The sequence below is a fragment of the Heterodontus francisci genome, chromosome 31 (assembly GCF_036365525.1).
Source record: "Heterodontus francisci isolate sHetFra1 chromosome 31, sHetFra1.hap1, whole genome shotgun sequence".
In the NCBI taxonomy this organism is placed as follows: Eukaryota; Metazoa; Chordata; class Chondrichthyes; order Heterodontiformes; family Heterodontidae; genus Heterodontus; species Heterodontus francisci.
This window is the reverse complement of record NC_090401.1, coordinates 44,333,061-44,405,149: the sequence shown is the minus strand read 5'-3', so window position 1 is coordinate 44,405,149 and position 72,089 is coordinate 44,333,061. Positions and strand designations below refer to the sequence as shown.

The 72,089-nt window shown below is 45.6% G+C and overlaps 2 protein-coding genes across 2 annotated transcripts; one reads left to right on the top strand and one right to left on the bottom strand.

Moving 5' to 3' along the window:
• The first annotated feature begins 46,025 nt into the window (after positions 1-46,025).
• LOC137346987 (protein ripply1-like) lies at positions 46,026-55,623 on the top strand. The gene is made up of 4 exons (XM_068010969.1): positions 46,026-46,261; positions 49,138-49,213; positions 50,042-50,118; positions 55,398-55,623. Exons 1-4 carry the CDS (start codon positions 46,164-46,166, stop codon positions 55,534-55,536), a joined length of 390 nt encoding a protein of 129 aa, XP_067867070.1. The 5' UTR covers positions 46,026-46,163; the 3' UTR covers positions 55,537-55,623.
• A 1,728-nt stretch (positions 55,624-57,351) lies between these two features.
• On the bottom strand, positions 57,352-60,022 carry LOC137347046 (taste receptor type 1 member 1-like). The gene is made up of 3 exons (XM_068011052.1): positions 59,816-60,022; positions 59,152-59,170; positions 57,352-58,326 (listed from the first exon to the last, which is right to left on the bottom strand). The coding sequence occupies exons 1-3, from the start codon at positions 60,020-60,022 to the stop codon at positions 57,401-57,403; spliced, it is 1,152 nt and encodes a 383-aa protein (XP_067867153.1). The 3' UTR covers positions 57,352-57,400.
• Between the last annotated feature and the right edge of the window lie 12,067 nt (positions 60,023-72,089).

Below are 72,089 nucleotides of genomic sequence, written 5' to 3'. Positions count from 1 at the left end.
ATCTGAGGAGTCACGAATGGTGCTGAATATTGTGCAATCATCCGCGAACATCCCACTTCTGACCTTATGATTGAAGGAAGGTCATTGATGAAGCAGCTGAAGATAGTTGGGCCTAGGACACTACCCTGAGGAACTCCTGCAGTGATGTCCTGGAGCTCAGATGATTGATCTCCAACAACCACAACCATCTTCCTTTACACTAGGTATGGCTCCAGCCAGCAGAGGGTTTTCCCCCGATTCCCATTGACCTCAGTTTCTCTAGGGCTCCTTGATGCCATACTCGGTCAAATGCTGCCTTGATGTCAACGGCAGTCACTCTCACCTCACCTCTTGAGTTCAGCCCTTTTGTCCATGTTTGAATCAAGGCTGTAATGAGGTGAGGAGCTGAGTGGCCCTGGCGGAACCCAAACTGAGTGTCACTGAGCAGGTTATTGCTAAGCAAGTGCTGCTTGATGGCACTGTTGATGACACCTTCCATCACTTTACTGATGATTGAGAGTAGGCTGATGGGGCAGTAATTGGCCGGTTTGGAGGGGCGGCACAGTGGCGCAGTGGTTAGCACTGCAGCCTCACAGCTCCAGGGACTCGGGTTCGATTCTGGGGTACTGCCTGTGCGGAGTTTGCAAGTTCTCCCTGTGTCTGTGTGGGTTTCCTCCGAGTGCTCCGGTTTCCTCCCACATGCCAAAGACTTGCAGGTTGATAGGTTAATTGGCCATTGTAAATTGCCCCTAGTATAGGTAGGTGGTAGGGAAATATATAGGGACAGGTGGGGATGTGGTAGGAATATGGGATTAGTGTAGGATTAGTATAAATGGGTGGTTGATGTTCGGCAAAGACTCGGTGGGCCGAAGGGCCTGTTTCAGTGCTGTATCTCTAAACTAAACTAAACTGCTTTTTGTGTACAGGACATACCTGGGCAATTTTCCACATTGCAGTGTAGATGCCAGTGTTGTAGCTGTACTGGAACAGCTTGGCTAGGGGCGCGGCAAGTTCTGGAGCACAGGTCTTCAGTACTATTGCCGGAATATTGTCAGGGCCCATAGCTTTTGCAGTATCCAGTGCCTTCAGTCGTTTCTTGATATCACGCGGAGTGAATCAAATTGGCTGAAGTCTGGTATCTGTGATGCTGGGGACTTCAGGAGGAGGCCGAGATGGATCATCAACTCGGCACTTCTGGCTGAAGATTGTTGCAAATGCTTCAGCCTTATCTTTCGCACTGATATGCTGGGCTCCCCCATCATTGAGGATGGGGATATTTGTGGAGCCACCTCCTCCAGTTAGTTGTTTAATTGTCCACCACCATTCATGGCTGGATGTGGCAGGACTGCAGAGCTTAGATCTGATCCGTTGGTTATGGGATCGCTTAGCTCCGTTTTTGCATGCTGCTTACGCAGTTTGGCATGCAGATAGTCCTGTGTTGTAGCTTCACCAGGTTGACACCTCATTTTGAGATATGCCTGGTGCTTCTCCTGGCATGCCCTCCTGCACTCTTCTTTGAACCAGGGTTGGTCTCCTGGCTTGATGGTAATGGTAGTGTGGGGGATATTTCGGGCCATGAGGTTACAGATTGTGGTTGAGTACAATTCTGCTGCTGCTGATGGCCCACAGCGTCTCATGGATGCCCAGTTTTACATTGCTAGATCTGTTCGAAATCTATCCCATTTAGCACGGTGATAGTGCCACACAACACGACGGACGGTATCCTCAATGTGAAGGCGGGACGTCGTCTCCACAAGGACTGTGCAGTGGTCACTCCTACCAATACAGTCATGGACAGAAGCATCTGCGGCAGGCAGATTGGTGAGGACAAGGTCAAGTATATTTTTCCCTCCTGTTGGTTCCCCCACCACCTGCCGCAGTCCCAGTCTAGCAGATATGTCCTTTAGGACTCGGCCAGCTCGGTCAGTAGTGGTGCTACTGAGCCACTCTTGGTGATGGACATTGAAGTCCCCCACCCAGAGTACATTTTGTGCCCTTGCCACCCTCAGTGAATCCTCCAGTGATGTTCAACATGGTGGAGTACTGAGTCATCAGCTGAGGGAGGACAGTCGGTGGTAATCAGTAGGAGGTTACCTTGCCCATGTTTGACCTGATGCCATGGGACTTCATGGGGTCCAGAGTCGATGTTGAGGACTCCCAGGGCATCTCCCCACTACTGTATACCACTGTGCCACCACCTCTGCTGGGTCTGTCCTGCCGGTGGGACAGGACATACCCAGGGATAGTGATTGCAGTGTCTGGGACATTGTCTGTAAGGTATGATTCCGTGAGTATGACTATGTCAGGCTGTTGCTTGACTAGTCTGTGGGACAGCTCTCCCAACTTTGGCACAAGCCCCCAGATGTTAGTAAGGAGGGCTTTGCAGGGTCAATAGGGCTGGGTTTGCTGTTGTCGTTTCCAGTGCCTAGGTCGATGCCGGGTGGTCCGTCCGGTTTCATTCCTTTTTATTAACTTCGTAGCGGTTAGGTACAACTGAGTGGCTTGCTGGGCCATTTCAGAGGGCATGTAAGAGTTAACCACATTGCCGTGGCTCTGGAGTCACATGTAGGCCAGACCAGGTAAGGACAGCAGATTTCCTTCCCTAAAGGACATTAGTGAACCAGATGGGTTTTTACAACAATCGACAATGATTTCATGGCCATCATTAGACTAGTTTTTAATTCCAGATTTATTAATTAAATTCAAATTCCACCTTCTGCTGTGGTGGGATTCGAACCCATGTTCCCAGAGAAATACCCTGGGTCTCTGGGTTACTAGTCCAGTGATAATACCACTACGCCACCGCCTAACCTATTGAGTCCATTGTGCCTGTACTAGCTCTTTGAAAGAGCTGTCCAATTCGTTCCACTCCCCCGCACTTTCTCCATAGCTCTGAAAATGTTTCCTTTCTAAGTATATTTCTCAAATTTCCTTTTAAAAGTTACTATGGAATCTGCTTCCACCACCCTTTCAGGCAGTGCATTCCAGACCATAATAACTTTCTGCATAAAAAAAAAACTTCCTCATCTCCCCTCTGGTTCTTTTGCCAATTTTGTTAATTCTCTGTCCTCTGGTTACTGACTTTCCTGCCAGTAGAAACAGTTTCTCCCTATCTATTTATCAAAACCCCTCATAGTTTTGAGCACCTCTACTAAATTTCACCTTAACCTTCTCTGCTCTATGGAGAACAACCTCAGCTTCTCCAGTCTCTCCACATAACAACCCCAGTACCATTCTGGTAAATCTCCTCTGCACCCTCTGTAAGACTGTACCGCCTTAGTTAAAATTTGATCATTTTTCTCGTCCTGAAGGGTGGGTTACAGTTCAGTGGGTGGCGTTTATCCTACTGTACCTCATCGCATCGTACACTCACCCTGTGTGAGGTCGGACACCAAATGTTGGCCATTGTGGGGAGAGGGGCATTCTGGTCTCACCTGACACCCACACACCCAAACTTGCATTGGGGGGCCTACATACCAATCAGAAAGGGAAAGCCTTGGTGACTGTCCCCTCCTTACTGAGTGATGATGAGGCTAATTGTCAATCTCCTACATTCACCCTGGCTCAGATCAGCTAACTTATGGCTCAGGAATTGAACCTGGGACTTTTTAATGTGTCAGTGGACAAGGGAGGGGTGGGACTGGTGGTGCAGCTATCTCTGTTGAAATGTTTCATGCCAAGCCAACAGAAGCTTCTGGATGGCCTTCGGTGAGCAGCAATGTAATCAACGATCCCTAATCACCTGAGGAGACCATCAGAATGTTGTTTCACTACTCACCCAATGTTCCCATGTTGCTCCTTGCCATCCTTTTCCAGTAAATCGTGGTCCGATACAGGTACCAGTGGCGGAGCCGGTACTTTCTCCAAGTGGCCATACTTTCATGCATGAGCCCAGAGAATGAGTATTGACTGGATATTCAACCATGGGAGCTGAGGGCATCGCAACCAAACCCAATCCTGCTCTCAGTGGTATCTCAAGTTGTTCTATCAGTTGTGGTCACAGTGGATTCCTGAGTCGCTGTACTGCTGGGGTTGCATCAAGTCGTGATCAGTGATCTCCCAAAGGGATATCCCAAGTCATCCTCACAAGACCTCCAGAGGCCTATTCAAACCCATGATGAGTAAGACCTGTGAGCAAGTGCCCTCCCTCTTCTGTGGATAGTGCTACAAGGAGGTGAAAGAAAGGGCGCTCTTTTCTCGAGAAAAGAGAAGACTGAGGGGTGACCTAATAGAGGCCTAAAAGAGAAAGGGTTTGATAGGATAGACAAAGAGAAGATATTTCCACTTGTGGGGGAGACCAGAACCATAAATGTAAGATTGGAATAAATCCAATAGGGAATTCAGGAGAAACTATTTCATCCAGAGGATGGTGAAAATGTGGAACTTGCTACCAAATGTTTGAGGCAACTAGCATACATATATTTAAGGGGAAATTAGATAAACACATGATGGAGAAAGGAATAGAAGGATATATTGATGGGGTGAGATGAAGAATGAGCTGATTATTTATTATCTATTCAGGAGATCTCTGCACAAAAACTGGAATGGATTCCAGTTGACAAAAATGGATAGTTGAAAATGAGAAAGCGCAGAATGAGACAAAGTCATTTTGTACTGGCCCTTCCACATCCCATACACACTCTGATATAAAAACAAGAAATGCTGGAAATACTCAGCAGGTCAGGCAGCATCTGTGGAGAGAGAAGCAGAGTTAACGTTTCAGGTCAGTGACCCTTCATCAGAACATATACAGTCTACCCTATCATTAACTCTACCCTACTCACTTAATCTCCTTCCACAGCCCATGTACACTTTAACCTATCATTGACTCTACCCTACCCAATTAATCCCCTTGCATCTACTACCCTCTGTGAGTAAAACAATTCTTCTAATCATCGGCCTTCATTTGAACCCTGTTAACCTATTAACTTGATGTGTGTTTAGTGCGGATTGTGGGAGACCAATGACTATCTGTTGGTTCACTGTGTTTGTGTTGTTAAATCCAACTCCTTCAGCCAATGGAATGAAAAAGTGTGGACCAATTGTAGCAATGGGGGGGGGAAAGGAATCTACAAAAATTGATTTCTTTTCAATACCATGTGAAATCTACAATGAGATTTCAAGCACCAAGCTGATAAAGAGGGATATCTGACATCAGGGAGTAATCTCACTGCTCGTGTTTATAAACAGTACATCGAACATGATTTTATACATGAGCTATGATGTCAACTACCATCATTTGATCCAAGTATAGACTTCGTGTGCTGGCCATAACTGAATTAGAAGCCATGGTGTTTTTACTGTTTTGTATTACCTAACTCTGCAACAACCTCACCGAGGTTTCCAATCCCTGTCCATCGTCTGTAAAATTCTAGACAATGGTTTTAACATGATTGACTCCCAACTGCAATATTTTCAAATCTTTCCCAAATAACTTGCAGCTTTCTGTGTGCTGCTGATGTGCCATTAGCAACAACAACTTATATTTATATAGCACCTTTAACATAATAAAACATCCCAAGGCACTTCACAGCAACATTATAAAAAAATATATGATACTGAGCTACATAAGGAGATATTAGGGCAGATAAGAGGTAGGCTTTAAAGAGTATCTTAAAGGAGCAAAGTGAGATGGAGAAGAGTAGGGAAGGTATTCCAGAGCTTGGAGCCTAGACAACTGAAAGCACAGCCACCAATGGTGGAGCGATTAAAATTGGAGATGCTCAAGAGGCCAGAATTAGAGGAGTGCAGATATCTCAGAGGGTTGTGGTGCTGGAGGAGATTACAGAGATAGGGAGGGACAAGGCCATGGAGGGATTTGAAAACAAGGATGAGAATTTTAAAAATCAAGGTGTTGCTGACAGGGAGTCAATGTAGGTCAGTGAGCACAAGGGTGATAGGGGAACGGGACTTGTGTGAGTTAGGATACAGCCAACAGAGTTTTGGATTACCTCAAATTTACGGAGGGTAGAATGTGGGACACCAGCCAAGGGTGCATTAGAATAGTCAAGTCCACATGTAACGAAAGCATGAATGACGGTTTCAGCAGCAGAAGAGCTGAGGCAGGGGTGATGTTTGGTGATGTTAGAGGTGAAAATAGGCAGTCTTAGTGATAGCGCGAAAATGTGGACGGAAGCTCATCTCAGGGTCAAATATAACATCAAGGTTGCAAACTACCCAGTTTAGTCTCAGACATTTGCCAGGGAGAGGGATGGAGTCGGTAGCTAGCGAACAGAGTTTAGAATGGGGACTGAAAACAACGGCTTCAGTCTTCCCAAAATTTAATTGGAGAAAATTTCTGCTCATCCAGTACTGAATGTCAGGTAAGCAGTCTGAATATTTAACAACAGTGGAGGAGTCGAGAGAGGTGGTGGTGAGATAGAGCTGGGTATCATCCAGGTACATGTGAAAACTAAATGTGTTTTCAGATGATGTTGTCGAGGGGCAGCATATAGATGAGAAACAGGAGGGAGCCGAGGATCGATCCTTGGGGGACAGCAGAGGGGGAGGAGGAAGGGAAATTCTCTGGCTACAATTAGATAGAGAAGAATCAAACCAGGTGAGAGCCGTCCCACCCAGCTGGATGACAGTGGAGAAGCATTGGAGGAGGATGGTGTGGTCAACCGTGTCAAAGGCTGCAGACAGGTCAAAAAGGACAAGGAGGGATCGTTTGCCTTTGTCACAGTTGCATAGGATGTCATTTGTGACTTTGATAAGAGTCGTTTCAGTACTGTGACTGGGGTCATCTTAAAACAATTGTCTGTAAAATTGAACCTCCAGCCACTGACCACTCCTCACTGACCACTCCTCACTGACTGCTGACCACACTCAACTGACCAGTCCATACTAACAAACCCATTGACTGTTCCCAACTGGCCTCACCTCACTGACCACTCTCCACTGACCACTGCAATGACCACAAGGCTAAAGATGGGCAGCAACAATGAAGCGATGGTCAGTGTTTGGGTTTTGCAGCCTCCTCCCTCCTTTAGCCACTCTCACCATTCTCTGCTCATCCATCTTCTGCCTCACCATTGAACCATGGTATTTTAAAAATACATTATCACTTACTTTTAAGAGGTCCACGGTTTCTGGTACCCGTTATGAAATGGCACCTTGAGGTCTCTTGGATGTTGCTAATTTCTCTCATCAGTTGTGGTAACAGAATTTGTTAATTTCTTTAAGAAAAATTGTAGTATTTTGCTACATGCAGTCACACATTTTACTTTGTCACTTCCTGAAGACATCAGCAGGTTCTTCCATCCAGTTCCCTCCTGTAATTAATTCTCATTCATTGCCCGATACATGCATTTCAATACCACGATCGATTGTCAAATCTGCCCTCATTCACATCAATTCCCAGCTCCTAATTGATAAAAGGGTAACAAGAATTGACTGCTAGAAAGGGCTTGCTGCGAGCAAGGATCACAGATTGCACCCTCTGGTAGGGACAGTGAAAAGCGGCTGCAAGTTTGCTCTCACCTCCAGCACTCTCGCTGACAAAAGAAATTCTCCCTTTTTACCTCCAATTACCAACAGGCAAAAAAAAAATAGAATCAGAGAGATATTCCTTACTGCTGATCCTCCGATTCCAGCTGAGTGCCCGTCACTTGGAGGTGAGACGCTGAGGAATAATCAATATGGCCGTCCGCAGCCAGCACTGTGGTCAGTATAACCGTCACACTTGCTTAGAATGACACGGAGACAGCTAGTTTCACATCAGCATCTTGCAACTGTGTGGATGACTGGGGGTGGGGGGGGGGGGGGTGCGATGTGGGGGCTGGAGGGAGGTAGGGTGGGGGGGTTGGAGGGAGGTGGGGAAGGCTGTACTGTGTGTATGAGAGACTGTGGTTCTCTTCGTCTGCAGAGTCAGGAGCCAGTGTGCTGAAGTTTATTAGATCATATGTGTGCAATATGAAATGGCGAAGGGTATAAAAAGCCGGTTTCCCTTATTCTCCAGCGAGAGACCGTTAAAAGACTCCAAAGCCATACAGATTCTCTAATCAGGTCCAGTGCCTCAGATATATGTACAGATTAAATGGGACCTGGATTGGTGCTGGTCAGTTTGTGCTGAATGTGACTGACCTCCCACAGACAGCACTGCAGATGTGCTGTGTTGTATGATAAGCATCAGTGATTGATAGAGAGGAAGGGGGATGGGATTGGGCAACACACATAGAAATATGTGGAGCCGTAGATTTCACTGCCAAGGTGTGAGTGTCTTAAAGGGGCAGCATTATGTTTTAATGCAAAAGTCTTATTGAAATGCAACACAAAAGCCAAACCGATAACCAAACTGCGTTGATATGCTTCAAGTAATGGGACACAATATCTGATCCAGATTCAGCCTAATCCTCTTACACAGGGAGCATGGAGCACTCAGAGCAGGACCCCATAGATTAGTACTGGTCAATGATGGGACAGGGGAGAGGGTATGGGTCAGTGACTGTCAGTGATGGGATAGGAGGGAATATGTGGGTCAGTGCCAGTCAATGTGGGTTAGTGTCTTCTTCCCTTCCATGCTTCTAGTGTCACATGAGGCAGCATATTTCTTCAACAGACTTTTATCTGCAGATGATCAAGCTCTTTCTTGCTTCCGTAACAAAGGCTCTTTTTACGTGGCAAATGGTTAGCCTGGCTCCCAACTCCCAACCAGGAGAATTGGCTGGACACAATTGGAGGGGACACTGTACTCCCATCAAACATTAGAACCCTGCTGGATGTCAATCCAGAGACCTGAACTCTCACCTCCACTCGTGGGCCTGTCTGGACTGGGCTTCGAACCTACAACTGCTGACTCAGTGGTGGGGATGATATCCCTGAGGCATAACTCACTCACCTCCTGTCCAATTGACAGGTATTTTTGACACAGCTAAGCTAAAAGCTCAGGGTCAATGGTTCAGGACAGCACCAAGGTTGAAAGGAGTTGACAAAAAGATGTGCTTGCTGACCAACATTGGCTCCGCATCAATTATCCTCTCTCCGGCTTTTCCACTGCCTATCCCTATAATCTCCTTCAGCCCGACAACCCTTTGAGATCCCTATACTCCTCCAATTATGGCCTCTTGCGCATCTTTGATTTTAATTGCCTCACCATTGGTGGCTATGCCTTCCACTGCCTGGGCCCTAAGCTCTGGAATTCCCTCCCTAAACCCATACACCTCTCTGCCTCTCTCCTCTTTTAAGACACCTTGCAGGTTGCAGGAGGTAGGAGGAGGTACCAGCATTTTGTGTTCCTGCAAAGGAGTGTGTTAAGAATATGTAATGGTGTGATAAGTCTTGATTTCAACATGTTGAGGATGTAGAGAGGAGAAAGAGGGAGTAGGACAGAATAATTGATACTTAGGAGGAACAAGGGAGCAAATTTCAGAAGGTTCGTAAGAGAATCCACAAAAGCCAATGCTCACCTAGGCCACACATTTGTAAATGGCACATGACAATGTACTGGACATGTAAGTTATAGCAACCCAGGGGACAATGAGCACAGAATGATTAAGGTCAACATGGACTAGAGCCCAATTCTATCAAAGACCAAGGGCCAGATTTATAACTAAAGGGGCCGTTGCTGCTGTGCATCCTGTAGATAGTACACACTGCAGCCATGGTGCATTGGTGGTGGAGAAAGTATGTTTGGGAGGTGCTGCCAAAGAACTCTTGATGACTTGCTATCCTGTAGAAAGAACATACTGCAGGCTTTCTCATCACTTACAGGCAGTGTACTAAGGCAAAAGTCAAAGGACAGATAGGATTTTTAAAAACTTCTTAATCCATTAATTATTCCCCCATCTGGTTATTCCCCCAAATCCCAGAGATCTTCAAAATAAAAAACCAGATTCAGCACTGGTTCTTTCTTCCCTTCCCCCAAACTCTCCTGGGGGAAACACATCTCATTAAAGATTTGAAAGGTATCATTGGTAATAATACTCAGGAGAGCTGATGTGTTGAAAATGTAATCAGTGAGGTAGTTATTGATAAGTTTATTGATTAATCTGTGAACAGCCCATTGCTCATCTCATGGAGTAGCTATTGATGGATGATTAGTGATTGATTCGTACAATTGTTGTATAATGATGTTTTTTTTTCTTTCCAGGCTTTATATAATTCCTCACATTTGGGTGAATGATTGTTCAACATTTAAGTCTTCAATAAATAATAGTGAGCCCCATTCTTCCAAATCATCCATCCTGATGTAATTGGTAGTGGAAGTTCAAACCCATCGGTGGTAGGCTAGGCTCAGTACTCGGATGTCCGACCCAGGGAACAGGGTGCACGCAACTGGCCTGTTGGACTCACCACTGGAAGCTAGAGGACTAGATGACACTTGGGGCTGTATCTTCGGGAACAGAGGCAGGGGAGGGCCTGAAAATACCTGCGCCAGTCGGCATGTCGGTTTCAGGACATCATTCCCAGTGTCGGCAATGTTCACCAGGGCAGTGGGAGGACAGGACAGGGATCCTGCTCTTCTTTCCATCAAAACCAATTAAAGTAGTTTATAAGCTCGTTAAGAGCTTGTTAACATTGAAGGGTGGAATTTTAAATGGGGTTCAAGGGTTTCAGGAGGTGTCTGTTGCAGATCTGCTGATGGGGGGGGGCAGGTACAGAGTGGGGAAGCAGTCATGGCTGCCCCAGAGCATCACCCTGAGAGTCAGCGCGGCAAAGGGTGACTCGGCATTTGGTTAAGGAGGTGCGCTTGGTGCTGCAGAGGTGGCGGGAAGAGTGGGCACTCAGTGCTCAGGCATTGAATGGATCGTCAACAACTGCCCTGACATCGAGGGGGCAGAAGAGCAGGGCACAAAGCTGCCAATCACAATAGGACAGCCACCTGTCCAAAAGGAAGGCTGCAACTGGCAGTGGGAGCATGACTGTCAGATTGTGAGCCCAGTGGTGTAGTGGGGCAACACCCTCCACAGGAAAGGCGGAACCCTGAGCAGCAGGAGGGCACGGGAGAGGAAAGAGGGGCAGGAAGGCAATAGAGGCCATACCCTCAACACAAGATCCACTGTTGAAGACGGACCTACCTGGAGATGACTGAGAGCCAGTGCCACAGGAGGCTGCACTCTCCAGCCAGATGGTCAGACATCTATGACTGCGTTACCGAACACCGAACACCTCACAGCACTGGTCACCATGCCCTGCCAGTAGCCGTCAAAGTCACTGTGGCTTTGAACGTTTTCGATTCTGGCTCATACAAGGATCAGCTGTGAACATTCGTGGTATCTCGCATGTGGCCGCACTGCATCTCGCTGGTCACTGATGCCCGCTTTGCCAGAGCTGGACAGTACATTCATTTCATGACAGACGCAGCTTTGCAGGCACAGGGAACATTGGGTTTTGCCGCCATCACTGGATTCCCCCAGGTGCAGGGCATCATTGATTGCACCCATCTGGCCATTAAGGCATCTAGTGCCAGGCCAGTCAGATGCATCAACAGGAAGGGCTTCCACTGTCCACAAAAAGGAGGACAAATCCAATCTGGCCAGTTGCCACCCATCAGTCCACTCTCAGTCATCAGCAAAGTGGTGGAAGGTGTCATCAACAGTGCTATCAAACGGCACTTACTCAGCAATAAGCTGCTCACCGATGCTCTGGGGCACTTGCCTCCAGATCTCATTACAGCCTTGGTCCAAACATGAACAAAAGAGCTGAATTCCAGAGGCGAAGGGAGAGTGACTGCCCTTGACATCAAGGCAGGATTTGACCGAGTGTAGCAGGAGCCTTAGCAAAAGTGAAGTGGGAGTCATACCTAGCATGAAGAATGATGATCATGGTTGTTGGAGATCAATCATCTCAGCCCCAGGACAGCACAGCAGAAGTTCCTCAGGGTAGTGCCCTAGGCCCAATCATCTTCAGCTGTTTCATCAATGACCTTCAGTCCATCATAAGGTCAGAAGTAGAGATGTTCACTAATGATTGCACTCCATGTCCACGTGCAGCAAGACCTGGACAACATTCAAGCTTGGGCTGATAAGTGGCAAGTAACATTCATGCCACACATGCCACATGAGCAATGCCCATCTCCAACAAAAGAGAATATAAACACCACCACTTGACATTCAATGGCATTACCATCACCTCCACCAGCAACATCCTGGGGATTACCATTGACAAGAAACTGAGCTGGAACAGCCAAATAAAAACTGTGGCTGCAAAAGCAGGTCGGACACTGCGAGTTCTGCGGCAAGGAACTCACCTCCTGACTCCTCAAAGCCTGACCACCATCTACAAGGCACAAGGCAGGATTGTGATGGAATACTCTCCACTTGCCTGGATGAGTACAGCTCCAACACTCAAGAAGCTTGACACCATCCAGCACTTTAAACATTCACTCCCTCCATCACCAGTGCACAGTGGCAGCAATGTGTCCCATCTACAAGATGCACTGCAGCAACTCACCTAGGCTCCTTCAACAGCACCTTCCAAACCCGTGACCTCTACCACTTAGAAGGGCAAGGACAGAAGACACCACCACCTGCAAGTTCTCCTCCAAGTATAAAATACTTTGTCTGTCTTCATGGAGGAAGATACAAAAACCTCCCAGAAATACTAAAGAACCAAGGGACTAGTGAGAATGAGGAACTGAAAGAAATAAGTATTAGTAAAAAAAGTAGTAATGGAGAAATTAATGGGTCTGAAAGTTGATAAATCCCCTGGACCTCATGATTTACATCCCAGAGTGTTGAAAGAGGTGGCTGTCGAGATAGTGGGTACGATGGTTATCATCTTTCAAAATTCTATAGATTCTGGAAGGGTTCCTGAAGATTGGAAGGCAGCAAATGTGACCCCATTATTTAAGAAGGGAGGGAGAGAAAAATGAGGAACTACAGACCTGTCAACCTGACATCAGTAGTAGGGAAAATGCTAGAATCTATTATAAAGGATGTTACAACGGGACACTTAGAAAATAATGATAGGATTGGACAGAGTCATTATGAAAGGGAATTTATAAAAGGGAAATCATGTTTGACAAATCTGTTGGAGTTTTTTAAGGATGTAACTAGCTGAATAGGTAAGAGGGAACCAGTGCATATGATGTATTTCGATTTTCAGTCGGCTTTCAATAAGGTCCCACACAGGTTAATAAGCAAATTAGAATACGTGGGATTGGGAGTAATATACTGGCATGGATTGAGAATTGGTTAATGGACAGAAAACGAGAGTAGGAATAAACGAGTCATTGTCAGGTTAGCAGGCTGTAACTAGCGGGTACCACAAGGATCAGTGTTTGGGCCCCAGCTATTCACAATCTATATCAATGATTTGGATGTGGGGACCAAATGTAATATTCCCAAGTTTGCTGATGACACAAAACTAGGTGGGAACGTAAGTTGTGAGGTCGATACAAAGAGGCTTCAGGGGATTTAGACAGGCTAAGTGAGTGGACATGGCAGATGGAATATAATGTGGAAAAATGTGAGGTTATCCACTTTGGTAGGAAAAACAGAAATGCAGAGTATTTCTTAAATTGTGAGATATTGGAAAGTGTTGATGTCCAAAGGGACCTGGGTGTCCTTGTTCATAAGCCACTGAAAGCTAACATGCAGGTGCAACAAGCAATTAGGAAGGCAAATTGTATGTTGGCCTTTATTGCAAGAGAATTTGAATACAGGAGTAAAGAAGTCTTGCTGAAATTGTATAGAGCCTTGGTGAGATCACACCTGGAGTATTGCATACAATATTGGTCTCCTTACATAAAGAAGGATATACTTGGCATAGAGGGAGTGCAACAAAGGTTCACCAGACTTGTTCCTGGGATGTCAGGATTGTCCTATGAGGAGAGATTGAGGAGGCTGGGCTGTATTCTCTCGGGTTTAGAGAACTCAGGCTGCTGGTTAACCTAAGGGAGAAATTTGCTGATTTTGCCAAAGCCTTCATAGCACCAAAGGGAAGCGAGATATCACCTTAGCTGTAAGTGAAGGTCACCAGAGGAAGTAATGTCATGTCACACATGGCCAGAGAGTTGTGGGTGTAGCCAAAAAGGGTAAGATGTGTTTAGATGTCCTTGTGCACTCACTGTATATATATGTTCTAGTTAAGTATAATAAAATCACACATTTTCTTTGGATATTTCTTGTAGTCCTGTGAGTCTTACAATAGTTCACATATCCAAGGAGCACGTAATATTATATGGTGGCAACGGTGGGATATATTTTCTCTGAAGACCACCAAATATTACATCATGGCAACATTGAATCTTTCTGAAGAACACACTAAGAGAGAACAAAGGACAGCCGATTGTCTACCTGCAGTGACTAAAGATCTGGCAGGAGAGCAGTTAACAGGAGACACCACAACACTGCAGTGAGCTAGGATACAGACTGAACCCCAGGAGGTGTAGAAACTCTGTGAGTACTGTAGGCAATTTGCCAGGAGATCGGAGCTTTCAACTAATCTGACAATGGGTTGAAAAATTTGAAAAGCAGTATTTGAAGCCATTACTGTTTTAGTTTGCCCTTTCTTTGCTTTATGGGTGGGGCCTAAGCTGAAATGAGAGGGAAGTACTCAACAGCACCACTGGAGGTCCACAACACAGTGAGAAAGTCTGGTTGTGGCAGCTGCCAGTACTGCAAGCTGTAGCCCTCTTTTAAAAAAAGCTCACAATTTTTAAAAAAAGGCTGTGCAAACAGAAAGCAGCAGTGGTGTCTCACTCTTGAAGGGGCAGGCCTGTAGAAAACAAATCTGTCTAAGCAAGAAGCAGAGAAATGTGCCTGTGAAAAAGAAAACCTGTAAATAGAGTCATAGAGTTATATAGCACAGAAACAGTCCCTTCAGCCCATCGTGTCTGTGCCAACCTATTCTAATCCTATTTTCCAACACTTGGCCAGTAGCCTTGTATGCTATGGCATCTCAAGTGCACATCTAAATACTTCTTAAATGTTGTGAGGGTTCCTGCCTCTACCACCCCTTCAGGCAGTGTGTTCCAGATTCCAACCACCCTCTAGGTGAAAATTATTTTCCTCAAATCCCCTCTAAACCTCCTGCCCCTTACCCTAAATCTATGCCCCCTTGTTATTGACACCTCTGCTAATGGAAAAAATTTCTTCCTATTTACATTATCTATGACCCTCATAATTTTGTATACCTCAATCAGGTCCCCCCTCAGCCTTCGCTGCTCCAAGGAAAACAACCCTAGCCTATCCAGTCTCTCTTCATAGCTGAAATGCTCCAGCCCAGGCAACATCCTGGTGAATCTCCTCTGCACCCTCTCCAATGCAATCACATCCTTCCTATAGTGTGACGACTAGAACTGTACACAGTACTCCAGCTGTGGCCTAACTAGCGTTTTATACAGCTCCATCATAACCTCCCTGCTCTTATATTCTATGCCTCGGCTAATAAAGGCAAGTATCCCATATGCCTTCCTAATCACCTTATCTACCTGTGCTGCTGCCTTCAGTGATCTATGGACAAGTACACCAAGGTCCCTCTGACCCTCTGTACTTCCTAGGGTCCTACCACCCATTGTATATTCCCTTGCCTTGTTAGTCCTCCCAAAATGCATCAGCTCACACTTCTCAAGATTAAATTCCATTTGCCACTGCTCTGCCCATCTTACCAGCCTATCTATATCGTCCTGTAACCTAAGGCTTTCCTCCTCACTATTTAAGACACCACCAATTTTCATGTCATCTGCGAACTTATTGGTCATACTCTTATATTCACGTCTAAATCATCACTACAAACAGCAAGGGTCCCAGCACCGATCCCTGCGGTACACCACTGGTCACTGGCTTCCAATTGCAAAAACAACCCTCAACCATCACCCTCTGCCTCCTGCCCTAAGGGAATTTTGGATCCAATTTGTCAAATTGCCCTGGATCCCATGGGCTCTTACCTTCTTAACCAATCTCCCATGCGGGACCTTATCAAAAGCCTTACTGAAGTCCATGTATACTACATCAACTGCTTTACCCTCATCTACACATCTAGTCACCTCCTCGAAACATTCAATCAAGTTTGTTGGACATGTTCTCCACTGACAAAACCATGCTGACTATCCTTGATTAATCCCTGCCTCTCCAAGTGGAGATTAATTCTGTCCCTCAGAATCTTTTCCAATAGTTCCCTAACACTGATGTTAGACTCACCGGCCTGTAATTACCTGGTTTATCCCTGCTACCCTTCTTGAATAATGGTACCACATTCGCTGTCCTCCAGTCCTCTGGCACTTCTCCTGTGGCCAGAAAGGATTTGAAAATTTGTGTCAGAGCCCCTGCTATCTCCTCCCTTGCCTGGGATACATCTCATTTGGGCCTGGGGATTTATCCACTTTTAAGCCCGCTAAAACCATTAGTATCTCCTCCCTTTCAATGCTAATTTGTTCAAGTATATCACAATCCCCCTCCCTGATCTCTACACCTACATCGTCCTTCTCCATAGTGAACACAGATGAAAATTAATCTTTTAAAACCTCACCTACATCCTCCAGCTCCACTCACAGATTGCCTCTTTGGTCCCTAATGGGCCCTACTCTTTCCCTGGTTATCCTCTTGCCAATATACTTATAAAATGCCTTGGGATTTTTCTTTATCTTGCCCGCCAGTGTTTTTTCATGCCCCCTCTTCGCTCTCATAATTACTTTTTTAAGTACTCCCCCTACACTTTCTATACTCCTCCAGGGCCTCTGCTGTTTTTAGCCCTCTGAATCTGCCATAAGCCTCCTTTTTTTCCCCTTACCCAATCCTCTACATCTCTTGACATCCAGGGTTCCCTGGACTTGTTGGTCCTACCCTTCACCTTTATGGGAACATATTGGCTCTGAACTCTCACTATTTCCTTTTTGAATGACTCCCACTGGTCTGATGTAGACTTTCCTACAAGTAGCTGCTCCCAGTTCACTTCGGCCAGATTCTGTTTTATCAGATTGAAATCGGCCTTCCCCCAATTCAGTACCTTTATTTACGGTCCATCTTTGTCCTTTTCCATACTACCTTAAATCTTACAGAGTTATGGTCACTATCCCCGAAATGCTCCCCCACTGACACTTCTACCACTTGTCTGGCATCATTCCCTAGGATTAGGTCCCCTCCTCTTGTAGGACTTTCTACATGCTGGCTCAAAATTCCTATATTTCTAACAAAGCAGGATCATTAAGACAATGGTTTTCAGATATCCAGTTATAGATTGGAATGAGTCAGACATAACGTCTCAATTTAAACTGTTTTGACAGCAAATGGAACTGTGTTTCCTGAATCAAGAAGTGAGTGAACCAGAGAAAGAAGCTACCAAAATTAAAATCTCACCGGACAACGAGGGCCTGCAACAGATCAACACATCAGGATTGTCAGCCGAGGATCAGAAGGACCCTAGCAAGCTCCGGACATTCCTGGAGAAGCAACTGAAGGTGAAGGTAGATTTCCGAGTACATAGGCTTGAGCTTATGACCTACCGGCAAAGGCAAGATGAGTCCATTGACCAGTTTGTTGCAAAGTGCCGAGACAATGCTCAATATTGTGACTTCACAGTTATTGAATTGTCAGAACAGGTAACCAAGACTCAGAAGTCTGCTAAGCCTAGTGCAAATGTGGCCTGACTCACCCAGTTCACAGTTGTCTGGTGCACCAGGACCAGTGCAAAGCTTGTGGCATGAGAGGACAATGGGCAAGGCAGTGCAGAAGGCCGAGCTCAGAAACTGCGCACAAGAATGGTTGCAGATCACACACAACAAAAGCCCAAGCAGGTACATCAGCAGAGTGACAAATTGCCAGGAGGAGATGGATGAAGAAGGCACTCGTCTGAACAGCGAGCAAGCATTTCACATAGTTAATTTGTCTGTGCTATTATTCAGTCTGAGACATTCACCATGATCAGGATTGTATGGCTGCAGAAAAATGGCAAGCATAAGCTCAGAGTAAAAATTGACACTGGAGCAAGTGCAAATATTCTGCCCATCCATATACTGAAGGATATGTACTTAAAGGAATGGTACAATCCACCACGGCTAGGCTGACTACCTACATTGTTTCTCCAATCAAGTGCATTGGGGCGATAACCTTGCAGTGCAGCTATGGGAGCTCCGAGTGGCTACCACAAACGTTTTATATTGCACACACAACTGGACCAGCTGTCGCTGGACTTCCAGTATGCCAAGATTTACAAATCGTCACAATATATGAGGTCAGTACAGCACCAAAAGGTACATAGGGTTGCAACATAGAGCACATTGAGTCAGTTAGAAAGCTGAAACTACTTTACCCAGACAGGTTTGATGCAATCGGTGATTTCAAGGTTGATGCCATATTGTAAGGGAGGATGCAGTTCTACTATCGACGTGCCAAGGAAGTGCAGTGTGCACGTTCAAGAGAAGCTTAAAGTGGAGCTGGATGAGATGGAGCACAACAGAGTTATCTTCCGAGTGCACGAGCATTCTAATTGGTGCAACTTCATTACATGGATGCTGATGAAAGCTGGCATTTCAGGATTTGCTTAGACCCGCGACAACTGAATTTAACCGTCAACAGATAAAATCCCACCGCTGCCACCATATAATATTACTAACAGCTCTAACAGTTCATCTGGATGTTAAAGACCCCACCTATTCTCCCCATGTCACAGCCAACATCCCAACATCAACCCACTCTGCCAAAAAGCATTTGTGGGACCTTGCTGTGTGCAAATCGGCTACTTTCCTGATACAAAACTGCAGGCACTACCCCACAGGAAGTAGTTTACTGGCTACAAGGTGCTTTGGGAGATTTTGGAGGGATGTGATGAGCTGCGATTTAAAACAAAACCGTTCTTTCTTTTCCTGCAGTTACTGACGATTCAGCAAAGTATTGCTGGCTCCTCCTGGCTGCAATGGCGCTGATTACTCACTAGCTGGAGCTCACGTACTTCAGTCCAGGTCTGACTTGCTCCTCGAACACTCATCAACACCTCAGTTATCTTACAGTTTACAATATGTCAATCAATCATCTTATTTGAAGCACAGACCTTAAATTCTTAATAAAATGAAATACATCTCCCACCAAAGAATAATAGCAAGAAGAGTTTAGAGGCTTAGTTAAATAGCAGTGAAAGAATTTCCAATAAATGTACAACATAATCTTGTTTTCCAGCTTTAATTCTTTGATTCAATAATTAGTGATTCATTTAATTGTTATTAATTAACTGGAGTGATTCAGTAAGTGAAATATCACATTTAATATCAAACACTCCCAGGGCAGGTTGGATATAGAGTAAAACTCTCACTACACTGTTCCAACAAACATGCCCAGAGCAGGTACAAACAGCCTGGCTCAGCCTCAGACCATTTCCAGGGAGGGCGATGGAATCAGTGGCTAGGGAACTGAGTTTGTGGTGAGTATTGACGACAATGGCTTTGGTCTTCCCAATATTTAATTGGAGGAAATTTCTGCTCATCTAATACTGGGTGTCAGACAAATAATGTCACAAATCAGAGACAATGGAGGGATGGAGAGAGTTGGTGCTGAGGTGGAGCTGGGTTTTGTCAGCATACCTGTGGAACGTAACGTGTTTCCAGATGATATCGCTGAGGGGCATTCATGTAGATGAGCAGTAGGAGGGGGGTCAAGGATACAATCACTCACACATAAACACTCACACAAAAACATGCTCATATATACATTCTCAACCACAATCTCACACATGCACGTAAGCACACACATTAACACACACTTGCATACACATGCACACACTCACATACTCACACTCATTAACATACACAATGTACCCGCAAGCAGACAGGCACTCACACACACACACACACACACACACACACTCACACTCACACTCACACTCACACTCACACTCACACTCACACACACAAACAATTCCAGATGGAGAGGGATGAGGTGGAAAGTGGATGGGGCCGTAACCGGATGAAGTTGGTGAATTCAACGTTCAGCTCACTGAGCTGCCGACTGCCCGGGAAGAAGGTCAAATACAGTTGCTGAGGCTTATGTTGATTTTTGGGTGTAGAGGGGTGAAGGCAGAGAGATCAGAGTGGGGAGCTGGGGAGTGGTCAGAGTCTGGAGGCTCGAGGTGGACAGTTATCCCTTTAAAGTGTCGCTGTCTTCATGAGGATGTGTTTGGTAAAATCCTTGGACAGCAACAGTCAGCCCATAGCGAGACTTGTCTGAGCACAGCACGGATCTCTGCTACAGTGGCGCAGTGGTTAGCACCGCAGCCTCACATCTCCAGCGACCCGGGTTCAATTCTGGATACTGCCTGTGTGGAGTTTGCAAGTTCTCCCTGTGACTGCGTGGATTTTCTCCGGGTGCTCCGGTTTCCTCCCACAGCCAAAAGACTTGCAGGTTGACAGGTAAATTGGCCATTATAAATTGCCCCTAGTATAGATAGGTGGTAGGGAAATATAGGGACAGGTGGGTATGTGGTAGGAATCTGGGATTAGTGTAGGATTAGTATAAATGGGTGGTTGATGATCAGCACAGACTCAGTGGGCCGAAGGGCCTGTTTCAGTGCTGTATCTCTAAACTAAACTAAACTAAAATCTTATTGTCACCAGAAAAATGAGGCGCTTTATTAAATGGGCACATGGCTGCTGACCTTTATACCAGTTAAGTAGCTCATTAGGTACTAAAAGAGCATTGGGGCGGTGGGGGGGGGGGGGTCGCAGTGTTATTGTAGCTTCACTGTGAATTGCTGCCAACGCTACAATACTGCCAACAAAGGCAGATTCTCGAGAAGCTGCGTTCTGTCACTAAGATATCTTCAGTCTGTTAGAATCAAAAAGGGGCAATTTAGCCAATTACATGAAAAACAGAAAGACATAGGATTTGGACGAGTTTCGGGAATCAATCACAGTCCACAACTAATCAGTGACTACTGAACAATTGTTCCCTCTTAACATAGAGTTAAAAGGTTTATGTGGGATCTCTCTGAAAGGAGATTGGATAGAACTGGTGTTTCTAGTGGAGAGTCGATGGAATTTTGTGGCTGATATTTTAAGTAGTGTCAATTATTTCATAAGTTCAAACCATCTAGAACACAGTAATGAAAACCTAATTTTTATCTAAGATTCTGAAACTCCTACAGTACAACAGTGACTACATTTCAAAAGTACTGTCGGTTGTACCATCTTTTGGATGAGAATTAAACTGAGGCCCCGTCTATCCTCTCGGGTGGATGTAAAATATTCCATGGCAATATTTCAAAGAAGAGTAGGGGGAGCTCTCACAAGTGTTCTGGCCAATATTTATCCATCAACCAATATCACAAAAAAGAAATATTAGCATATTGCTGGTTGTGGGATCTTGCTGTGTGCAAATTGACTGTCACATTTCCTACATTACAACAGCTATTAAACATCAAAAGTACTTAATTGACTGTAAAGTGCTTTGTGAAGTCCTGAGGTGGCAAAAGGCGCTATATAAATGCAAGTCTTTCTATGGTTCCAGAAGGTCTCCAGCACTGGGAGTTTTCCTCCCCTCATGTCTGTGTCCATTGTAGACTAATCGATGGAGATTAATTGTTATGATTAGTTAACAACTCCAATATTGTTGTACCATGGAACTACCAGGATGGCAGAAAGTGAACAAAATTGGCCTTGATCTTTTATCTTCTATCAATTCCCATGTTTTTACATTTCTTCACTAAACATGATTTGCAACAGGTAAAGAATGAGAAGCAGAATTAAAATACTGGGGGCTCCAATTCGCCAGGTGGTGGAGAGTTTCTGTGACTATTTTTACAAGGAACTTTTATTTGGGCTATCCCAGAATAAGCCCATTCAAAATCTGAAACATAAACGCCAAGACTGTGCTGGAACCAAATTGTTGGGAAGGTGTTGGAACATGTGAGGGGGAGGAGGCGAGAGAGTCACTGTTAGAAATGACACATCACAACTCGTGTCCAGAATAAACAGTGAGAGAGAGAGAGAGAGAGAGTGGGAGAGTGAGAGAAAAAAAGATAGGGAGAGACTGAAGAACATCCCATATGCTGAGAGATTGAGATGGACAGACTGAGAAAGAGAGAGAGGAACTGTGGAAATCTGAGAGACAGTCACTGATTGATAGAAAAAGAATAAGAGAACAAGTGAAAGACAGAGTGAGCAATAATGAGAGAGTGGAAGATACTGTGACTGAGAGATACAGAGAAGGAGATACTGAGACAGAATAAGACTGAAATGGACAGAAAGAGTGACTGTGAAAAATTCAGAAGCTGAGACAAAGAAAGACAAAGAGTGACAGACTGAGAATGACATTGAATGTGAGATACAGGTAGAGACTGAGTGTGGAAGAGATGGAGAGGAACTGAGAGAGAGAGAAAGAGAAATAGAGAGGGAGTCAGAGAGAGCAAGAGTCAGTGAGAGTGCATTACATAGTTTGAGAACATCACTGAGAAAGACATTACTGAAAAGGTGTACGTAGGCAGACAGATAAAAACACTGTAAATAGAGACAGATAAAAACACTTGTAAATAGAGACAGATAAAAACACTGTAAATAGAGACAGATAAAAACACTGTAAATAGAGACAGATAGAAACACTGTAGTTAGAGACCAGACCACAATGGCTCAGCTCACATTGGCCTGGGTAAGGGCTGATTTGCGAACTTCCTGTTGGCCTGAACCTGTTTAAAATAGGAATATGTTTAAGATCTAAGTCTGGGGTTTACTTTAGAGTCAGTGAACATGACAACTAGTAAACCCCAGTGTCAGGGGTAGAAACGGACAATAAACTGTTCAAGAAAGATTGGTTAGAAATTGACACAAGAAACAGACAATGGATTTTCAAACTCCTCTCTGCATGAGTCAATTTAATGTGCAATAACATTCAGAGCTGATGTGATCACTGTGTAACTAATATGAGCTAATAATTAAAGGTGGCTCCTTCATCACAGACTCTGGAACGGATCATGGTTAAATCTGTCCCTCTCCATTTTCAGTCACAAACCCCTCTATCTAATTCGGTTCTCACTTGAATCTAGTCTCACAGAGCCAGTATTGCCGAGGGAAGGCTAGGCAAATCTCCCACTTCTGGAATATTTCAACAGGAATCCTATAGATAGTGGCCGTCAGAGATCAGGGAGGAATTGTGTCCATAAGACAATAATTTAACGATTCCATTGAAAAGCCGATTCAAGGAAAATTCCTTCAAAATGTATCTACTAGAATTTCTAAAAGGGATTATTAAAATGTAATTGTACCAAAATATCCAGTGATATTGCAGAATAAGATCGTCAGCTCCCCTGTGGGCGGGAATCTGGACTCTGAACAATGTCCAGTTAGGGTCTCAGTGCTGAGTGTAGCTGGGGTCAAGCTGGCACTATCAGGGTATCCAGCAGCCCACAGTACATATGGGAATAAGGCAGGGAACATTAAACCCCCGATTCAATGAGCAGCTATTAAATCTCAACAGGAAATTAAAAGGCATCCTTCAGATGGTGAGACCACAATAAATGTGAATTAAATCCTGAATGTGGCACGGTTGAGTGTGTGGGTGTGTGTGTGGGTGTGTGTCCATGTCTGTGGGGTTATTTTGGCCAAAGCCTGAAAGCAGGTGCTCAGTGGATGCTATGCTGACTCCTTAACCAAAGTGGCATCTTGTGCTAAACGTGAGCTCAAGACCCCATCTCTGCCACCAAGGAGGCTCATTAGCATTTGAACACACCCCCAGTGTGTTTCACTGTATATGTGAGTGTATGTGTCTTTGTGTCTGTGTGTGTATATTTCTCTGTGTGTTTCTATATGTATCTGTGTATGAGTGTGTTTGTTTGTATGTGTGTTGTACATTCCTGTGTCTATGAGAGTGTGTGTGTGAGTATGTTTGTCTCTGTGCATGAGTGTGTATAAGTCCCTGTCCTTGTCTGTGATAGTGTGCGTGAGTGTGAGTGTGTGCATCACCAGAACTTTCAAACAAGCACCAAGACGTAGCTTGGCTGGTGGTGAGAAGGGCCCTCCCCGTCAGATCCTTCATGCACACCCGAAGTCTCGCCCCCTCCGCACAGTGCCCCCGCGTTGGCTGTGGTGGGGAAGAGACGGTCGCCCACCTCCTCCTGGAATGTGCCTTTGCAAAGCAGGTGTGGAAAGAGATGCAGTGGTTTTTGTCAAGGTTCATCCCAAGCAGCTCTGTAACACAGGAGTCTGTGCTCTACGGGCTGTTCCCAGGGACGCACACCGAGACAAACATCAACTGCTGCTGGAGGACTATCAATTCGGTGAAAGACGCCCTTTGGTCTGCCCGAAACTTGCTGGTCTTCCAGCGCAAAGAGTTGTCCACCACCGAATGTTGCAGACTGGCACATTCCAAGGTCCAGGACTACGTGCTGAGGGACGCACTAAAGCTTGGGGCAGCCGCAGCAAAGGCTCAATGGGGAAAGACCACAGTGTAAGGTTCCCCCACCAAGCTGGACTGAGGGGCTGGAACCATGGGAAGCCCCTCGAACTGTATTGTTAATATTCTCAATTGCTGTAAATGTAAAACTGTAATTGACATGACAATTGTGAAACGGAAGGGTTGGGAAGAAACTCATGACATTATTGAAAGAAACTGATCTCCTTTGCAATGTTTGTATTTTTCGGTGCTGTTTGGAAACTGTTTGGCAATGTAATTTTTACAGATTTTTATGAATAAAGTATATTTTGGAAAAAAAAAGTGTGTTCCTGTGTGTGATAATGGGTGTTTGAGTGTGTCTGTCCCTGGACCTGGCTGGGTGTGAAAGGGGCTCGGTCTGAGCTCAGGGTGATGGTGAAGTGTGGGGAGAAGGTGTAAACCCATCAGTAGGTGACACCAGCTCTCTTGCTCCTCCCAATGCCCAGTTGCTGGGGGTGGGGGGGTGGTGCACAGGGTGGGTGGGTTGTGTTAGTTCTTCCCTTGTACTGAGAGCTTATGTCTGCACCATCGGTGATTCAGCGAGCCAGAACATTCAGTCTGAGATGGGAACAGCACAGCCAGGCCTTGTCCAAGGGCTACACCTATCTCCACCGTCACTCTCTGATTACTTTCAGTTTCACCTCTGTGCAGGTTCCTAACCCACCATCACTCTCCAATTCTGAGGCTTTCCTCTTGTTCATACTGGAGGTAGACCCACAATGCAGGAGAATACCAAGCATTGGGGAAAGATAAAAACAGGGTGGTTGCTGCCAGGATAGTGGGCATTCACCAACAGGATGGTCCGTGCATGGTCACACACAAAATGCACATTCAAGGAGTGGAACCATTTGTGGATGCAATGCATCTCTCCATTGAGATGTGATGCCTGCAGAGCCACATACATGCAATCAATGGCTCCCTGCACCATTGGGAAACACACCACCCTGGCAAAGCAACGTGCCCACTCCTCCTGCTTCTCTCTGCTTAGAGAGAAGACAATGAAGTCCCTTCTCTCTGAAGACTCCAGGGGCAGAATTTTATGATCCTGCCGCCAGCAGCTGCAGTGGGCGCACAAAATAACAGCGGTCCCACTTGTGATGTCAGCGGTCATGTTGCCGTAGCCATTTTGCATAATGGAGGGGGCCATCTCCCACAATCACGTGGCGGGGGCGGCAATAGAGACACCATTCATGGCGTCACCTGATGTTGGAGCAGGTGTTGACGTCATCTTTAAAACCCTGCCAGCCTTGCATTTACTCTGTCCGTGCACACAAGGCCCTTGCAGAGTTCCCTCCGGTCACACACAAGCCCCTTGCAGAGCTCCCACTGCCATTACACACAAGCCCCTTGGACACTCAGCATAGCGGCAATGGCCACTGTAAAACTCACTTCCCCAGCATTACTCTGGTTAGGTTACCTTCCCTTTCAGGGACTCTTGCCTCAGTGGAGCCAGCTTTTCAAAGTCGTGAAACTGAAGGCACGTGAGTGTCGCACGTCAACCAGAAAATTGAGAAAGCTCGAGAAACAGCACCTCATTTACTGATTAGGCACACTACAGCCTGCCAGACTGAACATTGAGTTCAATAATTTCAGAGCATGACGGGTCCCCCTTTTTATGCTTAGTTATTTTTTCTTTTTTTCTTTTTCCTTTTTTTATTTGGTTATTTTATTTTAGGTTTATCAGTTTGTTTAGTTTGTTTCCACTGTGCTTACCCACTGTTTTGGTTTTTTTAATGTGTTATCTTTATGTTTGTGCTTGGAGTGCTCTGTGCTTTACAGTCATTCACACCCTCCCTGTACTAACGCTTTGTCTTTCACCACACCATTAACATACCGTTCACCTTTGTTCCATGACCTTCTGGTTAGTTATTCTCTGTGACCTTGTCCTATCAACACCTTCACCTTTGTTATCTCTTACCCCACCCCCGCATTACTTGCTTTAAACCTTTTACATTTCTAATATTTGTCAGTTCTGAAGAAGGGTCACTGACCTGAAACGTTAACTCTGCTTCTCTGTGCACAGATGCTGCCAGACCTGCCGAGTATTTCCAGCATTTCTTGTTTTTATTTCAGATTTCCAGCATCAGCAGTATTTTGCTTTTATATAATTGAGAAACTTTTGTTGGATCGCAGTGAATTAGATTAAAATTTATTTAAAGCAGCATTTACAACATTTAAATGACAAAGCCACCACGTCAGGGCGCCGGTACCACCACAGTCCTTCCCCGCCTCCGACAAAATCGGCATACTGTGGTACGGTGACAGGTTTTGTGGCGGATGCCTCCGCAAAGATTCCCTTACCCCCACACCACCAAATCCGACTCTGACAAGAGAACAAAATTCAGCCCTAGGTGGGTATGGCCTTCTGTTGAGTGCCCTCTTCATCCTCCCTCGGTGCACAGCTTCTCCTCTCTGCTGTTTCTGCAAGTCATACCCAAGATGGGCAGCAACAATATCCCCGTGACTGAGAAAAAGTTTTCTGCTCAGGGGCCTTTAAAATACACTCCACTGCTTGCAAAGATCCAGCACCACCCCTTCTGGACTCAAAAGAAATTGTGTGAGCTCCTCCAATAACACAGTACACAGTACTAACACTAACACTGCAACAGCAAAAGCAAGTCAGGAGCGCCTCACTTGTACGTTCCATGGTGATCTCTTTAATTAGCGCTGGCGGGAAGTCCCTCATGCATCTGAACCCATGTTCAACTGTGCGTGTTTAAGAGATGGCGTTAACATAACCTGCAAGGTCCAAAATGGTAGGTCTGGTGTCAAATCAGCATTAGATATTGACTGGCCTCACAATTTGCCCACTCTACATGCTTCCGGCGCATGCACATGCCACCCCGTGTTAGTGCCCTTCATAACATTGAGATCAGGCTGATCCACACCATTTTTTTGAACTCCAGCTCCCTTGGCACAGAAACCAGCAGCACCAAGGAGCCGAATTCTGCAGCCACAATGTTTGTTGACAAAAGCCAATGGATTGTAAGATGAAGGGAAGACTGGAAGAGAAAGAACTGAAATGCAGTCACTGTTGTAATGTACGAAATGTAACAGCCAATTTGCTCACAGCAAAGTCCCATAAACAGTACTCAATGATAAGTAACCAGATTATCTATTTCAGTGATGTTGGTTGAGGGATGTATATTGGCTAAGACACTGAGGAGAACTCTCTTGCTCTTCTTCAAATAGTGCTGTGAGATCACACCTGAGAGGGCAGACAGGGCCTCAATTTAACCTCTCATCTGAAAGACAGCCCCTTTGGCAGTGCAGCACACCCTCAGTACTGGCACTGGCAGTGTCAACCTGGATTGAGACTTGAATTCACAACATCCTGACTCAGAAGCAAGAGTGCTACCTTCCTTTACCTTCCACTCTCCCCGACCCCACCACCCCCCACTTCCCCAATACTGCTTCAAACGCAGCCTGGGTTCTCTGGAGACACGGTGAAATGGCTTGTCATGGCCGCCATTATCTCATCCCTTTAAGAATTCTAATAGCAACCATATCACCCCTTGACCTTCTGTTTTTCAGTGAGAACATGCCCACAGTCACTGCTTATCCAATCCCTTCGATCATTCCAATTGCTCTCTTCTGTATCCTTTCGATATCCTTTGTGCTGCAGTGACCAGAAATGAACAAATTATTCTAAGTGCAGCCACATTTATAAAATTATTTATAAAGTGACAGGATTAGCTCACTATTTCAGCTTAATATTGACCTTTTAATACATCCCAACATCTGATTTGCTTTATTCACTGCCACCAAGCAATGTTGCAAATGTTTCAATTTATTGCCAATCAGCACCCCAGATCTTTTTTATTTTCCATGCACATTATTTTCTTATCCCTTCCTGGATTATTCTTGTCCCCATGTGAAGCGCTTTGCCTTTCTCTACATTGAATTCCATCCGCTACCTGTCTGCCCTATTCCCGAGTATATTCAGATCCTCCTGTCGCTTATTCCGTTTAGCTTTTCAGTTCACCACTGTTATTAGCTTTGTATCAACTACAAATTTATTGTCTGTGCTTGCGACCCCCAAACTCTAGATCATTTATTAACCTTGTATGTTTCATTTTAGAACGATAGACATTTCAATACACATGGAACTGCAAGGACTGATCTATGGGCTGATAACAGCAGTATCTCAGTAGTTCACTGGGTAATCTGATTCTGGTGGTGTGGTTAGAGTTAGCTACAAAATGAGCCCAGTTGACAGTAGGAGAATAATATATGTAAGGGCACAGCTTCCTTCAGTTCTTAAGCTCTGAGTTCAAGCCCCACTCAAGCAATTTGAGGACATATTTTATTTAATTCATTTGTGAGATGTGGCCTGTAAGGCCAGCATTTATTGCCCATTCCGAATTGCCCCTGAACTGAGTAGCTTGCTAGGCCATTTTAAGAGTCAACCACATTTGGTCTGAAGTCACATGTGGGCCAGACCAGGTAAGGACATCAGATTTCCTTCCTTAAAGGGCATTAGTGAACCAGATGGGTTTTTAAACAACATTTGACATTGGATTCATGGTCACCATTTAGTTTAGAGAGATACAGCACTGAAACAGGCCCTTCGGCCCACCGAGTCTGTGCCAACCATCAACCACCCATTTATACTAATCCTACACTAATCTCATATTCCTTCCACATCCCCACCTGTCCCTATATATTTCCCTACCACCTACCTATACTAGGGGCAATTTATAATGGCCAATTAACCTATCAACCTGCAAGTCTTTGGCATGTGGGAGGAAACCGGAGCACCCGGAGGAATCCCACACAGACACAGGGAGAACTTGCAAACTCCACACAGGCAGTACCCAGAATCGAACCCGGGTCCCTGGAGCTGTGAGGCTGCGGTGCTAACCACTGCGCCACTGTGCCGCCCCAAAAAGACTAGCTTTTAATTCCAGATTTATTAACTGAATTAAAATTTCACCATCTACCATTTGGAGGCTGGGAAAGCCTAAAATCATGCAGTGGGGGGATGGGGGGGGAGGGGGGGGGGGGTTCCAGTCACCATCCCATCTCCGCCAAAATTTAGACTGTAGCAGGAAGGCCTAAAAATGGCCTTCCCACCCCGCTGCCAATTGAGGCCCTTAACTGGGCAATCTAATTTGAATAATTGGTCAGAAATTGATACAGGAAACAGACAATGGATTTTCAAATTCCTGTCTGTGTCGATTAGTTTAATGCGTCATACCATTCAGGGCTGATGTGATCACTGTGCAACTAACATCAGTATTAACAGTTGCTCCTTAATCACAGACTCTGGGATGAGCCATAGTCAAATCCTGGTTAAATCTGTCCCTCTTCATTCTCCATTCTCTCACAAACCCCCTCCATCTAATTCAATTCTCACATCCAGTCTCATGGAGCCAACACTGTGTGTGCCCGAGTGTGTGCTCGGGAGTATAAGTGTGTCTGTCCCTGTGACACTGTGTGTGTTTGTGACTGTGTGTGTGTCTGCCCCCATGAAAGTGTGTGTGTGTGTGTTTGTGACTGGGTATGTGTCTGTCCCTGTGACAGTATGTTTGTGTGTCTGCCCCATGACAGTGTGTGTGTGTGTGTGTGTGTGTGTTTGTGACTGTGTACGTGTCTGTCCCTGTGACAGTGTGTTTGTGTGTCTGCCCCTGTGACGGTGTATGTTTGTGACTATGTGTGTGTGTCTGTCCCTGTGACAGCGTGTGTGTGTGTCTGCCCCCATGACAGTGTATGTGTGTGTGTGTGTGTGAGTGTTTGTGACTGTGTATGTGTCTGTCCCTGTGACAGTGTGTGTGTGTGTGTGTCTGTCCCTGTGACAGTGTGTGTATCTGCCCCCATGACAGTGTGTGTGTGTGTGTCTGCCCCTGCGATAGTGTGTGTGTGTATGTCTCTGTGACAATGTATGAGTGTGTCTATCCCTGTGAATACTGAGCAAGGCTGCTAACAGCAGGATGGAATCTGGCTGGGTGTGAAGGGGCTCGGTCTGAGCTCTGGGTGATGGTGAAGTGTGGGGAAAAGGTGTAAACTCATCAGTAGGTGACACCAGCCCTCTTGCCCCTCCCAATGCTTGGTTGCTGGAAGGGGGGCAGGGATGGTATGAAGAACAATCAGTTCTTTCCTCCTACTGAGAGCTCACATCTGCGCTGTCCATGATCCATAGGGCCTCACGCAAAGGTTGTGTTCAACACCACTGAATAAAGTTGAAATCAATTTACCTCAATCCTTAAATTTATCACTGGATAAAATCAGGAACCAAGTACTTCCCAGGAGCAATTATCAAACAAAATTTGACATCGAACCACGTGAAGAGATATTAGGGCAGGTGACCAAATGCTTGGTCAGAGGGATAGAGTTTACGGAGTGCCTTAATAGAGGATAGAGAAGTAGAGAGGCACAGAGGTTTAGGGAGGGAATTCCAGAGTTTAGGGCCTAAGCAGCTGAAGGCACAACCGCCATTGGTTGGGTGATTGAGATCGGGATGCACAAGTGGTCTGAGTTAGAGCAGAGTAGCAATCTCGACAACAACGTTTCCAGTGTCACTCCAGAACCTCACCTACCTGTCCCCGCAGCTACACTGCCTGACACTCTCAGACTCATTCTTTATCCCACCCTCCCCGGGTGACCATGTTCCACACTGACTGTATTTTGGTAAAATGAAAATACAGGTAATGGGGAAAGCCGAGTGATATGGAAGAACAGGAGGATTCAGGATCAAGGTATTAAAAGAAGCATCTCAGTGGATAAGGCTATAAAAACCTAATGGGATACTGGGTTTCATAGCAAGAGGTATAGAATATAAAGGTTGAGATGTAATGGAGATTCTATATAAAACCTCAGTAAGACCACAGTTGGAGGACTGTGTGCAGTTTTGGGCTATAATCTAGATTGCAATAAAATGATGAAAGGGGAGGGCAGAGTAGATGGAAGCAGATTGTTTCCAGTAGTCGAAGGGTCAAGAGTGAGTAGTCACTGTTGTAATGTAGGAAATGCAGCTGTCAATTTGTGCGCAACAAGCTTCCGTAAACAGCAATGTGATAATGATCAGATAATCCATTTTAGCGATGTTTTGTTAAGGAATAAATATTGGCCAGGACATTAGGGATAATTCCCCTGCAAAATAGTGTCATGGAAGCTTTGATGCCCACTTGGGAGAGCAAATAGGACCTTAGTTTGAAAGATGACACCTCCAACAGACCAGCACACCCTCACGACTGGCATTGGGAATGTCAGTCTGGATTTTTTTGCACTCATGTCTTTGTAGTGGGGGCTGAACCCACAACTATTTCCCCAAAAGGGAGGACAATGGAGCTTTCAAGACTCTGATCTGTAGATTTTTGTTCGGTAAGAGTATCAAGGGATATGGAACAAAGGTGGGTAAATGGAGCTGAGATACAGATCAGCCATGATCTCATTGAATGGTGGTATAACTCGAGGGACTGAATGGCCTCTTCCTGGCCCTATATTGCCAAGGCTAAGATGAGCTAAGTCAGCACAGAGCTTGAATCCAATTTGGGACCTTTTTGACCTGAATAGTTTAGCTAGTCACTGGGTAAAATGGAAGTCCTTTTTTGTAAAAGGATGCTTTGCAAATCTCAAGAGACAAACAAGGGTTACAAAAAGTAAAGTGATTACAGGAGAGAGCAGGGATCAGACGAGGCGCTATGCATATGTAAGTTCTTTCTTTTCACATTGGACAGAGTTTATCGTGTCTTCAAGATGTCGAAACCTGTTCTGCTTCTCCTGTTACAACTTGGGTCTGGATTCACACCAGCCAACCCAGTTATTCACACATTCTTTATCTCTTTTATTACCTTCTTCCCATTGTCTCATGTAAATGCAGCTCATGCAGCCACTTATCAATGTCTGGTTTTCCTTTTAAGCTCATTATTGATCATTCTATCTGGACTATTTCTCATGTTTGTTTGTGCGTGCGTGTGTGTGTGTGTGTATGTGTGCATTTGTTTGTGTCTGTATTCTTCCGCCATTCTGTTCCTATTTAAATGCCATTCATTTTTCACTTTTCCATTTCTGTTGCAGGATTACATTGGAAACATTTACTTGCCAGTGTCCTTCGCTGACGCTAATAGTGTCAGTCATGGGCAGCATTCACGTCACTGAGTCATCACAACAACTACCGTGGAATCTCCCTGCTCAGCATAGTGGGGAAAGTCTTCGCTTGAGTTGTTTTAAGCAGACTCCAGAAGCTGGCTGAGCGTGTCTACCCTAAGGCACAGTGTGGCTTTCGAGCAGAGAGATCGACCATTGACATGCTGTTCTCCCTTCGCCAGCTACAGGAGAAATGCCGCAAACAACAGATGCCCCTCTACGTTGCTTTCATAGATCACACCAAAGCCTTTGACCTCGTCGGCAGACATGGCGTCTTCAAACTACTAGAAAAGATCGGATGTCCACCAAAGCTACTAAGTATCATCACCTCATTCCATGACAATATGAAAGGTACAATTCAGCACAGCAGTGCCCTTTCCTATCCTGAGTGGCGTGAAACAGGGCTGTGTTCTCACACCTACACTGTTTGGGATCTTCTTCTCACTGCTGCTCTCACATGCGTTCAAGTCTTTAGAAGAAGGAATTCTCCTCCACACAAGATCAGGGGGCAGGTTGTTCAACCTTGCCCGTCTTAGAGCGAAGACCAAAGTACGGAAGGTCCTCATCAGGGAACTCCTCTTTGCTGACGATGCTGCATTAACATCCCACACAGAAGAGTGTCTGCGGAGACTCATCGACAGGATTGTGGCTGCCTGCAATGAATTTGGCCTAACCGTCAGCCTCAAGAAAACTAACATAATAGGACAGGACATCAGAAATACTCCATCCATCAGTATCGGCGACCACGCTCTGGAAGTGGTTCAAGAGTTCACCTACCTAGGCTCAACTATCGACAGTAACCTGTCTCTTGATGCAGAAATCAACAAGCGCATGGGAAAGGCATCTGCTGCTATGTCCAGACTGGCCAAGAGGGTGTGGGAAAATGGCGCACTAACACAGAACATAAAAGTCCAAGTGTATCAAGCCTGTGTCCTCAATACCTTGCTATATGGCAGCAAGGCCTGGACAACGTATATCAGCCAAGAGTGACATCTCAATTTATTCCATCTTCGCTACCTCCGGAGAGTCCTTGGCATCAGGTGGCAGAACCATATCTCCAAAGCGGAAGTCTTCGAGGCGGCCAACATCCCCAGCATATACACTCTACTGAGCCAGCGGCACTTGAGATGGCTTGGCCATGTGAGCCGCATGGAAGATGGCAGGATCCCCAAGGACACATTGTACAGCGAGCTCCTCACTGGTATCAGACCCACCGGCTGTCCATGTCTCCGCTTTAAAGACGTCTGCAAACGCGACGTGAAGTCCTGTGACATTGACCACATGTCGTGGGAGTCAGTTGTCAGTGGTCGCCAGAGCTGGTGGACAGCCATAAAGGCGGGGCTAAAGAGTGGCGAGTCAAAGAGACTTAGCTGTTAGCCAGAAAAAAGACAGAAGCGCAAGGAGAGAGCCAACTGTGTAACAGCCCCGACAACCAATTTTATCTGCAGCACCTGTGGAAGAGTCTGTCACTCTAGAATTGGCCTTTATAGCCACTCCATGCGTTGCTCCACAAACCACTGACTACCTCCAGGCGCTTACCCATTGTCTCTCGAGACAAGGAGGCCAAAGAGAGAGAGAGTGCCAGTTATGGGTAGCATTCATGCCACTGAGTCATTCCAACAGTGATTACACTTCAAAAGTACTTCATTGGCTGTAAAGGGCTTTGGGACGTCCTGAGGTCATGAAAGGCGCTATATAAATGCAACAGTATAAATGCTGTCAGCAATCAATAGGATTCGGAGCGAAGCAAGTCAGAGATGAATGGAGAGCGGGAAGTAGAAGGGATAGGGGGATGGAAGATCAGGGGATGGAAAATGGGGACATGCCCCTGAAGAACAATTAAGGTATTGACTTGCTGTTAGCACTCTCGGTTAGGAGTTAGAAAGTTGTGTATCCAGTTGGAACTAAATACAGGGAAAATTACAAGAGAGATACAAATGAGATTGAGCACTGGACCCATCTCCTCCAACTATGCAAAACCTAAAGCCCCTCAAGTCACACCTTCCAGCCGTTCCTCAAATGGCTGCCGGACGTACACCTCCAGTCAGACCAGAGTCAGTCTGAAGATTTGCCCCCTCGTCATGCTGTCCAGGATTTGCTTTTCTGAAAGTGCTTACGGCTTCATGCACTTCTTTAAGGTCCCTGACCAGCTTCTTTTTAAAAATTCATTCTCAGTGTGATGGCATCGCAGACACAAGCATGATGGGCTGAATGGCCTCATTCTGTGCTGTAGGCTTCTATGATTCTGACTCCTATTACAGAATTGATGGGTAAATGGCTATAAACAGGTTCTTCGTAAGCACCTCAGTGCAGTGATATGATTAGAAGTTTTGTTGTATCAGTACAGTAGCCAACAATGCACATACAGATCATTGCCCACTGATTCCAGATAAATTTATACTGAATTAGACTTCATTAATCCTGATCCATCCAGAGACTTCCAGCACACAAAAGCCACACCAAAACAATCCCATTGTATGTACATTCTGATTTAAAGATAAGAATTTGACTCCAAGAGGGGAAATCCTATCTAATTAACAGTACAAGCTGGTTCGATAATTACACAGCTTTGCAATGATAGATGTTTACATCCAGTTAGGAGAGTCTTGCACTTGTAAAACCTCCGCACTACCCCCACTATCCCTCCGAAATATCTCAAAGTGCTTCACACACAATGGATTGTTGAAAAGTAGCCAACAGCAAAGAAATATTAAAAAGATCTTACATTTCTACTTTCTACAGAGTATTATCATATCCTTGGAGTGCCATGGGTATTTCACATGCCAATTAATTAGTTGTGAAGTGCAATCACAACAAACAATTTTGCACACAGCAGAATTGCACAAAGAGTGGATGAGATAAATCACCAGGTAACCAGGTTATCTCCAACTTCACTTTCCTCTGCAAAGTCCATGAAATATGTTGTCGCCTCCCAAATCCGTGCTCAATTTTTCTGCAATTCCAGGTTTGAACTCCTCCAATCATGTTTCTGCCCCTGACACAGCACTGAAATGATCCTTATCAAAGTCACAAATGACAGCCGATCCCTATGTGACTGACGGTGGTAAACTTATTTTTTGGTACATGGGATGTGAGCATCACTGGCTAGGCCAACATTTGTTGGCCATCCCTAATTGCCCTGAAGAAGATGGTGGTGAGCTATCTTCTTGAACCGCTGCAGTCCATGTCAGGTAGGTACACCCACAGTGCTGTTAGGAAGGGAGTTCCAGGATTTTGACCCAGTGATAATGAAGGAACAGTGATATAGATCCAAGTCACAAAGGTGCATGGCTCGGAGGGGAACTTGTAGGTGCTGGTGTTCCCATGTGTCTGCTGCCCTTGTCCTTCCAGGTGGTAGAGGTCACAGGTTTGGAAGATGCTGTTGAAGAAGCCTTGGTGAGTTGCTGTAGCGCATCTTGTAGATGATACATGCTGCAGCCACAATGCATCAGTGGTGGAGGGAGTGAATATTTAAGGTGGTGGATGGGGTGCTGATGAAGCAGGCTACTTTGTACTGGATGGTGTCAAGTTTCTTGTTGTTGGAGCTGCAGTCAAAAACAACTTATATAGCACCTTTAGTGTACTAAAATGTCTCAAGGTGCTTTACAGGAGCATTAAAAAACAAACTATGACACCGAGGCACAAAAAGAGATATTAGGTCAGATGACCAAAAGCTTAGTCAAAGAGATAGGTTTTAAGGAGCTTCTTAAAGGAGGAAAGCGAGGTCGAGAGGCGGAGAGGTGGAGGGAGGGTATTCCAGACCTTGTGGCCCAGACAACTGAAGGCATGGCCACCAATGGTGGAGCGATGAAAATCAGGGATGCACAAGAGGCCAGAATTAGAGGAGCGCAGATATCTTGGAGGGTTGTGGGGCTTGAGGAGATTAGAGAGAGAGGAAGGGGCGAGGCCACGGAGGGATTTGAAAACAAGGATGAGAATTTTAAAATCAAGACATTGCTTGACCGGGAGTCAATATAGGTCCGTGAGCACAGGGGTGATAAGGGAATGGGACTTGGAGCAAGTTAAGACACGAGCAACGGAGTTTTGGATGACCTCAAGTTTACCAAGAGTAGAATATGGGAGACCAACCAGGAGCGTGTTGAAATTGTCAAGACTAGAGGTAACAAAGGAATGAATGAGAGTTTCAGCAGCAGATGAGCTGAGACAGGAGCAAAGTCAGGTGTTGTTGTGGAATTGGAAATATATAGTCTTAGTGATGGCACATATCACAGAATCACAGAATTGTTGCAGTGCAGAAGGAGGCCATTCGGCCCATCATGTCTGCACTGGCTCTCTGAATGATCCTTCTCCCCGTAACCCTGCACATTCTTCCTTTTCGATTGAACCTGCCTCCACCACAGTCTCAGGCATTGCATATGTGGTCGGAAGTTCATCTTCGGGCCAAATGTGACACCAAGGTTGTGAACAGACTGGCTTAATCTCAGATTGTTGCCAAGGAGAGGAATGGAATTGGTAGCTAGGGAATGGAACTTGGAGTGGGGACTGAAAACGATGGCTTCAGTCTTCCCAATATTTAATTGGAGGAAATTTCTGCTCATCCAGTACTGGATGTTGGATAAGCAGTCTGATAATTTAGCAACAGTGGAGGAGTCGAGAGAAGTGGTGGTGAGGTAGAGCTGGATGTTGTCAGCATACATGTGAAAACTAACACTCAGATGATGTTGCCGAGGAGCAACATTTGGATGAGAAATAGGAGGGGGCCAAGGATAGATCCTTGTGGGACAGCGCAGTGCAGGAGCAGGAAGAGAAGCCATTGCAAATGATTCTCTGGCTACGATTAGATAGATAAAGAGGGAACCAGGTGAGAGCAGTCCCACCCAGCTGGGTGACAGTTTGAGGTGTTGGAGGAAGATGGTGTGGTCAACCATGTCAAAGGCTGCAGACAGGTCAAGAAGGATGAGGAGGGAAAGTTTACCTTTCTCACAGTCACATAGAATGTCATTTATGACTTTGATAAGAGCTGTTTCGGTACTGTGGCACTCATCCAGTTAAGTGAAGAATATTCCATCACACACCATCAAGCATGGACAAAAGAGCTGAACTCAAGAGGTGAGGTGAGAGTGACTGCCCTTGACATCAAGGCAGCATTTGACCGAGTATGGCATCAAGGAGCCCTAGCAAAACTGAGGTCAATGGGAATCAGGGGGAAAACCCTCCACTGGCTGGAGTCATACCTAGCACAAAGGAAGATGGTTGTGGTTGTTGGAGGTCAATCATCTGAGCTCCAGGACATCACTGCAGGAGTTCCTCAGGGTAGTGTCCTAGGCCCAACCATCTTCAGCTTCTTCATCAATGACCTTCCCTCAATCATAAGGTCAGAAGTGGGGATGTTCGCTGATGATTGCACAATGTTCAGCATCATTCGTGACTCCTCAGATACTGAAGCAGTCCATGTAGAAATGCAGCAAGTCCTGGACAATATCCAGGCTTGGGCTGATAAGTGGCAAGTAACATTCGCGCCACACAAGTGCCAGGCAATGACCATCTCTAACAAGAGAGAATCTAACCATCTCCCCTTGACATTCAACGTCATTACCATCGCTGAATCCCCCACTATCAACATCCTAGGGGCTACCATTGACCAGAAACTAAACTGGAGTAGCCATATAAATACCATGGCTACAAGTGCAGGTCAGAGGCTAGGAATCCTGAGGCGAGTAACTCACCTCCTGACTCCCCAAAGCCTGTCCACTATCTACAAGGCACAAGTCAGGAGTGTGATGGAATACTCTCCACTTGCCTGGATGGGTGCAGCTCCAACAACACTCAAGAAGCTCAACACCATCCAGGACAAAGCAGCCCGCTTGATTGGCACCCCATCTACAAACATTCACTCCTTCCACCACTGACGCACCGTGGCAGCAGTGTGTACCATCTACAAGATGCACTGCAGCAATGCACCAAGGCTCCTTAGACAGCACCTTCCAAACCCGCGACCTCTACCAACTAGAAGGACAAGGGCATCAAATACATGGGAACACCACCACCTGCAAGTTCCCCTCCATGTCACACACCATCCTGACTTGGAACTATATCGCCGTTCCTTCACTGTCGCTGGGTCAAAATCCTGGAACTCCCTTCCTAACAGCACTGTGGGTGTACCTACCCCACATGGACTGCAGCGGATCAAGAAGGCAGCTCATCACCACCTTCTCAAGGGCAATTAGGGATGGGCAATAAGTGCTGACCTGGCCAGCGACGCCTACATCCCATGAATGAATTTTTTAAAACCTGACTTATCCCTCGTCATCCTTATCGATCTGTCTATAGCCTTTGACATGGTTGACCACAATATCCTCTTCCAACGTCTCCCCTCTGCAGTGCAGCTGAATGGGTCAGCCCTTACCTGGTTCCATTCTTATCTATCATGTTGCAGCCACAGAATCAATTGCAATGGCTTCTCTTGCGGTTCCAGTACTGTTACCTCTGGAGTCCACGAAGGATCCATCCATGAGCCCTTCCTATTTCTCATCTACATGCTATCCCTCGATAACTTCATCCAAAAATACGTCAGGCTCCATATGTACGCTGGTGACACCCAGCTTTGCCTCACCATCACCTCTCTTGACTCCTCTAAATGTTAGACTGCTTGTCCGACATCCGATGCAGGATAAGCAGAAATTTCCTCCAATTAAATATTGGGAAAACCCAAGTCATTGTCTTCAGTCCCAGCCACAAACTTTGTTCCCTAGCCACTGACTCCGTCCCACTCTCTGGTGACTGCCTTAGGTTGAAGCAGACTGTTCACAATCTTGGTGTCAGGTTTGACCCTGAGCTGAGCTTCCAATCCCATATCCTCTCCATCACCAAACTTGCCTACTTCCACCTCTGTAACATTTTCCATCTATGCCCTGCTCAGCTCATCTGCTGCTGAAGCCCTCAATTATACCTCTGTTACCTCCAACCTCGACCATTCCAATGCTGTCCTAACCAGCCTCCCACCTTGCACCCTTCACAAACTTCAGCTCATCCAAAATGCCCGTACCCTAACTCACACCAAGTCCCAGTACTACATTAAATGCACAATATAAATGCAAGTTGTTGTTGGGAAGTTTGATGAGACAGTGTAGAGAGCGCTTTATTCTGTCCTGGGAGTGTTTGATAGGACACTGGGTACCCCGGGCTGACACCTTCACCTCCATGAACAGTTAGAAATTTTAAAAAAGAACCCTTTTATCATTCCACTTGCTATCGAGTAGGGGAGTGTTCCAGGGGCTTTTCCCGGGCTCTGAATCCCAGAATTCTCTCTCCTCTTCCCTCCAGCTGAGATTCCGATTCCTGCACTGGTTATAACTCGGTGTGAAACTGACACAGTCAATTGTGGTTGTAAACAAAACCAATAAAAGCCTTGCTATGAACTCATTGTTTTAAATTCACATTGAGGATACCATCCATCGTGTTGTGTGGCACTATCACCGTGCTAAATGGGATAGATTTCGAACAGATCTAGCAATGCAAAACTGGGCATCCATGAGGCGCTGTGGGCCATCAGCAGCAGCAGAATTGTACTCAACCACAATCTGTAACCTCATGGCCCGGCATATCCCCCACTCTACCATTACCATCAAGCCAGGAGACCAACCCTGGTTCCCTGGCACCAGGCATACCTCAAAATGAGGTATCAACCTGGTGAAGCTACAACACAGGACTATCTGCATGCCAAACTGCGTAAGCAGCATGCGATAGACAGAGCTAAGCGATCCCATAACCAACGGATCAGATCTAAGCTCTGCAGTCCTGCCACATCCAGCCGTGAATGGTGGTGGACAATTAAACAACTAACTGGAGGAGGTGGCTCCACAAATATCCCCATCCTCAATGATGGGGGAGCCCAGCACATCAGTGCGAAAAATAAGGCTGAAGTATTTGCAACAATCTTCAGCCAGAAGTGCTGAGTTGATGATCCATCTCGGCCTCCTCCTGAAGTCCCCAGCATCACAGATGCCAGACTTCAGCCAATTCGATTCACTCCGCGTGATATCAAGAAACGACTGAAGGCACTGGATACTGCAAAAGCTATGGGCCCTGACAATATTCCGGCAATAGTACTGAAGACCCGTGCTCCAGAACTTGCCGCGCCCCTCGCCAAGCTGTTCCAGTACAGCTATAACACTGGCATCTATCCTGCAATGTGGAAAATTGGCCAGGTATGTCCTGTACACAAAAAGCAGGACAAGTCCAACCCGGCCAATTACCGCCCCATCAGCCTACTCTCAATCATCAGTAAAGTGATGGAAGGTGGCATCAACAGTGCCATCAAGCAGCACTTGCTTAGCAATAACCTGCTCAGTGATGCTCAGTTTGGGTTCCGCTTGGGCCACTCAGCTCCTGACCTCATTCCAGCCTTGGTTCAAACATGGACAAAAGAGCTGAACTCAAGAGGTGAGGTGAGAGTGACTGCCCTTGACATCAAGGCAGCATTTGACAGAGTATGGCATCAAGGAGCCCTAGCAAAACTGTGGTCAATGGGAATCAGGAAGAAAACTCTCTGCTGGTTGGAGTCATACCTAGCGCAAAGGAAGATGGTTGTCGTTGTTGGAGGTCAATCATCTGAGCTCCAGGACATCACTGCAGGAGTTCCTCAGAGTAGTGTCCTAGGCCCAACCATCTTCAGCTGCTTCATCAATGACCTTCCCTCAATCATAAGGTCAGAAGTGGGGATGTTCGCTGATGATTGCACAATGTTCAGCACCATTCGTGACTCCTCAGATACTGAAGCAGTCCGTGTAGAAATGCAGCAAGACCTGGACAATATCCAGGCTTGGACTGATAAGTGGCAAGTAACATTCGCGCCACACAAGTGCCAGGCAATGACCATCTCCAACAAGAGAGAATCTAACCATCTCCCCTTGACATTCAACGGCATTACCATCGCTGAATCCCCCACTATCAACATCCTAGGGGCTACCATTGACCAGAAACTGAACTGGAGTAGCCATATAAATACCGTGGCTACAAGAGCAGGTCAGAGGCTAGGAATCCTGAGGCGAGTAACTCACCTCCTGACTCCCAAAGGCCTGTCCACCATCTACAAGGCACAAGTCAGGAGTGTGATGGAATACTCTCCACTTGTCTGGATGGGTGCAGCTCCAACAACACTCAAGAAGCTCGACACCACCCAGGACAAAGCAACCCGCTTGATTGGCACCCCATCTACAAACATTCACTCCTTCCACCACCGACGCACAGTAGCAGCAGTGTGTACCATCTACAAGATGCACTGCAGCAATGCACCAAGGCTTCTTAGACAGCACCTTCCAAACCCGCGACCTCTACCAACTAGAAGGACAAGGGCAGCAAATACATGGGAATACCACCACCTGCAAGTTCCGTTCCAAGTCACACACCATCCTGACTTGGAACTATATCGCCGTGCCTTCACTGTCGCTGGGTCAAAATCCTGGAACTCCCTTCCTAACAGCACTGTGGGTATACCTCCCCCAAATGGACTGCAGCGGTTCAAGAAGGCAGCTCACCACCACCTTCTCAAGGGCAATTAGGGATGGGCAATAATGCAGGCATAGCCAGTGATGTCCACATCCCATGAATGAATAAAAAATAAATAAATAAACTGAGCAACGATTTCACAATATTTGCAGTTCAAAGATAGAAATGCAGATTATCGAGTGTGTGTGTGGTGGGGGGGTGGTGGGGGGGGGTTTGCTGGAGTAGAGATTTAACCCTTTCGCGACCATGAGCTCACGATTTTATTTTCTCTCATGCTCCTGAACATTTCCATCCAAGAATCCTTCCGATTATTTATTGTAAATGTTCCGGGCCAGGGGCATGGGATGTTGAAACAGACCACGTGCCTCCTACACACTGAGAACTTCAGATCAATGTTTGTGATGTTTCAAAGTTTGGGTGCAACTTTCTCCAACTTCCCGTGATTTATAGACACCAGGAGCTTGGATTATGGGACTGACCGGAGCCTTGCCCGTGTCCAGGGAGCACTCACTTGAGTTTATATGGGACTGGTCACGTTAGTAAATAGCACTGGGGAGGGCGAGGGGGGACTGCGTATGTGTGTATCGAAGAGATTTTAAAACAAACACACATTCCCGAGTGAGATAGTAACACAGAAACACGTGTCTGTTGTCAGCCAAATTGTTGAGGGAGGTGTGAGAGAGTATGTGGGACTGACTGTCAGATATGACACGTCTCCAGCTTGTAATCTTCCCCAAATGCTCCTGCCCTAACCCGAATGACCGAGTGTGTTTGGAAGAGAAATTCACTGACGTTCCCCACACACTGACTGCCCAGTCTCTCTCCCTGTCACATGTTGCTCTGACTGATTTCCCCAGGTTTTTCTGCACAGAATCCCACTTGTATTTATGTAGCGCCTTTAACACCCCGAAATGATTCACAAGAGCAAATATTTGACACTCAGCCACAAAAGGAAATTTTAGGACAAATAACCAAAAGCTTGGTCAAAGAGCTAGGTTTAAAAAAAAAGATTTAAAAGAGGAGAGAGAGGTTTACAGAGGAAATTCCTGAGTTTACGGCCTAGGCAGTTGAAGGCAGGGCCGACAATGTTTGACTGATTAAAATCGGACGTGCAAGAGGCCAGAATTGAGTAACACCGACATCTCAGAGCGTCATAGGACTGGAGGAGGTTACAGAGACAGGGAGGGATGAGGGCCATGGAGGGATTTGAAAATAACATAAGAAATGGGAGCAGGAGTAGATCATACAACCTGTTGAGCCTGTTCCACCATTCAATACCATCATGGCTGAACTTGGGTTTCAACTCCACTTTCCCAACCACTCCCCATATCCCTTGATTCCCCGAGAGACCAAAAATCTGTCTATCCCACCCTTAAATATATTCAATAATGTAGCATCCAAAGCCCTGTGGGATAGAGAATTCTGAAGATTCACAACTCTTTGAATGAAGACATTTCTCCCCATCTCAGTCCTAAATGATCATCCCCTTATTCTGAGACTGTGCCCCTGTGTTCTAGATTCTCCAGCCAGGGGAAACAACATCTCAGTTTCTACCCTATCAAACATGAGGATGAGAAATTTAAAATCGAGGCATTGCTAGACCGGGAGCCAATGCAGGTCGCCTGTTCTCATATTTCTTTCTTTGGCTTGGAACCATTTTTTTGATAACACTCCTGAGAAATGCCTTGGAACATTTTCCTATGTTAAAGGCACCGTATAAATGTAAGTTGTTGTTGGTGTTGTTATGCTTCTATCAAATTTGGATTTTCTTCACAGTTACGACAGCCAATCAGGAAATCTTCAGTGAAGATTGTTAATCAGGGCCATTGCTCATTGGGCAGTTCAACCTTCCAGTTCCCATCCACTATCCTACTTCACAGGGTTTTGGTGAGACCACATCTGGAATACTGTGTGCAATTTTGGTCTCCACATTTAAGAAACCATATACTTGCATTGGAGATGGCACAGCAAAGGTTTGCTAAATTGGTCACTGGGATAAGTCTCATCTTATGATGAGAGGCTGAGTAAATTGGGCCTATACTCTCTGGAGTTTAGAAGAATGAGAGATGATCTCATTGAAACATACAAGATTCTAAAGGGGCTGGATAGGGTAGACACTAAGAGATTGTTTCCACTGGTTGGGGAATCTAAAACATGGATGCACAGTCTCAGGATAAGGGGCCAATCATTTAGTACTGAGATGAGGAGAAATTACTTCACTTAAAGGGTTGTGAATCTTTGGAATTCTCTACCCCAGGGGGTTGTGGATGCTCCATCATTGAATACATTTAAGGCTGGGATAGACAGATTTTTGGTCTCTCAGGGAATCAAGGGATATGGTAAGTAGTCGAGAAAGTGGAGTTGAAGCCTAAGATTGTATTGAATGGCGGAGCAGTCTCAATGGGCCATATGATCTACTCCTGCTTCTATTTCTTATGTTCTTGTGTTCTCAAGTTCATCAGGCAAAACTAAAAGAAAGTTCTGGGAAAGCACTGTAGATCCATCATCACCTGAAATACAGAAAGACCAGTTAATGTTTGGGGCTCAAACCCTTATCCTTTGCCTGCTCTGTGCTACTTAACCTAATAAATCCCATACTGAACGGCTGATAACAGTTCACAGCAGAACTGCCTAAATCTACATTATTACTGCACTGATGGTGTTCAAAACCGGGAGGCATTTTGATAGAATGAATAAGGAGAAACTGTTTCCACTGGCAGGAGGACACGGATTTAAGGTAATTGGCAAATGAGGGGAGATGAGGAAACAATTGTTTACGTTATGAGCTGGAATGCACTGCCTGAAAGGGTGGTGGAAGTACATTCAATGGTCACATTATAAAGGGAATTGAATAAATATTTGAAAAGGCAACATATACAGGACTGTGAATGGACCCCTTGCATCAATGGAAGAGAAACCCAGGAGGTGGGTGTATAATGGGCGATGATTCACCACCAGCCAAGGTCAATTTCACCCCCACAGACCTTCCCCAACACCTTCACTAGAACACGTTTTAAAATCTCTAAAATCATAATTCTAACATTGTGCCCCCCTGCCGCCTGCACCCCCCCCCCCCCCACCCCCCAACCTCCCCAACCCCCCGGACCTCACAATTTCTATGTTTCTTAAACATCCTAATAGGTCGAGTTTGTGTTCGGTATCGACCGTAATATCAGCGCAATCTGGACGAAATCAGCTGTACCAGCCCTAAAGATCAGGACTTCTTAGACGTGGGTTACACCGATAGCTACTTACATTCGTGTTTTCCACAATTTTTTCCTTTGGTTCAAGATTCAATTCACCCAGATCAGCCTCCCCTCTCAAAACTGGCCATGGCCCGCAGGCTGACTTTTAAATCATTCAGTATAATTTAAATCAGGTTACTCACAGCCAGAGGACTGGCCACCCTTAGAAAAAATGCATTTTTTTTGGTTTATAAACCCATTTTCAGCTGTATTATTAAAACGGCACCAGGTTACCACTCTTAAGTACATCAAGGAATATTTTTTAATGGAACTAAAAAGACAATTACCAGCTATTACACTGCTTGATTGTTCTGGTTCATGGGAGATTTCATGTTTATGATTATGGAAATACATTTTAGTGGAAATTTGAAGTGCAACTGAACCAGCACAATTTCAAGTGCAGTTTGGGTGCAATTTCACAATCGCACCCAAAGAAGAAATTCTACTTCCCCCCACCCCACTCTGTATTGACAATTGTTGCCATGTTTTTAGATACAGTTTCAGAATCTGATCTAACTAAACGAATCTTCCCTCCAACCAGTAAATGCTTCATATGCACAGGCTGTCCTCCTACCCTTGTGATAAAGCAAGGCCCCTTCAGTGTGAAGTGCTGGGATTGGCAGCTTTCATTGCTGTGTGTTGATGATGGGAGGTGTGTGAAAGTGTGTCGGGGTGTGACAGTCTGGAGTCAAGCCCCTCTGTGTTGGCTGCACACACTGTTTTGCCTGACACTCTCCCTCTTGCTGTGGTACTTTTTGCAGAGGTGTTGAAAGACTGGAGCTGGGATCCATACCCAGCATTTGGCCCTCCCGCCCTCCCCCTGCCCACAACCCCCACCCCCATTGTTGACACAAGCAAATGAACCATTAAATTAGTTTCAGGGGAAGTTCTGAGCTTGCAGCCTATTCGCTTTCAAAGAGCAGTAGGGCAAATAGAGCTGGTGGCAGCACAGCATAAAAAGAGCGAGAGGCAGAGCAGGAGGAGAGAGTCACTTTGATTCAATTTATCGACAGCCAGCTCCTCCGTGTGAAATCAGCAGAACACCAACGATTAGCCACAGCAAGGAGATAATCCACAACGACTGCCTGAAATGGACGGGACTATGCAAACAGGACCCAGAGCCCGTGTCTGCTCCTGTCTGCAATGTCTATATGGACCATATGCCAGTCACCCATACGATGGAGGAAGGTAAGATTCTCATCTGTACTAAAGGAAGCAGTTCAAATTTAGTTTGCAAAACCTGTTATTTGATAATGTTGACGTACATCGATTTAACTTGTGTTGAAAAGTTTCAGTGCGTTTGTCTGTCACCACAGTGAACATTTGAATGGGTGGGTTTAACACTCAATCTCTAACCTCAAAGTTGTGTTGGTGGTGCCCCTTTAAAATGCAAATGCTCCCTTTGCTTTTTCTAACTGTGATTGGTGTGCGTGGATAGTGCTGACTGCTGAGTAAGATAATCTGTTTTAGTAAAATGTGACAAGTGGAGTTTCCTCAGGGATCTGTTCTGGGACCTCAGCTTTTCACCAGTTATATTACTGACTTGAATGAAGGAATAGAGAGTTGGATATCCAAATTTGCTGATGACACTAAGTTAGGAAGCACAGTAAGTTGTACGGATGTGAGCAGGAAGTTACAAAGGAGTTTAGATTAAATGAGTGGACAAATCTGTGGCAGATGGAATTCAATATAGGGAAATGTGAGAAAGACAAAGCAGAATATTTCTTAATGGTGAAAGACTAGGAGCTGTGGAGGAGCAGAGATTTGGGTGTTGCTGTACACAAATCACTAAAAGCTAGTGCACAGATACAAAACGTACTCAAAAAGTCTCATGGAATGTTGGGGCTGGAATACGAAGGGGAGGAAGTGATGCTGCAGTCGTACAGAGCCTTGGTCAGACTCCACTTCGAGTAATGTGTTCAAGTTTTTGGTGCAGCACCTCAGGAAAGGTATATTGTCCTTAAAAGGGATACAGGGCAGATTCACCAGAATTATATATACCAGGGCTTCAACAAGGGTTAAATTATGAGGACAGGTTTCATAGACTTGGGTTAGTGTAGAAGGTTGAAGGGTACTCTAATCGAGGCATGTAACATGATAAAGGGAGTCAAAAGGTTAGATACAGAGAAACTATTTCCTGTAGTGAGGCGTCCAGAACAAGGGGAGACAATCTTAAAGTTTAAGCTAAATTGTTCAGGAATGAAATCAGGAAGCCCTTTTCACACACACAGGATAGTGGAAATCTGGAACTCTCTCCCGCAAAAGGCAGTGGATGCTGTAGATCAAGCGTAAAGGCCTGCTACCCGACCCGAACCCGACTGGACCCGATGACATGTATCGGGTTCGGATTGGGTCGGGTTGCACTTCCGGGTCCGACATTCGGGCTCGGGTCAGGTTGGACACGCTCTATCACAGGTAAGTGGCTCCAATGGTAATTTAATTTTTGGACTAGAAAGGTGGTTTTGTTAGTTATTTTAACCTTGTGCAGATCAGCAACAAAGTGAAAAACAGAAGGTAAGTTAACTGATGGTCGGGTCGGGTCGGGCACGAGAAAAAATGGAAATACTCGGGCCGGGTCGGACTTGGGTAGGATGTGGCTCTGTTGGGCTCGTGGTTTTTTTTGGCAGACCCGAGCAGACCTTTAGTGAAGTGGAGCTTTTGAGACTGAAATTGTTCAATTTTTATTGGATAAGGATATCAAGGGATATAGAGCAAAAGTAAGTAAATGGAGTTGAAATACAGAACAGCCAGAAACTATTGGCTGAAGGGATGAATGGCCTACTATTGTTCCTCTGTTCCTATACCTGTCATTACACATAGTATGTCCAGGCATACATCCAACAGGGGTTGATTGATAGTGATGAGGAGGAAACCTGGCTAATTTCCCCCTCCCTGATGCAGGGGTACTGAGTCCAGTGGTAGTACTCCCTACTGTTGCCTGAAGTGGGATCAACTTATCCAACCCAGAGCAGGGATTGAACCTGTGAAGCTCTGATTAGCTGCTTTGCTGATCCCAACTGAGCCATCAGTGAACTTAGTCAAGAAGTTATAAACCAGTTTGCAACTAACATAGAAACATAGAAACACAGAAAAATTGGAGCAGGAGTAGGCCATTCGGCCCTTCGAGCCTGCACCGCCATTCAATATGATCATGGCTGATCTTCCAAACTCAGTACTCTGTTACCACTTTCTCCCTGTGTCCCTTGATTCCTTTAGGCATAAGAACTATATCTAACTCTTTCTTTCTTGAATATATTTAATGATTTTGCCTCAACTGCTTTCTGTGGTAGAGAATTCCACAGGTTCACCACTCTCTAGGTGAAGAAATCCCTCCTCATCGCAATCCTAAATGGCTTATCCCTTATCCTCAGATTGTGACCCCTGGTCCTGGACTCTCTCGCCATCGGGAACATGCTTCCTGCATCTCGTCTGTCCAGTCCTGTTAGAATTTTATAGGTTTCTATGAGATCCCTCTCATTCTTCTAAACTCTAGCAAATACAAGCCTAATCGACCCAATCTCTCTTCACACGTCGCTGCACTCCCTCCATAGCAAGAACGTCCTAACGACAGAGTAGAGCACAGTCCATCATGAGACGGTTGCTGTTTCCTATTAAGCTGACGTCTTAAAGCCCCAGTAGACAGGACCATGCCATTGGAGAGTAGAGACAACCCCTTGTTCACCCTTAGCAATGAATGTCCAATGTCTCTCTGTTATAGAGATAGAACTCTGGAGATAGTATAGCATCTACCCTTTTGGATGAGACACTGGGAGTGCAGCATTCCCTCAGTACTGGCACTGGGAGTGTCAGCCTGGGTTGTGGGGCTCAGCTGTCTGGAGTGGGACTTAAACCCATGAACTTTTGAGTTGGACACTAGAGTGCAACCCACTGACCACAGCCGAAGTTTAGGAGCTGCTCAGGCACAGGATCTCAGCTATGCAAACCTTCTCTAGCAGTTAGTAAGGCAATACTGCAGTGGTTTTTGATGGTACTGAGCCCTCGGAAACTGCTCTACATCCTGTCACAAACTTCGCTAACCCTTCTGTTTTGTTATTGTTTGACAGTGCTGTTGGTATTTGGAGACCGTGGCTAGTCTCACCCAAAGATATTGAAAGGGAACAACGACGACGAATGGCAACAGTAAGTTTGAAGCAACAATATGTTTCTCTCTCTCTTTCTCTGCTGACCTGTTTATCACAGTGACAGCCCCAGATTTAATGGACTTTGGCTCTTCCAGTGTTCTCTCCTTCTGCCTCTTGTTCAGCTACAGCTTCCGCTCTCCAACAGCTCACACCCAAGTGATCGCTCTTCAGGTGTGAGTGTGAATGGTGAACATAGGTAGGATTTTTGACCAGGATGGGCCTCACAGCCGAGGCAGAACCTGCCATCAGCCAATGGGCCTGACTGGATGGTGATCAGGAGTAGGAACCCTCATTTATTGTTCACACAGAAGTCCACAGTGAGCAGCACAGATCAAGACCTGGCTCTGCTGCTAATCAGTAGGAAATGGTTGAGAAAAACTTATGCCCGCTCTCCATCTTCAATACCACCTAGACAGATACATGAATGGGCAGGAAGCAAAGAGATGCAGACCCTTAGAAAATAGGCGACATGTTTAGATAGAGGATCTGGATCGGCGCAGGCTTGGAGGGCCGAAGGGCCTGTTCCTGTGCTGTAATTTTCTTTGTTCTTTTCTTTTCTTCTAGACGCCACACCCCCAACCCACCGTGGGATCACACAGGGGCTCTGTGCTGTGCATTGCTTCCAGCACAGCTCATAAAGCTCAAGGGGAATGCTCTGTAAGGGTGTGCGATGCCCTGAATGAGTGTACGATGCCTGGTCTGGGTGTGCAATGCCCCATGTTGGTACCTCCACAGTACCAGAACCTGGGTGTCTGTAAGACTATGAAACAAAAATAAAGAAGGTAGTATTTATTCCAACCCCAACATTCTAACCTTTCTGTTGCAGCCAAATCTTTCAGACAGCGAACAGGCTCAGCAAACACCCACTGGAGACAAAGTCCCAGCATTCCGACACCCCGTCAAGTAAGTGTCCGATGGGAATTTATTTGTGTTGCTGATTTTCTGGAGCAGAGAACTGTGAGGGAGAAATATCTGATTAGCATATATATTTGGTGCTCTATTTAAACGTGATTGGGCATCAAAAATCAGGGAACCTTGTTATTCCTAACCCCGACACTACCCCCCTTCCCACCCAAACGCACTGACACTCACGGGGGTACAAAGCCCACAGATTCCCACTTGCTGCTTGTCCTGACTGACCTAAGACACTGAAGCTTTGAGTATCCACTCGGTGAGGCCCATCTCGATAGAAGTGATACTTCCAGCCTTGGCCTCCGCCATTGACCCATCAAAGTTTTCAGCACGGCAGGGCGGACCCACCAGTCATTGGACTTTGCTGGAAGAGGGGACATGTTTGGAGTGGCCTCTTCCCAGTGAACTGGCTGACAATGTCAGTTGAAGCTTGTGATGAAGGGCAGAGGGGGGATTTCCCCTAGAAGCACAGTTTGATTGCCCCCTTTATTGGCAGTGTCACTCCAACAGATCTGAGGGTGGTTTGTATGGGGCAATTCCTACAGTGGGACTGTTATTCTGAGGCTGGGAGTGTGGTGGTGGCGGGGGTGGGGAGGTGTGTTTTTTCTGATTCTCTGCTCAATTTCACATTGTTATTTGTGGGAGCTTGCTATGCACAAATGGGCTGTTGCGTGTCCTACATTACAACATTAACTGCACTTCAAAAATACTGCATTGGCTATGAAGCACTTTAAGACAAGGTTGTGAAAGGAGCTAAATCAATGCAGGTTCTTCCTTTCAAGTTTTTCTTTTTACTCTGTGTGGGGAGTTTGACACTGGGGGCTTGAAATGGAAAATAAGCAATTCCCTACCACTAATATACTTCATCTTCATTAGCACAGAAAAATGCTCGAAATCAAATTGCAATCACATAGATCTTCAACTCTTCACTTCTTCAAAAATAACTTGTAGTTATCCAGCACTTTTAATGTAGAAAAACACCCCAAGAAGCTTCACAGGAGAGCAAGGGGAAAATGAACAGCGAGCCATAGAACGAGCTGTTAAGTCAGGCGACCAAAAGTTTGGTCCAAGAGGTAAGTTTTAAAGAGAATCTTAAAGTAGGAGAAAGAGGCAGAGAGATTTACAACAGCAACTACTTAAATTTTTAGAGCACCTTTAACATAATAAAACATCCCAAGGTGCTTCACAGGGGCATTATAAAACAAAATATGACACCAAGCCACAAAAGGAGATATTAGGTCAAATACCAAAAGTCTGGTCAAAGAGGTAGATTTTAAGGAGTGTCTTAAAGAAGAAAAGTGAGGTGGAGAGGTGTTGAGACGATATTCCAGAGCTTGGGACCTAGGCAACTTAAGGTGCGGCCACCAATGGTGGAGCGATTAAAATCGGGGATGCTCAAGAGGCCAGAATTAGAGGAGCGCAGATATTTCAGAGAGTTGTGGGGCTGGAGGAGATTAGAGACAAGGAGGGGCAAGGCCTTGGAGGGATTTGAAAACAGGGATGAGAATTTTAAAATCAAGACGTTGCTTTACCAGGAACCAATGTAGGTCAGCGAGCACAGGGGTGAAAGGTGAATGGGACTTGGTGCGAATAAGACATGGGCAGCAGAGTTTTGGAGGACCTCAAGTTTACAGAGGGGAGAATATGGGAGACCAGTCAGGAGTGCGTCCGAATAGTCAGGACTAGAGGTAACAATGGCATGAATGAGGGTTTCAGCAGCAGTTGAGCCAAGACGAGGCGAAGACAGGCGATGTTATGGAGGTGGAAATAAGCTTTTAGTGATGGCACTAATATGAGGTCAGAAGCTCATCATGGGGTCAAATGTGACACCAACGTTGGCGTAATCTCAGACTGTTGCCAGGAATAGGGATGGAGTCAGTAGCTAGGGAATGGAATTTGGAACTGGGACTGAAAATGATTCCGTCTTCCCAATATTTAATTCGGAGGAAATTTCTGTTCATCCAGTACTGGATGTCGGATAAGCATCTGCTAGTTTCGCAGCAGTGGAGGAGTCGAGAGAGGTCGTGGTGAGGTATAGCTGGGTGTCATCAGCATACATGTGAAAACTAACTCTGTGCTTTCGGGTGATGTCACTGAGGGGTACCATGTAGACCAGAAATAGGAGAGGGCCAAGGACAGATCCTAGGGGTAGACCAGAGGTAACGGTGCAGGAACAGGAAGAGAAGCCATTGCCAGTGATTCTCTGGCTACTATTAGATAGATAAGAATGGAACCAGGTGACAGTAGTTTGTTGATGCTCCCTGCTGACTCCACCCAACCTATGTCATTGTTATCCAACCACAGTGCCTCCAACTTAACTCTGGACCCATTCCTATTATCTCCTATCTATTTCCTATTTACTATCAGGTTTTTATGTACCCTAATTTTTATGTAACCAGACCAATGTAATTTGAACTCTCTGAAGGAGGACACGAGGGCAATGAACTCAGAGGAGAGATAACATGATGAGTTGAGATGTAGTTTGAAATTACCGAGGCTGAGGGAGGAAAGCAGCGAAGTATCTCGATGAGAAAATTTTTATTGTACTTCGGAGGGTAGTAGAGAACGATGATTTTGAAAGAGAGGTGAGAGGGGTGGAACAAGATGAGATGCTCAAAAGGAAGAGAAAGTGCCAGAGATGTAGGGGTTCAGGCCAAGGTGTGAACTGGTGATAAGCGTGTTTTGGCTGCCACTCTGGACCCGAGCCAATCACTTGATTTCCACTTTTGCTCTTTCTTTTTAACTTCTTTTCTCTTTACCCCTTCTAGACCCCTTTCTTCTTTCACTTCTCCACTCTCAGGTATTCTGCTCTCCCAATTCCTTACCCCAACACTTCAGTCCTCCTCGATCTTCCTGCTGTCTTTCTGTCATCCCAGACTTGACTCCCTGTTAGATATGCCTACAGCTTCCCTCTGTGTCTCTCTTGGCATCCTCCAATGGGCTCATCAAGGCATTCAATGCTGGCTCATTATGAGCAGCAACTCCAATTGCCCCATCCAGTGCACCTGCTGGGAGCTAATCTTGCCAATCTTCTTCCTGTCCAACTCGCTGCTCCCACTGCTGACCCTGTGGACTCTGCCAGTTGATCAGTTCTCATCACCTCTCTACACATTTCCCCTCAGAATGTCCATTCACTTGTAAACAAGGCCTTTGCCATCCATGAACTTATTGTAGATTATTGCATGGACACCATGGCCTTAACAGAATCCTGGCAGAGGGGTGATGACACTTTGCCCCTTAATGAAGCCTCCCCGCCAGGCTACATCTTCCACCACTTGCCCCAACAAGACTGTATGGTGGCGGTGTGGCACTTATCACCAGTTCACACATTGGCTTGAACCCCTACACCTCTGGCACTTTCTCCTCCTTTTGAGCATCTCACCTTGTTTCACCCCTCTCACAAAATCGTCGTTCACTACTACCCTCCCAAGTACAATAAAAGGTTTCTCATCAAGATACTTCACTGCTTTCCTCCCTCAGCCTCAGTGATTTCAACCTGCATCTCAACTCATCATGTTATCTCTCCTCTGAGTTCACTGCCCTCTTGTCCTCCCTAAACCTCTCCCTCCATGTAAACTCCCCAACCTATATTCATGGCCACACCCTTGACCTTGCCATCTTACATCGTCTTACTAGTCCCATCATATCAGTTACAGATAAGGCCATCTCTGATCACTTCTTTGTATCACTCACCACCGACATTCCCCTTCCACGCCCCAACCCTACCTCCTTCTGTATCTGTCCCTGGAAAAAACTATCCCCCAATTCCCTTCAACTGCATGTTCAGAACCTCAACTGTCTAGCCTCTGGCCTTCTGTTCACGCCAACATTTTTGTAGCTACTGATTTGCTCAATTGCATCCTCACCTCCACCTTTGATGCCCTAGTCCCCAATAAAACCGTTACTCTCTCTCACCCTGGCCATTTTCCCGGTATGTCCCTCATCTCTGCTCCCTTAAGTCTGTGGGATGCAGACTTGAAAGAATATGGCAGACAATTGGTTTAGCCATCAACCACCAAATCTGGCTGGACTACTTGAAACACTATTGGGCCCTACTCTCATCTGCTAAAACTGCTCAGTATTCCAGGATCATCCTGGAATGCAAAGATAACCCTCGGGTTCTTTTCTCTACTGCAAACCGTCTTCTTAAACCCTTCTCCTGGTGTCCTCCACCCTCACCTCCAACAATAAGTGCAAGGAGCACATGGCTTTCTTTGTCACCAAGATCGAGATTATCTGATCAGCTGCCTCTGCCGCGTTCCTCCTTTCCACTAGCCCATTGGGCCAAACTTCTTCTAATGCTCCCCCGTCCTAACCCTGAACTCGCATCTTTCTCCAGTTTCTCTCCTATCTCGCCTCATGCCCTCTATGAGCTCATCTTGTCCATGAGACACACCTGCTGTTCCCTCAGTCCTATTCCCACTAAACTTTCCCTCCTGGTCCCGATGTTAGCCAATATTGTATACAGTACTCTCTCTTTAGTTGTTGTTCCTCTCTCCTTTAAATATGCCATCATCACCCCTCTCCTCAAAAAATACCCCTGGCCCACCATTTTTGCAAGCTACTGTTCCATCTCCAAACTCCCTTTTCTCTGCAAAGTCCTTGAATATGTTGTCACCTCCCAAATCCATTTCCATCTTTCCCGGAACTCCATGTTTGAAACCCTCCAATTAGGTTTCCATCGCTGCCACAAAACCGAAACAGCTTTTATCAAAGTCACAAATGACATCCTATGTGACTGTGACAAAGGTAAACTTTCCATCCTCGTCCTTCTCGACCTGTCTGCAGCCTTTGACACAGTTGACCACACCATCCTCCTCCAATGCCTCTCCACTGGGAGAAAATTCCAGAGAATGTGATCACAACCACCATTGGTGGGGTGAAGGGAGGTGGAGGGAAGCAGAGAGGGAGAGGGAAGGAAGGATGTGGGAGAAGAGGTAGGGAAGGGGGGAGGGAAGAAGGGTAGGAAAGAAGGCCGGGGGGGAAGGCAGGAGAGAGGGGGGAGAAGAGATAGAGGGAGGGAAGGAGGGAGAAATGCAGAAAAGGCCAACATCAAAGGAGCACAAAGTTTCAGGGAAGTGTGGAGCTGGGAGGAAGGAGGCTATATGAGGATGGGAGTTTTAAATTGAAGGTATCTGAGGGTTTGGAGCCGAGAACAGCCAGCAAGCCAATTCCCGCAGCTTGCCACCTGCCATCATTGGAAATGAAAATGTGGGCAGACCAGGGCGTGTGAAACATTTAAATGATATTCTCTGTCTCTTTTTTCACAGACTTTTCTGGCCAAAATCAAAATGTTTTGATTATTTATACGAAGATGCAGCTCATCTGTTGGCGAATTTCCCAGTGCAGGCCACAATCTCGTTTTACCAGGAGAGTGACAGCGAATCAGAGAGTGATGATAGCAATTAATCCGAGGCATCCACTGTGCAAGGACACTAATACTTAACACAATTGTGGATGTGTAATGGGTGCAGTGCATGTAGCTGCTAGGATATCAGCACGGGATTGTTGGTTTCTATTCTGTATATTTACATATTTATTTATAATTAAGATACCTTAACTGTTTTCATTTTGTATTTATTAAGATCTAACTAATTTTGTAAATTAAATTTTTAATCACATCTGTTCCTTTGGAACTTTGATAGCTGTTTAAATGTGAATTTGAAATAGGGGTAATACTTGTCCTGAACTGGAGGAACAGAAAATCGGGCACTGTTCCCAATCTTTGGTCATAGACCCATGACTCCTGATGCAAAATACATGGTGTAGGGGTCAATTGAAATAAAAATGGGGTGAGATGTAAAGCGGGCTGCTGATTCACGATAACCTCTTTTACATGACCATGCAGAGTCAAAATTACATCCATTGTGCATTGAAAGTGCAGACTTAGCTCGGCTGTGATGCCCCCTACAGCCAAATAGCAACAGTGTCTCAGACTTGCAGGTGAAGAGTAGCCCATTGGGAGAGGTATCGGAGAACCGCCAGTGGCCAGAGAACTGCATCCCAACCAATCGGAAAACCAGGTAAAAAATACTAAGAACAGTGCCATAAAACTAGAGAAATGAAGTGTTGCTGTGCAGCACACTGTCTTGTGGCAGGATATTATATCACACACTGACACTGTCCATGAAAAGCACTGTGCTACATCCTGATATTCACAGTTCAATATCAAGTCTTGTCGAATGTGGCTCCAGGACTATATCTGTGGCTCATTTCAGGTGTGCCTTGTACCTTACAAAAGCTGCAAGCTCTCCTGGTTTTGCAGAGCCAGTTCTGAGTCCCAGTACTGCCTGTGTTGCAGCACTCTGATTTAACTCTCAGGCATTCAGATTAATCTACAGCACAAGAGGTGGAAGAATGGGAATTTGACCAAAATCAAGGTGTAAGGAGATGAGAGATTCGAACTGACAATCATTGGTCAAACTTCACAAATCAAACAAAACTTTTATTCAATTTCTAAAAATAAAATGACATAAAAATTACAAAAAAAAGAGTATTCTTTAACATTCTATAGATTAACTGGTGCTGACATTGTCACTAAAGCCCCCAGAGATAACCCTGAGTATCTGGTGATGCTTCCAAATCCACCATTATATATTCTCCTAAACTGGCTCCAGAGTCACCCACACTGCAACTGAGTCATTTTCGAACTACAGCATCAGTTCTGTTCCCAAAAGCTCAGTAAATTGACACTGACAGTTACTGGGCACCAAAATAACTGGGCTAGACAGAGAGTGAAGGACAGAAAGACAGTAGAATCCAGAGTTGTAACATCCCCAGTAATGTCAGAAAGTGCTTTGTGCTGGCACTTGGTGCCGAAAAAAGGGAAATTATTCACATGCCCTGTGCTCACTGGGAATAGAGAAAGGAAACATGAGAGAGAGAGGAGAGAGAGGAGAAAGAACGAGAAAGATTTAAAAGGGAGCAGAGAGAGAGAGAAAGCGAGAGGTAAGAGGAAGGGAGAGATAAAAGAGAGAGAACAAAAGAATTGTACCCTGGTGAGAGTCAGGGCCCATGGAACTGTACCTTTGGCAGAGGAGAGAAGAATATTGGAGAATTAAGACAATAGTCGCATGAGCACTAAGTCAAAATAAAAAGAAAAAAATGCCAAAAATCTCACCACCACTATCGCCCTACCCACAACCTTCCCACACACCACCATCCATCAAACCACCATCCCACCCACCACCCTCTGACACACTAATGTCCCACCCTTCACTGTCCCACACATCGCCCTCTGTTAAACCACCACCCATAACCATCCCACCCTGCGTCATTCGGCAGCTCTTTTTTTTGTGTAGTCCTGGATACAACTTTGGAAAAATGCAGTTGTGTTGCACTGGGGTTTGAACAGAATGATGTAACACTTAGGGAAGAAATAAGCAGCAAGGATTCCAAACAAGCTGAACAGAGTAGCCAGGGCCTGGGCCACGGAGAGGTGTTTCTTGAAGCCCGAGATGATTACGAGCATGCAGCAGGACCAGGAAGCGATGTACAGCACCATGCTGAAAGAGATACACTTTGCCTCATTGTAATTCTTTGGCAAATCTTTTCCCAAGAAAGCAAAGACAAAGCAGAGCAAGCTCAGAACCCCAGTGTAAAGAAAACCAGACAAGAACATCGAGAGATCATTTTCACTAGTGCATAGTAGGAATATTTCTGTTTGAGAAAGGTTATAGTTAATCACTGTCGCTATGGGTTCTTGAATCATCCATACGGAACAATGAATGACTGAAAGGAACGAGCTTGCAAACACAAACACGTACTGCCCATTATATTTAACCCAATAATCATAAGCCTTAGGCAACTTGGTGGCCATTTTAAATATACAAACTATTTGGAAGGATCTGACGAATATGCATGCTAGACAGGCCGTGAAGCTCACAGTAAAGAGCGGCCACCTCACTCTACAAACCATGTTGTTTGGCTTTCCAATGAAGAAGAACACACTACAACAACCAGATGCCAAAGTGAACAGCATAAGGAAACACAACTTCCCCCCCGCTGCCTTGACAACCGGAGTGTTGATGTGAACCACAAAGATTAGACTGATCCCGGCCGCCACTAAAATGCCGGCACTTGACATCACTGACAATGCAATGGAAATGCTGCTGTCCCACTGCATGTAAATAACGGTCCTGTTGTAGCAAGTCAAGCTCTTCTTCGGAGACCACTGCTTCAAGGAACAGTTCACACATTCTGTAAAACAACAACAGGTTATAGCTACAACATCCACAGTCCCTCCCCTGAAATATACCACATTTAGTTATATATTTATTGCGAGGGGAATTGAATACAAAGGTAGGGACATTATGCTTCAGTTATACAGGGCATTGGTGAGACCACATCTGGAGCACTGTGTACCGTATTGGTTTCCTTATTTAAGGAAGGATGTAAATGTTTTGGCACAGTTCAGAGAAGGTTTACTAGACTAATACCTGGAATGGGCAGGTTGTCTAATGAGGAAAGGTTGGACAGGCTAGGCTTGTATCCGTTGGAATTTAGAAGAGTAAGAGGCGACTTGATTGAAACATACAAGATCCTGAGGGGTCTTGACAGGGTGGATGTGGAAACGATGTTTCCTCTTGTGGGAGAATCTAGAACGAGGTGTCACTGTTTAAAAATAAGGGGTCACCCATTTAGGACAGAGATGAGGAGAAATTTTTTCTCTGAGAATTGTGAGTCTTTGGAACTCTCTTCCTCAAAGGCTGGTGGAAGCAGAGTCTTTAAATATTTTTAAGCCGGTAGATAGATTCTTGATAAGCAAGGGGGTGAAAGGTATCGGGGGTAGGCGGGAATGTGGAGTTGAGGTTACAATCAAATCGGCCATGATCTAATTGAATGGTGGAGCAGGCTCGAGGGGCTGAGTGGCCTACTCCTGCTCCTAATTCATATGTTTGTATGTTTAAATTCTCCCTACAGAAGAACATCTCACCCTCCAAAGTACTCTCCTACCCTGTAATCTGTTCACTGGCAGCCTCAGTAATAGCTGGAATGGGCAAATTTCTGATTTAGAATTCTCACCTTTTATTTCATTCAAGTTCTGGGCAAGAAATGGAGATCATTTGTGCTCATTTTGTGGGTGCTACGAGTGCCCTTAGACCTCTAAAATGGCGTACATGGCACGCACAGACACTTTTGGGGTGAATCGTGCCAGATGCCATACTGGTGCGGGTGATAGTGTGTGTGCAGTGAACGTCCACCAAAAGTATACAGAGCAGGCAGATCATGACATCAATTAGCATGCAACGCTCCAGCTAATGCCCTCTCTTAACATCACACAGCTGAACACACATTCAGCAGCAGGAAGGAACCTCCACCAGTGCTATTTAAAGACATCATCAACAACTTACAGGTTAGTTGCTGGTTGACTTCTTCTGGTTGTTGCTTAGATTCAACAAGTGTTTGGTGCTTTCTATAGTTGTTTAAATTTGCAAACGTCTGGAGGGAGTGGTGTGGCAGGTGCTGAAGGAATTTTTGCTGAATTCATGGCTTCTGCACAAACCAGTTGCTCCCAGACATGGGTACACTAATAGCCATTCCCCTTCAAATACAACATGACTTGGAGAATGAACTGAAGCCACACAGAGCAGGACAAGCTGCTAGAGGTGGGAAGAGGAGGAAGGGGAGGCAGGCTCATAGCAGAAGACCATATCCACCCAGAGTGTTCAGGGAGTAATTCTCCAACCTGAAAGTCAGCGAGGAAATGTGTGCGCGATGTCAGCACTTCTGTAGCGACATCCTCGCTGAAATTTGTCACCTGCTGCAGCCACAACTGCAACACAGAGTAGGGGAAGGACAGCATTGCCCGTGGCTGTGAAGGTGACTGAGGCAATGAACTTTTATGCGCCTGGCTCCTTCCAGGCTGCAGCTGGAAATATTCACAAGATCTCATAGTTTGCTCTCCACTCTTACATAAGGAGGTCACTGATGCTCTAAGCTAACTACATTTCATTGCCCATTGCCACAGAAAAACAGGTGGAATGAACACATGGCTTTGCTAGGACTGCAGGCTTCCCCATGGTGCAGGATGCCATTGACTATGCATATCGGTTTGCAAGAGCCGCATATCAATTCTGTCCTGCACTGGAACCTGAAGGGATTCCACTCCTTGAACATCCAGCTGGTGTGTGACCAAAGGCAGAGAATTATGCAGGTCAATGCCCGTTATCCTGGCAGCAGTCATGATGCCTTCATTCTGCGACAGTTCACTGTACCAACTGCATTTCAGCCACCATGACAAATCAAAGGTCGGCCACTGGACAACATGGATGATGGCTCAAATGCACAACCTATGCTGCCACACGAAATGTAATAGAGCAGGCCACTGGTGTGCTGAAACAGCACTTCCACTTTACCACTCTGGAGGAACCCTGCAGTACCTGACACAGCAGGTGTCAAGATTCGTTGTGGTCTGCTGCATGGTGCACAGCCTCACCATCATGAGGGCACAACCCTTGCCACCAGCTATAAGGCGAATATCTGAGGTGCAGGAGCAGGAGGGGGAGGAGGAGAAGAAGGAAGAGGGAGAAGAAGGGAGGAGGCAAACTATGCAGCCCCTTTCTGGTCAGGCTGTCCGTGAACAACTCATCCAAGTGTGATATCCGTAACTACAAGCTCAATTCCCCATTCACCAACAATCCCACACCTTACCTTCCCTTTGTCACTGACCATCACGGCGTCCTCTTGGCCCCAGTGCAAAAATATAATCCACTACTCGATAAACATTCCAAACAAAATTTATAAATATAATCATGCCACATTGCGTGCATTCCATTAGGGCTTGAATCCATGTGTCTTTGTCTCTCCTAGAGCTCCTACGCAGAGCTACAGCACTTGCTGCAGCATGGATGGTGGAAGGCTGCTGTCTTTCAGTGGAGACTGCAGATGATCTTGGAGAATGACCTCAAGCAGTTCTGAGCCTCAAAGGCCCGGCTGCGGACTGCACCATCTCGGCATGGGCGGCAGCAGTCTCAGCTGGCAACAGTAAGGGCACTGGCAGAGTGGCAGGAGTGGGAGGATGAAATAAAAACAAGAAATGTTGGAAATACTCAGCAGGTCTGGCAGCATCGGTGGAGAGAGAAGCAGAGTTAACGTTTCAGGTCAATGACCCTTCTTCAGAACTGGCAAAAATTAGAAATGTAAAAGGTTATAAGCAAGTAAAGTGGGGGTGAGGCAAGAGATAACAAAGGAGAAGGTATAGATAGCACAAGGTCACAGAATAGCTGACCAGAGGTTGTGGAACAAAGGCAAACAATATGTTAATGGTGATGAGGATGAATGCTGTCTTACTGCGAGAGAACAGCAGATTCATGTTCCATGGAACCATTGCCACTCCCCCAGGGCAGTGCCTCAGAAATCCTAGTAATCTGCTGGAGGACAGATAGCTGGACTGCTATGGCATCTTGCAAGCCGCTTTGCACACTGTAATCCACAGCCACGATGATAGCAAGCTCACGTTCCATGACAGCAGCCTGAGCAAAACCATCAGTGTGTCTGAAAGTGCTCATCTGAATCCTCTGCAGCAGAACTTGTGTGCAACCTCACCCTATGGCAATCTGGCACCTGTGCTATCCTTGCTCCCTGCCCTGGCTGCAGGCCACTCATGCCAGGTGTCTCACCACATATAGAACCCACCTCTATGCTCGCCTCTAAATTACATACAGTGTCAGTATCTGAGCTGGTAGCTGTGAGTGTGAAGGCCCTATACCCTTGGTTGAGGGTTCATAACCAGAGGGCATAGATCTAGGGTAAGAGGTAGGGGGTTTAGAGGGGATTCGAAGGGAAATACTTTCACCCATAGGATTGTAGGGACCTGGAACTCAGTGGCTGAAAGGCTGGTGGAGGCAGAAACCCTCATAACATTTAAAAAGTACTTGGCTAGGCACCAGGTGCAGTGGTTAGCACCGCAGCCTCACAGCTCCAGGGACCCGGGTTCAATTCCGGGTACTGCCTGTGTGGAGTTTGCAAGTTCTCCCTGTGTCTGCGTGGGTTTTCTCCGGGTGCTCCGGTTTCCTCCCACAAGCCAAAAGACTTGCAGGTTGATAGGTAAATAGGCCATTATAAATTGTCACTAGTATAGGTAGGTGGTAGGGAAATATAGGGACAGGTGGGGATGTTTGGTAGGAATATGGGATTAGTGTAGGATTAGTATAAATGGGTGGTTGATGGTCGGCACAGACTCGGTGGGCCGAAGGGCCTGTTTCAGTGCTGTATCTCTAATGTAATCTAATCAGAAGTGCTGTAACCTACAAGGCTACAGACCATGAGCTGGAAAATGGGATTAGGCTGGATGGCTCCTTGTCAGCTAGCACTGACACGATGGGCCGAATAGCCTCCTTCTGTGCTGTAAATTTCTATGATTCACCTGTTGGGGTGCAGCCCTAGAGTGTTGACTCCTGTTGGGGTGCAGCCTACAGTGCCTCATTCAAATAGCAATTCTTTGGCATCGAGTCAAGACATTGAGATTAGGCAAAAGAATCCAATCCTTATCAACCTCCATAAGGCAGAGATTAATGGGTCAGAATCAGGAGTCAGAATCCTGCTGCAATTTCCCCTCACCAGCCTAGGAACACTGCAGCCAACTGTAGTCCCTCTACAACAATCCTGGCTGAAATCTGCAAAGTCTGGGAATGGATCCTGGGATCTTCCTGATATGTTGCTGGCCATGTTTTTCTTGGAATAGTGCCATGGGATCTTTAGCAGCCACCCGAATGACTGGAACAGGGCCATTAACATCTCATCTGAAAGACAGCACCTCTGACAGTACAGCCCACCCTCCTTTCTATGTTACTCTAGATAACAGGCTCATTCTTGGAGTGCAACTTGAACCCAGAACCTTCTGACTCAGGCAAGGGTATGACCAGCTGACACAAGGACTAGAGGGAGTCACCATGATTTGGCTGTACACAGTCACTGATGCAATTCTTCCCCTTGTCTTAAGCTTTCTGCCGCTAATAAATTCTGCTATTACACCATTATTTCAAGATGGAATGCCCTTTCCTGAAACAATCTTCAGTTCTCAGTAGAATTATGCATTTGTACAAACCAGCATTGGTTTCAAAGGTTCCTGCAGGACAGTCTTCACACACAAAGCAACAGTAGTGAAATCCATCCCGTTTTTTCCACTGGCCTGGATCACATTCACTGGAGCAATTTGATGTAGGGACCTGTTTAAACAAGTTAAGAAGTAGTCAAATAGTCATTTAGTAATACAGAACTTGAGCATTGCTGAAAATAGAGACATGTTGTCGAAGCTTTTCGTCTTGCACTCATCAGGACAATCACAAGAATAACCAATGTAAGGGAAAACAACAACTTATACTGCATGAGAAGAGAGTGCTGATTGGTTGGCAAGTGAACTCTGATGGGTTGAGGCGTTGCCATGGCGAATGCACCAGTTTATGGTGACTGACAGTTAACTGCCAAGCTTTGTTTAAATTTAAACCAGGCAGCTTGACTCTGATTGGTCAAGGCATTGCCCTGAGGAATGAACCAGCGAATGGCTGTCATTTATTTTGTTCAGCTGGAACAGGTGCAATGTTTGTCCATCTCCGCAGCGCCTCGCCTTTCCACAGCTAATTGGAAAGTAAAATGTCCCTTCATTACCCAATTAGAAGATTCCTGACTGTCAGTCAAACAGGCATCACCAGTATTTTTACAACTAATAAAAGTGTTTGAAGAAAATGATAAAAACTTTATTTTTAATGTCACTATGATTTTCTCCCAAGGTTATTTGCAGCAGAGTCCTGAAGATTGTGTATGTCTGTACAAACTTCACAATGCTAGTAATAAATAGTACTCACATAATGAACGATTAGATTCAGTATTGACCTGGCAGTTCTATCAATGATGGGACCTCCTACCCAACCTGTCACCCAAATGAACAGCAGGGAGCAGCCAGGTGCCCAGGCTCATCAATGACTCCTCGCTTTAGTTTGGAATGAATTTATTTCCGTCTTAAACACAACCCCAGATCCAAGTGTTTGAAGTAAGTTTCTGATTTTCCTCACATTTATGGATCATAATTCTCTCTTCTTACATCTCCCATCTCTCTCATGTTGGCAGTTCTACTCATGTCATTCTCCCAACCTTCTATTAGGAGCCTGTGTCTGCCCTGATTCAGGCACCAACAGTGTGCAAGGGTGGCAAACGTTGCAAGTGTCAGAGAAGTTTTATTTTTGATGGTCACTCCAGTCTGTATCATGAGTAAGTTTATTAACTGATAAAGGATAAACTCCTGGTGCCATTAATATTGGGATGAAAATGGGGAAGGAACTCAGTGACATGGGGAGACTGGATAAGCTGGGGTTGTTCTCCTTACAGCAGAGAACATTAAGGGAAGATTTGATAGAGGTGTTTGAAATTATGAGGGTTTTTTTTTATTCCTTCATGGGATGTGGGCATCGCTGGCCAGGCCAGCATTTATTGTCCATCCCTAATTGCCCTTGAGAAGGTGGTGGTGAGCTGCCCTTTTTGAACCGCTGCAGTCCATTTGACGTAGGTACACCCACAGTGCTGTTAGTTCCAGGATTTTGACCCAGTGACAATGAAGGAATGGCGATATAGTTCCTCATGGATGCCCAGTTTTGCATTGCTAGATCTGTTCGAAATCTATCCCATTTAGCACAGTGGTAGTGCCACACAACACGATGGAGGGTATCCTCAATGTGAAGACGGGACCTCGTCTCCACAAGGACTGTGCGGTGGTCACTCCTACCAATACTGTCATGGATAGGTGCATCTGCGGCAGGCAGATTGGTGAGGACGAGGTCCAGTATGTTTTCCCCTCTTGTTGGTTCCCTCACCACCTGCTGCATACCCAGTCTAGCAGATATGTCCTTTAGGACTTGGCCAGCTCGGTCAGTAGTGGTGCTACCAAGCCACACTTGGTGATGGACATTGAAGTCCCCCACCCAGAGTACATTCTGTGCCCTTGCCACCCTCAGTGCTTCCTCCAAGTGCTGTTCAACTTGGAGAAGTACTGACTTATCAGCTGAGGGAGGGCAGTAGATGGTAATCAGCAGGAGGTTTCCTTGTCCATGTTTGATCTGATGCCATGAGACTTCATTGCGTCCAGAGTCGATGTTGAGGATTCCCAGGGCAACTCCCTCCATACTGTATACCACTGTGCCACCACCTCTGGTGGGTCTGTCCTGCCGGTGGGACAGGACATACCCAGGGATGGTGATGGCAGTGTCTGGGACATTGTCTGTCAGGTATGATTCCGTGAGTCTGACTATGTCAGGCTGTTGCTTGACTAGTCTGTGGGACAGCTCTCCCAACTTTGGCACAAGCCCCCAGATGTTAGTAAGGAGGACTTTGCAGGGTCGACAGGGCTGGGTTTGCCGTTGTCGTTTCCAGTGCCTAGGTCAATGCCGAGTGGTCCGTCTGGTTTCATTCCTTTTTATTAACTTCGTAGCGGTTAGATACAACTGAGTGGCTTGCTAGGCCATTTCAGTGGGCATGTAAGAGTCAACCACATTGCTGTGGGTCTGGATTCACATGTAGGCCAGACCAGGTAAGGACAGCAGATTTCCTTCCCTGAAGGACATTAGTGAACCAGATGGGTTTTTACAACAATTGACAATGGTTTCATGGCCATCACTAGCTTTTTTAATTCCAGATTTATTAATTGAATTCAAATTCCACCTTCTGCTGTGGTGGGATTTGAACCCATGTCCCCAGAGCAATACCCTGGGTCTCTGGGTTACTAGTCCAGTGACAATACCACTACGCCACCGCCTCCCACCACCACCTTGGTACAGTAAATATGGGGAAACAGTTTCCAGTGGCAGGAGGGTCAGTAACCAGAGAGAGAGATTTAAGGTAAATGGCAAAGGAATCAGAGACGTCAAGAGGAAAAAAAATTAAACAGCAAATTTTTGTGATCTGGAATGCATTGCCTGAAAGGGTGGTGGAAGCAGATTCAATCATTACTTTTAAATGGGCATTTGATAAATACTTGAAAATGAGAAAAAATGCAGAGCTGTGTGGAAAGTGTAGGGGATAGGGATTAATCCGATAGCTTTTCCAATGAGCCGAATGGCCTCCTTCTGTGCTGTAACATTCTATGATGTGTAGATATCTCCAGCTGCTGAGACTGACAGTGTTCTGATTAGGATTTATCCATCAATGAGGCAGCAACTCTTAAAACATGCCAGAGTCCTAAGGGCCCCACAAAATACAAACAGGTTAACCCAGCATGTAAGAAATATAAGCACAAACACAAGCTGAGTTGCATGGGCTTGACGGGCTCAGGTTTTCGGGCTGCATTTGGCCCATGGACACCAGAGGCTCAGGCTGACCATTTATAATGTGCCTGATTACAAGTTCCACTGGGTCACTGTCCCCAGTTTATCAATTTCTAAATCCTCAGATCCTTCTTCAGATCCCTCTCTATCCTCACTCCTAATCACATCAACAATCTCCTTCAGCCCTATGTCCCTGCAGCCACCTGCTTCTCTTCTGGCTTGATTTTGTCGAGTCCCTCTCCACCTTCTTCTGCACTTTGTTGGCACAACTCTCAACCATTCAAATCCCACACATTTCACCTTGCTACCTCGCTCACCTCCTTCAACACTATCTCTCTGACAACAAACAGCATACCTCCCAATTCCTGCTCAGTTTCCATCACTTGCTCCTAATGCTGCTGCAGGAGTTTTCATTATACAATTGACCCTGTACAAATAGATGCTTTCATTACGGAGCAGTCTGTCACTCGGACCTACCCAGGCCAATGTGCAAAGCGACAGAGATGGAGACAGGCGTGATAACTGGCAATAAAGATAAGATTAAAGCAGGCAGTATTATCGTGAACTGCAGAATGCAATGCTTGAATCTTTGGGTTGGAGATGGAAGAGTATGCTCCCTGTAATCCAAGAATTCCAAAATTAAAATGGATATTTTACCGTCCCTGCTGCAGAATTCCATTTGATTAGAGATTCGTTAATAATCAGTCGGCCTGGGTTGGGTTTGTAGGATCCAATCACTTTCATGAGGCTGCTCTCCTTTTCTGTGTCCCACGTGATGATTTCATAACCCATCGGAGGATTTCCATTTTCATCAAAATATATCAGGCTGTTGTGAAGGCTGAAATTTACTGTTTTCAAACTCTCCAGCAACTGAAAAAAAAAGACTCATTAAAGAATGTCTTGTCCCTATTAATGCGACAGGCTTGACTAGAATCAAAGAGAATTCATCCTTTCCACCAGGTGCTCACAAAACGGACAAGAAGATCACCTCCAGGACTTGGCTGAATGTATGGGTGTGTGTCTGTGCGTACATGCATGTGTGTGTGTACATGCATGTGTGTGTGTATACATGCGTGTGTGACTGCTTGCGTGTATCCATACCTTTGCTTATGTGCCTATGTACATGTTGTTCCATGTGTATGTATGTACAGAGACACATACAAAATTAATAGGCAGGAAAAGACCAGCTAGTTCATTTAACCCTTCCCCATACTCATGAAAGCCAGAGCATCAGGACTAAATACTTCCTCATTCCACCCCCACCCCCACCCCATCCCCCCCAGTCATTTAATCTCCTAGGAGAGGCAAAAAAATGGAAAAAATGGGCCAATAAGGAAAAAAATGCACGCATTCACACGTATGTGCATGTGTGTCGGTGTATGTCCATGCACACGTGTTTGTGTGTCTGTGTATGTGAGAGTGTGCTTGTGTTCATGAACACACATGTCACGGTATGTCAGTGCATGTCCAGGCACAACTGTGCTCATGTGTCTGTATTGGTCAGTGTGTGTCCAGTCACACACATGTGTTTGTGTATCTGGGGTCCAAATACCTGACACAATGGGTGATTCAAGTTTGAAAACAGTTTTTCTCCTGGCAAAGTTCTAGTGTTAGTGCATGGTGTGTGTTTGCTAATCTGAGCTGAGCTGAGTGATTATTGACCAGTGATTCCTGCTGGAATGTATGTGAATGATAATGGCATCCATCAAAAAACATCCTACTGACACTGACTGCCCAGACTCACAGTTTAGTGTGTGGTAGTGCATATGCTACTGGACTAATACTCCAGGGAACATGAGATCAAATCCTACCATCAGTTGGAAAATTTGAATTCAGCTTTAAAATCTGAGAATAAAACTCTGGTGTCAGTAAAAGTGACCATGAAACTGTGAGATTGTCCTAAAAAAAAACAAGTGGTTTACTAAGGTCCTTTCAAGAAGGAAGTGTTCCTTCCTTACCTGGTCTGGGCCTTTAGGTGGCCCCAGTCCCACAGACTCTCAACTGCCCTCTAAAGTGACCTCGCAAAACACTCAGTTGTATCAAACCATTTGCTCCCTAACAGCACTATGGGAGCGCCTTCACCACACGGACTGCAGCGGTTCAAGAAGGTGGGCTATCACCACCTTTGCAAGGGCAACTAGAGATGGGTAATAAATGCCCGCCTTGCTGGTGGAACCATATCCCGAGAATGAATTTTTAAAAACCATGAAAGTTGACCATTCCTCACAACCCAAATCCCAGCCAGAGTCTGCTTTCAGGGAGCAGCCAGAGAGAAAGAGGGTTGGGATTATTTTTTCAATAGTAATCTCAGTAAGGTAACATATGCAGTGCTAACCTGAGATTGTAAGAACGTTCTAGACTTGTCACAGGATCCCGAGTCACAATCCAGGAGCTGATGCAGACCGTGAGCTACAGCATACATGGCAGCATACACATTAAAGGAGACACTCCAGACTGAAGACCCCAGAACAGTCTGAATCCTGGCAGAAGTGAAATATCGACACTCGGTGCAGATCTGGGTACAGTTTTCTTGGGTGTTGACCTTGTTGTCGGCTGCCTTCTTCACTGAGGTTAACTGATCCTGATCGATTGTTAGATTCTGGGCAACAATAGTTTTTGCTACAAATTCTCCAAAACCAGGCATATGTCCCTGTTTGACCCCAATCCCCAGGAAAGTGCCAGTCTTTTTAACGTTCAGTATTTCTGAAGCAAATTGTTCCATCGAAAGAGATTCGCTTAGAATCCAGATTTTACCTGTGACATTTCCATTGACCGCTGCTTGAAAGAATGCTCTTGCATAGGTGAAATCAGAAAACATGATTGTCACGTTGGTTCTGCTGAGGCTCACCTGGTTGATCATATTGATGACTTCTTGATTTGATGCAGTTGCTGGAGCATGAATTATGCCTTGGTAAGCCACACAGATCTGCCTCTCAGTAGCTAACTCTACTACCTTCCGCTTTCCATTTTGTCCATATTGATTACCACTTGCAATAACAGAGATCCAGTTCCAGCCAAATCTTTGAACTAATAAAACCATTGCCTCAGCTTGTTTGAGATCGCTTGGAATGGTCCGGAAAAATGATGGGTATCGCATTTTATCACTCAACTCCTCACTGGAGGCGCCATAGCTGATCTGGAATGGAAAACCATGGCAACTTAAACCTCTTGAAGTCTGGAAGTGAGCCCAGAACCACAGATTGACCGGAGTCTTTATAGCCAGTATTTTTCAGTGGCCAATGCTTGCATTACTAGCTCGTTATAGATCTTACCATCATTCAGCAGTAATTTGGTTTCATGTGCATGTAGACTTATAAAGTACCCTGGTAATTTGGTATGACACATAACCTAACCTAACACTCCAGTGCAGTATGGAAAGAGTGCTGCATTGCTGGATACTCTGATCAGGGATTGTCTGTCAATCAGTAGCTCAAGTTCACTATGGGAAGAGCAGGGAGTTCTCCCACTGTCCAGGACAACATTTCTCCTTGAACCATGCCACCAAATTACCCGCTTAACTGATCACTCCTCTCATGGCTGTTGTGGGTGCCTGCTATGCAGGTTATTGGCCACAGTAATTTACTTACACAAGTCACCATACTGTAGAATAATTCATCGTACACAAGGTGTTTTGTGACATGCCATGATATGGCACTAAATAAACTCAAGGGGTGGTGATTTTCAGCAGCGTGTTCAGGCGCTAAAGATCCTGCGAGGAGGCCAAGATTGGGTTTTCAACTGAAATTCCAATTTAGCCTGCATTTAATGCAAGACTCCTTGGGAGAAGAGTTGAAATGCATGCTAGAATGGCCACCCAGAGGCTTGTTAAGGGGCTGTGTTTTGCGTTTTGGTGGCTAGCACTTATCCTGATGCCCTCTCCTCACAGCGACCAGGTGTTTGGGAGTAAACAAGGCGTTGATGTTGCTATCAAGTCCTACTAAAAGGGATATTAATTTCATGTTCGCTTGTTGCTGTAGCTGGGAAGAGAGCCTGTGAAACACATCAGGAGGCTTCCTGGGACACTTTGTCAAGACTTGACCAACACTCTAGCAAAGTTTATTTTGCAAAAATGCTACAGTAAATGGTGTACTACTCTGCCTTATTGGACACCTTCACCAGGAGAAAGGGACAGGATAATGGAGGTCTCGCTTGGGGGTCCTATTGGTCTGGACGAGGAATGGGAGGAGGAGATGATGTCGGCAGGCTGCTGCAGGAGAGAGGGACAGGAGGGCGTGAATGGTGAGGTGACGTCCTTCCTCCATGCAGGTACAAGACATTCCTCCTCCTCAGGACCTCTTCCACCAGACTTCCAGTGCTCCATCCCAGTACCAATGCGCCTGCTCCCTTGCTCCCTGAGCCATCCTGCAACATGTTGCTGTGTGCCAGCCAGTGCACGCCACACCTTCAGTGCAAGTGGTTTGAGCAGCCCACATATATTACTCTGCATCTACTCAGCGCTTGAGCGCTAAACCTGCAGTATTTGGTTTAGCAGTTCCAGGCATGTTCAAATAATGGTAATCAGAAATTAGGACCAAAATTGTGTGTTAAATCCAGACATTAAAACAGGCGAGTCTTATTACATACAACACCTATTTAGTGCCTGTTTTCACCCTTTGGCAAAAATATCCCCGAAGGTCTTCCTTCCATAATTTTATTTTTGGAATAAAAATAGAAGATGCTGGAAACACTCAGCAGATCAGGCAGCAGCTGTGGAGAGAGAAACAAAGTTAATGTTTCAGGTCGATGACCTTTCATAAGAATTGGAATAAGTAAAAGATTTAAACAGTTTATATGCAGGTACAGAGGCAGAGGCAGGGATAGGGGTGGGGAGGAAAGAACAATTAAGGGAAGGCCTGTGATTGCGTGAAAGGCTTAAAAACAGTTACATTTCTAACTTCTTCCAGTTCTGATGAAAGGTCATCAACTAATCCATGTGTTAGTGAGTTCCACATTCTCAGCACTCTCTGGGTTTCTCCTGAATTCCCTATTGGATTTATTAGTGGCCATCTTATATTTATAGCCTCTAGCTTTGGTTTCTCCTACAAATGTAAATATTTTCTCTACATCTACCCTAGCAAACCTTTTCATTATCTTAAAGACCTCTATAAGGTCACAACTCACTCTAGATTAACTCCTGGGGAGAGAGAAATCTGGGATCCATTCTGGAAAATCCTGGGAATTTCTTCCCCAAATCCCAAAGGGAATCAAGCAAACTCTAGGAGATTATTGTCAGTCTTGTTCTTACTTTTACCTCATTTTCTAACTAAGCCAGAGCAAGTGTTAGGATCCCATGGAAAATAAATATTTGGAATATTTTTCAGACATCTGGTATGTTGCCTCCCTGGTGCCAGGGTCCAGGATGTCACTGAGCAGCTGCAGAACATTCTGAGGGGGTGGGTAAACAGCCAGAGGTTATGCTCCATATCAGTACCAACAACATAGGTAGAAAGAGGGCTGAGGTGCTGCAGGCAGATTTTAGGGAGCTAGGAAGGAGACTAAGAAGCGGATCTTCAAAGGTATCCATATTAATATCCATATTACTCCTAGTGTCACAAACCAGTGAGTATAGAAATAGGGAGATTGAGCAGATGGCTGGAGAGATGATGCAGGAGGGAGGGCTTTAGATCCCTGGGATATTGGAACTGGTTATGTGGGATTTGGTACCTGTACGGAGCAGATGAGTTGCACTTCAACAGGGCCGGGACCAAT

Excerpts from the sequence above, each read along its gene's own strand:
- LOC137346987 (XM_068010969.1), top strand. The coding sequence starts at position 46,164 with ATGGACGGGACTATGCAAACAGGACCCAGAGCCCGTGTCTGCTCCTGT. Across the intron at positions 46,262-49,137 it reads CACCCATACGATGGAGGAAG|TGCTGTTGGTATTTGGAGAC; the intron begins GTAAGATTCTCA and ends ATTGTTTGACAG. Across the intron at positions 49,214-50,041 it reads AACGACGACGAATGGCAACA|CCAAATCTTTCAGACAGCGA; the intron begins GTAAGTTTGAAG and ends TTTCTGTTGCAG.
- LOC137347046 (XM_068011052.1), bottom strand. The coding sequence starts at position 60,022 with ATGAGATCTTGTGAATATTTCCAGCTGCAGCCTGGAAGGAGCCAGGCG.